Raw genomic sequence first — 71,426 nt, 5'->3', positions numbered from 1 at the left:
CCCACTCCTGCGGGGATGGAGACGTCTCCAAGAAGACCCGGGACTGTGGCTTGGACCAGCGAAGGGCAGAGCCCACCTGGCCCACTGGGGGAGCAGTGTGGGTGCCGGCCAGCTGGTCTGTGCTCGCGTTTATCACAGCTGGCCAGCTGCCCTGTCTTTCCTTCAGCAGACTCCCTGAGTTATCGCTCAGCTGCTGGCTCAACTTCTTCCACTAAAAAAAGCACTCACCAGGGAGAGGTTATGAGGGCCATGAAAATAAATATGGACTCACACTTTGAGGCCCAAGGAGGGACAAAGAGAAGGCCACTTAGAAAACAGACAAAACGTTTAACGCCAGAAATATATAGTTATCTACAGCCATGCTTCTCCATCCCACCAGGCCCCCGTTTGGAATACTTTGGACCCTCCAGTGTCCTAGAAAGGGTTAGTTTTATAAGACAGCTGCATATCTGTCAATCTTCTTGATAGTCATTAATTGCCCAAACGTTTCCATCTAGAGGACAAAACAGAGGAAGGAGGGCATTCTGATGAATTTTTTTATAAGCAGGCTTCTAAACAGTGACCAGAGATGCCCATCTCTGCAGCCCTGTTTCTCAGTGGAACTCCGGTCTGGAGTCCTTGTTCACGGGGTCAGTGGTGGTTAGATGGCTGCACCATCCCAGCCAGGTACCTGAATCCTGTAGGAAACTCTCTGACCTCATCTAGGATGATTGTGTGTCTGACTCACCACCAAGGCCTGGAGTATAGACCAACAGTGACCCTTGGTGACGCTGCCAGCGTCCTCATTTCAAGGGACTGTTGTGCCAAGCGATGCAGGTTGTCCTTCTCAGAACCTGCCCTGTGCCCAGCGAATTGCCCTTGGGATTTCAGAGCCAGTAAAAGGCCCTGGAAGAGAGCTCTGTCCACACAGGGCTGTGCTTTGCTCCTGCCACTCACTCGGCCCCACTGGCCATTTAAGGTGCTGTCCACAGCACGACCGCAGAAGGGCTTACCTAATGCGAATACAAGCAGGAACGGTGTTGGAAAGGCTGCCACTCACAAGGGTGATGAGCTCATGCACGCCTGTGATAGTCATGCCACTCTGCGCTGCCAGGCGGAATCCGTCCTCCTCCTGGTGGCATGCCCCACCTCTGCTGGAGCCCTCAGCGCAGCAGGAGACTGCTCACCCTGTCTGACCAGGCCGGCAATCTCAACCTGGATACATACCACCCGTGTGTGAGCCCTACCCAAGAGGTTCTGTTTAATTGGCCCTCAGGGAGCAGGCATCAGTTTTTCCCAAGATAGCCCCACTCGCCAGCTCAGGTGAGTCTGTGTGTAGCCAGGTTGAGAATGGCCGAACGAGAATATACACCCCTAAAGTCCTATTCTTTTCTTTCTTCTAACTATAAAAGTCTACAATAGTCTCTATCACATTTAAGAAGTGTTCATTCATTGAATGAATGAATGAGTGAATGAATGAGACCTTTATGTGGCTTCCTCAGGTTAAGAGGAAGAGTTTTAAATGTCATCTGCTGATTCTGAGTGTGTAAACATGCTACTTTCCTGTTAAATTTCGATTCGCTAGGATTCGTCATTTGACAGGAAAGGGGAGATGCTGTATGAAAAGTGAGCACTATATTTTTCATACCTGCAAAATTGCGTATCAGCAGACCTCACTTGACTCAAATAACCCAAGAGTAATTTGACTCTGGAATTAGATTAAATATGGAGAGTTGCAGACATAAGCCACAACTTGTGAAAATGGGAATTGGCAAGTAAAAGGGGGTTTCTAATAAAACCATCTGTAAGTGTAGCTGTGACATTGAGTGAGCTGTGGTCATTGACATTGCTGGAACTCTTCAACCTTTCGCATTCTTTGTATGGCAAAACCTTGGTTAAATGACATCCTATTTATCAAGCTTCAAACAAACACTAGCTCAGCAAATTCAATCCATTGAACTCAAACACTCACACAGTAGGAAAAAAATCCTTCAGGCAAGCGAGAGATTAAGAAATAACTTTGAAATGTGTAAGCAATGAAGGACAGTAGGAGTAAATGTGGGGATATCAACCAACATAGGAGTCCCACATTCTTCATGGAATGGGATCCAGCAAAAACTTCCAACAATAGATAGAAGTGAAAGCAACTTATAAGTGGGTAAACTGAGGCTCAGCACAATGAAACCGCTGACTCCAAGAACAAAGAGAAATAAGTTTTAATAAGGAAAATAGCAGCCTCTTTATTACTGAGCCATCTCTTGACTTCACAAGAAAATATATACTTAATAATTCTCCCATATTAGGCTACTTTTTTATTAAAAATATGACATGTTAATTCCATGCCGTGCTCTATTGGATTAAAGTGTCCTTGAGAACAGGAATTACGTCTTTCTTCTTCCTAAAATGTGCAAGTTCTGTGCCTAATGCCACTTTACTGGGAAGCATATATCTAGAGCATCCTATTCTAATTATATCATTTATAACAACATATGTGTATATATATGTATGTAAACAATGTTGTATAATATATAATATATATTACATATTATAACTATTTACACTTAAGTGCGATTATCTGTATTCATATTATATTATTATATAATAATCATAATAACTTTATATAATTATAATATAATACAATTATTTTTATATATGTATATATATATATATAAAATCTTTAAAAGTATATTATATTGGACACTCTAAAGTTTCTCTGCACTTGACTAAGACATTTAGACTTTTGTCTTTTGAGATAGATCACCCCTAAATGTCTTTGACAGATGGATGGATGGATGGATGGATGGATGTGCGCCTACATGAAAGAACGCATGATGGACTGATGGTGGACGGATGGATGGTAGATGGATGGATGGATGGTGGATGTATGGATGGATGCATGCATACATGAAAGGATGCATGATGGATGAATGGATAGATGGATCTATTGATATATAGACATATATCTCAAATTAAATGACATTGGTAATATACAAGCACTATAAAGGTTATCATGCTTGATAACAGTTGATAAAATTGTTCCAACATTTCTCTGGAAGCAAAGTAAAATTGAGTGGTCAGAGGAATTAAGGATGCAGCAAATTCCAAGTATCAATTATCTTATTTAGGGGTAGCCATAGCCTGAAAAACACAAGCTTTCACCCAAATTTCTAATTTAACACTACTCAGTCACAAAGTAGTTCTGGAAGTGTCTCTTTCCTGGGCTAAAAGTATCTATTCCTCTCTTGGCAAAGACAGGGTAACATAGAGACAAGATAGGGAACTGTAATTGTGGCATCTGGAGAAATCTCCAGACTTGCTGTGTACTTGAAGTCTCATAACTAGAAACTGCATCCTTTTAGGTTGAAGCAGTGGTGCTCAGCCAGGGCAAAGACTCAAGACATTTTTAGTTACCACAGATGGGGTAGAGGGTGCTGCTGGCATCAGTGGGTGGAGGCCAGGGACGCTGCTAAACATCCCAGAATGCACAGGACAGCCCCCGTGACAAAGAATTATTTGGCCCAAAATGTTGATAGTTTCAAAGCTGAAAAACTCTGGGTTGAATCAATGAAGGCTGAGACATCTGAAATGAAAGTAAAGCTAAAGAGGAGCATTATCCATGTCTTTCAGATGACTCAGGGAGGATCTACAAATCTTTATTGAGTGGCTAATATGTGCTGGGAATTCTGGAAAATTTATTATGTCTAACACTCATCACAATCATTGGGAGGTAGATATCATCCTCATTTTATTGATGAGGGACCTTAAGTTGCCTAAAAGAAGGGTGGCCTTACACAGTTGTGAGTAAACTTTTGGAATTCAACACTCATGAAAGTTGGTACAAGCTAAGAATAAATGCAGCCTCACAAGATGCTATATAAATTGATCAATAACATTATTAATGGCATTCTTCTGAGAAAGTAGGCTGTTTGGGGCACGTTTCTGAAACTGACATCAGAAAGAACAATCACATCCTTCTGGAAACTACCTTGAGACTAGGCCTAATCCCGTGAATCTTCCTCAATAGTCAGTCAACAATTGCTTGTTGAATTAATCTGAAATTCTTGGTGCACTGGTCAAAGACAAAATTCAATTGAATGGATCATGGATTTTTCCAGGCTTGACGACTTCTACGTTCAGGGTTCTTAGCTGAGAGAACAAAAGAGAGAAGGAGGGAGAGAGGAAGGAAGGAAGGGAGGGAAGGAAAAAAAGAAAAGAGAGAGAAGGGAGGAAGTAAGAAAAATTAAACTGATAGAGGGTGAATTCAGCTCAGGAAGTGGCAGGACGTTGCATTGTCAATTTAGGGATACAGAAACACATTTCAGCCACTGATTAGAGGAAATCTCTCTGAAGACAGGGTAATATTTTCAGGCATGGTTTCAAGACTTTCTCCACTTACGTATTTCTAGTTTAAGACCATTTTCAAATCTGGGTATTTTAAAACTAGTCCCAAATCTAAATACTTATAAATGTTACTATTTTATAACATTCAGCAAATCCTAGACCTTTACAAAAGGTCCTCATGACCTCAGACTTGGTGACGTTTGCAAATCGTCACAAAAATGGGTCACATTTTCCACTCCACACACAGACGACGTCACAGGCACAGCTTTTGTGTGTTGCTTTTAAAAATAGTTCACTTTGGTTCCACGCCTGAGCTGGCTCATCATTTGCTTCTGCGTTCACTTGGAGAGCTTCCCAGGCTGGAGGGTCGGCAGAGACGTGTGGGAATCTGTGGATCCCAGCCAAACCTGCCCCGCCCGAGCTGGGGCCATGCAGCTCAGCACAGGCCCGAAGCACTGCTTCTGTTTCCCTCTCCGAAGCTCTCCAGGAGGCGTTGCCACTCACTAGCCTGCCTCTGAAACCTGGGCTCAGACTCCACGTGCTTTTGAGGCTCATCAAGCTGGGAGATGGGGGAGCAAGCAGCTTCTGGCCCACAAAGCTGACTTTCCACACCCCACAGATGCCAACCTGCCAACCATCCCCCACAAGTGCCAGCCTCTCCACCCCACAGGTTCCAGCCTCTCCATCCCCCACAGGTGCCAGCCTCTCCATCCCCCACAGGTGCCAGCCTCTCTACCTCACAGGTGCCAGCCTCTCCACACCCCACAGGTGCCAGCCTCAGCTCACCAGGCCACTCCTCTCCCTGAGCTTGCCCTTCCCGCTTCCTCCTCTTACAGAGCCCTTGGGGCCTAAGCGCCCCCATCCTTCACTAGCAGTGCAAGGGGGTGGGGCTTGTCTCACTGGGTGGGGTTTTATCTCCCTGGGTGCAATACAGGTGCCAGGTGCTCTGCTAGGAGTTGAGGGCCACAGAAGAGGAGAAGGTGAGATCTGCCTCATAGGCAGTCCATAACCCGCTGGGAGAAAGGAACAAGCAAAACCACCTATTAAAATGACGTGCTTTCCCATAGAGGGGTGAGGGCAGTCCTGAGCACTCAGCTCCCCACCCCTCCTCCCTGCCCCCTCTCGTCCTCGGTCCGCTCTGGGGGCTCACCCAGAGCTGCAGCACCCCATCCCGGGACGAGCCCAAGGGGAAGCGCCCAGCGGTACCAGCAGAACAGAAAGCTGGTGAGCCCTCCAGGGGTGGGGCTTAAGCGGGTGATTGTGTCTGAGGGGTTGCTGGAGAAGGCACACCATGAATGGCCAGGAAATAATTCCATATATTAAGGTTCAAAAGGCTGCTGTGTGGCAGTCTGGACACCGACTCACTGCACGTAACTGTGTTTTAAGGACAAATATGATTTGTGCTCTAGCAGACTTAAAAGTCAGCCCTGGGGACACAGTGCTTGCAAACCAGCTGGAGAAGGTTGACCACAGGAGCCACGGCCAGCCGGCCTGTGCACTGCGCAGGGCAGGCTCATTGGGGCCAATGGACTTCTGCAGGGGGGTGACAGTTTACCAGGGCTGCCATAACAAAGTGCCATTCTCTCACAGTCTGGAGGCCAGAAATTCGAGATCCAGGTGTGGGCAGGGTTGGTTTCTCCTGAGGCCTCTCTCCTGGGCATGTAAACGTCCATCTTCTCGCTGTGTCCTCACGTGATCTCTCTGTACATGTGGTCTGTGTCCTCATCTCCTCTTCTTATAAGAACACCAATTGTATTAGATTAGGGGCCACTCTAATGACTTCATTTTACCTTAATTACCTCTATAAAGACCCTATTTCCAGGGGGCTGGCGCAGTGGCAGAGTGGTTGGGTTCACACTCTCCATTTCAGCAGCCCAGAGTTCACCGGTTCAGATCCTGGGTGCAGACCTACACACAAGAACTAGAATGAACTAGAATGACCTACAGCTAGGATATACAACTATGTACTGGGGCTTGGGGAGAAAAAAAACAGAGGAAGATTCGCAACAGATGTTAGCTCAGGGCCAATCTTCCTCACCAGAAAAAAGCCTACCTTAAAAAAGAAGTCAGGATTCTATGTCTTCTTAGGAAAAAAAATAAAAACAAAAAAACACCCTACTTCCAAATACAGTCATATTCTGAGGCCCTGGGGGTTAGGACTTCAACACAAATGGGGGGAGGACACAATTCTGCCCATAAGGGGAAAACTGTGACTGTGCGTCTAGGGGTGAGGTGGGATACAGCCCAAACCCATGCTTGGGTATACATGGTTGAATAATCCAAATAACCGGCCCCTGGGGGGCCAGCAGTAACTGAGGAAGGTGAGCCAATGGCGTGAAATGAGGGGGGAAGGAGGGGTCATTTCCAAGCACAGAGAACAAACGAAGGCCAGCGTGGGGGAGAGGCCAAACCGAGTTCATGGAGGAACTTGGCAGGAGGGAGGGGACAGTGGGGGCCACAGGGTGGCTGCCACCTGCTTCTCAGGCAGCCCTGAACTGCCCCTGGTGCCAGGACTAGCTAGGCAGGTAGGTCAGCCCGTACGTACGGGCCGAGTCAAACGACTGCTCTCAGGGGAAAAGCCTCGGGATCTCAGCTTGAACGGCTCCTGGACCTCTCAGAAAACATAAGTAGATTCTTAAAATGTTCTGCCCTGCAAGACAACATTCTACATCCCAAATTCCTCTATGCGAAAACCAAAACATTGTTTATATAATGAGTTTGAAAATAAAAGGAAAATATTAGAAGACATTCTTCCTGAATTCTGATAAGGATATTATCCTGTTCCGAGGCATCCTAATTATAAAGCTACACAAGAAACCTCAATTCCAACAGAGTTATTCTTCTCTATCAGGCAGATGGTAATTGCTTTTAAAAAAAATATATGTGTACAACTCGTGGCTTATCTGTTTAAGTTATCTGTTTGGAGGAAGCAATATCTATCTTTCTAAATTGCCTAATTTTTTACTCTGCAGAAGCTAACTCTGAATAAAATCTCTTTTCCAGAAAAATATTGCTGCCTAGATGAAAAAAACAGCACTAAAAAAATAGAATATTTTCTCAGAAAAGATGAGATTGCAAAGTGATAGATTCAGAAGGAGGTCTTACAAGCTTTTGCTCCCCAGCTACTTGTGAATGCAAAGAGCGGCAGTGACGTTCTTGGCTGTTCTGCCACTCAGGCTGGGGCACAGTGGGCAGGCTGGGATGGGGGTGGCCTCTGGGCTTGGCCACACCCCATGGGGAGGGGGCAGGAGAGGGGGAGTTCCTGCCATTTGAAGAACAACTTAGAATTGATTACTCCTAAGATTGCAGAGCCTCATTCCCTTTCTTTAAAAGATGGCTTGATATTGAGCGTTCCACCTGTAGTTCAAAATAATGCTTTCCTACCTATAAAATGTTTCATAGAAACAAATGTTTGACGGTGTGTAGGGGAAGAGGGGGTTACACGGCACTAGCAGAAGATGACAGGGGGCAGAATTTTAATACTGCAGGCCAAAGCCGATTAGATAGGAGTGAAGTCAATTTTGCATTTTCCAGAAAAGGAATAATAGAATGGACTACCCTGGATAAGGACGGGACAAATAAGAAAATATCTCAGTGGCCTGCACACAGGAAGGTCAGTGCTACTGTGTAACCCTTTTGGGGTTGAGCAATAATTTACTCTGGGTGTTCACACACCAGTCACCTGCCCTCTGGGCAGACAGGGTTAGTGCTGCCCGGAGCCATTTGTGCTAAGACAAGAAGCACTGGCGGAGCTGGAAGCTGACTTAGACCAGCAAGTGTCCCATCACAGCAAGTGCCAGGGAGTTCTGTGGGGTACAGCGAAGGAGCTGAGATGGGAAGGCCGCACTCTCCCTGCTTGCGTGCCCAAAGAAATAGCAGACAGGCCATCCACTTTTGTTTGTTGACTCATGAGCTGGTTTCAACAGAGAGGTGCAAGTCTGAGGCCAAGAGATAAGGATCGTCACAATTTCAATGTGCACCAAAATGTACCACCTTTTCAAACACGAAAATGGGCCATTTTAGACATTTTGCAAAGCGGTCCATTTACTTCACATGAATTACTATAGATTTTTCTTGTCGTTATGTGTGTATATGTTACAGTCCCCATTTGCCTAAAACACACACATTTCCTTGAGAAATGTATACAATTAAAACATATTTTTTAACCAGATAAAGGACAAAATGAAAGCCAGATATGGGTTTACAGGTACAGAAGCAACTCAGAGTCAGCCGTGGTAATCCCAAGACAGCATTTGCTCCTGAAATAAATATTGGATGTCTTGAATCACCAGCACCATGCCCCTAATATCTTGCTTTCATCCAGTTAGACAAACACTCTTGCACTTCCGAACAATATCAGGTTCTAAAATCACTGTGGGAGAATAACAGCCACACACCTTAATTATGGCTTCCGCGTTCCATCAGAGTCGCCATCATGCTTGTCCCTGGCTTTTCTCATCTATTTTCCCTAGATAACCCTCACACTAAATTAAGCTAGAATTTAGTGTATTGCTCTCCAACCTCAGCCCTTTCTGCATATTTGAAAGAATTTGGTGCTGGGGTTCTCCTGTCCTCAGATTTGTCTGTCTCAGGGGTGGGGGGTGGGGGCTCTCATCACACCCTAAGGATAAAGCCTTCCCCTAAACCCCACGTCAGGGATTCCAGGAAAACGTCTGAGCTCAGAGCTCCCATGGTACTGCCAAGGTCTTGGCTGCCAACAAGCGGTCACGACTCATTCCAATGTGGGGCAGTCAGCAGTGCTGTCTCTTCCACGTATCGCCTGTTTGGGCAGTCACATCCCTCCAAGCCATGTGGGATTTTCACGGGCAGCTGCCCAGGCTGAGACACACTGAGAATCTCCTGATTAAAAAGCAAATAGTAGGACAGTGGGGGGCCACGTATCACCACCACGACAACAACAAAATGACGATTCAAGCGAGCCTGCCTCCCCTCCCTGCCTGCTGTGCCCGGATTGCTGCACAGGGCAGGCTGCACAGAGACATTCCTTGCGAGGCAGCATCGCTGGGGGGGACTGCTTCCATCAGGATTCAGGCTTTTCTCTTTACATACTCATTCCGGGGTTAATTCATTTATGCACGTCTGCAATTATTCCATAAGAATGCATGCAGAAGTGCCATCCACTGAAAGAGAGCAGACTAAATTGTACCTCACGTTGCCTTGAAGATGTTCGTTGTATATATTGAAGTCTCTTTTTTTGTTCTTCTAGCTTTGTTTCCTCAGATGTTAGTTCTTCGGTTAGGGTTGTTCTTCCTCAAACGTTTGGTGGTGTTTTGTTCTCTGCGAATATGGGATGACTCGGGAACCCCTGCTCACCGGCTGTGGGAAGCTGATGCTGAATTTCTCGTCTTCCATGATGGAGGATGAGGGGCCCGCTTCCACAAGGAGTGGTCCTCCAGGGGAGCAGCTTCCAGTTCATCCTGGGTCTCGAGCTGCACCCAGGCTTTCTCCTGAGTTTGGGTGCATCTTCCAAGGGGGCCCGTTGCTGGCACAGGCAGGATCCCTCGGTGACTCTCCGGAGTCCTCGTCCTGTTCTTTATCTCCGCCTATTCTGAAAGAGCTCCAGCCTCTGTGGCAGAACCTTCATGCTGAGGACTCTTTGGGCTACTTTCTCTGACAGTCTGCTCCAGTCTGCTACTGTCTTTCAGAGATTCCACTGATCCTCACACCCACAGATGATCCTCTTTCTTGTTTTCTAGCAGTCATGTTGGTGGGAGTATAAAATAGTACAATCAGTTTGGAAAAGCTGTACAATTAAACATATGCCTAATCTTTGATGCAGTCATTCCACTCCTTGTCATGTACCCAAGACAAGAAAAAACGTATGTCCAAAAAGACTTGTACATGAGTATGCAGAGAAGCTATACGCACAACATTCAAAACTGGAAGCAATCCAGATGTTCTTCAGCAGGTAGATAGATAAACAGAGTGTGGTATATTCATGCAATGAATACTACAGCTCATACAAACTACCAACACACACAACATGGATGAATCTCACCTTGCGATCATATAGTGATTATATACTGATAGAAGCCAGATATAAGAGTACACATGGCATAATTTCATTCACATAAAGTTCAAAATCAAGCAAAACTACTTTATGGTGATAGAAATCAGAGCAGAGAGTGCCTCTGGTGGAGCTCTAGAAAGGAAGACGGGAAATTTCTTGTGATGGAAAATATTCCATATCTTGATCGGGATGTAAGTTATACAGGTGCATACATTTTCCAAAAGCCACTCAGTTGTGCAATTAAGATCTGTGCATTTCACTGTATGTAAATTAATCCTCTATTTAAAATAATTTTGAAAATAAGATACTATTTTTGAGTACCAAACTTGCAGAGTTGATTTTTAATTATATTTTTCAAAGCTGACATGAGAGCAATAAGACATTTACTGTCATATATTGCTGGTAAGATAAATAGCAAAAAGGTTCAGAAGATTCCATTATATTTTAATGCTTTGAAAATGTATAAGATAAATATAATACATGTTCTCGGTTTCAACTAATTATAATATTTCACTCACCACCCCTCAGCTGTGCCAGGAAGCAGAATTGACTTTCCTTCTCAGAATACTATAGTTGGACCTATATTTAGACCTAATATTTAAGGCAGCACTGAATTGAGATGCCACCTTGACACACAATATCAGCTGTCATTTCACACTGCCACACAACCAGAAAGTAACTGTCTTTGCCTCAAGCAAAGATGAAAAGGACAGGAAAAATGAGATTATTATCTCTGGAAATCTCTTTAGGACCAAACAGTTTCTTCTTCAGAAAAGAATGCATGACTCATTTCATCACAAGCATTCCTTCAACTGCCAGAGAAAATCTATATTCCATAATTGCAAAAGCCACCTTGGGTCCTTTCTTCTCTGCTCAAAAAGCTAAGTATAGCCCAAGAGGAACCCAGAGATTGTCACAGTGACAGTTGACAGAGGTCCTCCAGGTGGTCCACCAACTGACCTGTGGTTGGATCGGACCACCCTGCTTGGAGGTCAGGAATTGACACGGGAGTTAGGATGTTCCGCCAGCTCCTGGCTGTTGCTGCAGTGGCGGCAGAGGGGAAGCAGCTGTGGACAGAGGAAGCCCGTGGGGAGAGCCCTCTGCAGACGTTCCAGCGCTGGCAGCAGCTCCTCCTGGAGGCTCCTGGGTACTGGCTCAGGAGGTTAGCAGCCCAGATCTTAGGGGAATATTCCTCTTTCCTTCGGCTTCTCCAGCTTCCCCATTTCTTCTTTTGTTTCTCAAACATCTCATCACCTTTGTGACCAATTATCTGAATTAAATCTCTTCTGTTGAACCCTTGGCACGTCTCTGTGTGTCTGATGAGACCATGTCTAATACAGGGCTTGGGATCAGGAGGGGGTTTGAAGATTGAGATGATGGTCTGCAGCTTTGACCTTGCGCACAGGGACGGCCTTAATGCCAGTGGAAAATGGAGACGCAGTGGTTAGTCTAAAGCAGCAGCATCACAATTCTGTAACTGTCGCCACCTGTGGTTGCCTGAGACGGAGGACATACTGAAAGGAAAGCTTTGGGAGAGCGAGAAGCTGATGCACTTGACCGCTAAGGTAGGAATGAGGGTGATGGTGGGAGGGCTCAGGATGGGCTGCTTCTGAATGCAGTGGAGAGCTTGCAGGAGGAAAACAATGAGCTCTGAGATCAGAACTCTCAGCTCAAGAAGAGTCAGAGCAGGCGGAACACGATATGGTGGCACCCCGACAATGAAATAAGTCCATTTGGGTTCACTCAGAAAACTTTGAGAACCTACAACACTGAAACAGCTTGAGCATCCCTTATCAGCAGAGGTAGTCTCTCCTCTCCTGAGTGAGAATGCTAGCCTTCCTTTGCCGGAAGACTCCATTCTTATCTTGCCCAAGGAAGTTGCCTTGCAAAGGAAAGCCTATTCTCCTCAACACTCACCTACTGCTCCTCATTGCCACCAAATCAGAGACCAGCTCACCCCATTGGGACAATTGCCATGTCTGACGCAACAGAAGAGAGCTTATACTCCAAAGAAATTGTAAGATGGTGTTAAGGATCTGGCAGGTGTTACGCTGGCAGAAACCTGTGTCTCAATCTGAAGGACAGAGTGGAGAATTGCTCAGGTGCAAACTAGGGGAAACACCTAATAAAAATTGCATGCATACCACAACTAGAAGGACCCACAACTAAGAATATACAACTGTGTACCAGGGGCTTTGGGGAGAAAAAGGAAAAAAATTAAAACATAACTAAAAAGATTAAAAAATTGCATGCATGCATGATCTGAAATCCTTCATTTTACAGTTTTACTCTCCTAAATTGAGCTTTTAAAAATCCGCTAGGAAAGTACATGCAGTAAAGACTTCTAACTGAGCCCCACAGGCCATACCTCCCCGTTTCTGCCTAGTGAGTTTAAGCAGGCACCTGCTATCCAGAGCAAGACTACACTCCCAGGGCTGTTTTGGAGCTGGGTGTGGAATGGGATATAAGCAAAGGTGGTGTATGTAACTTCTGGGGCATTTAATTACAGTCATTTCCAGGATCAGCAAAAGGCAGCAACTGAAGCTGCCGTGGAAGCCACGTGGTACCTGCCTGTCCCATGTGGCACCTGCCTGTCCCATGTGGCACCTGCCTGTCCCACGTGGTACCTGCCTGTCCCACGTGGCACCTGCCTGTCCCATTACAGGCAGGGAAAGTAAACTTCTTATGGGAGCCTCTAGGTTACTTTTTGTTCAAGCAACCTCACCAGCACTCTAACTAATACAAGACATATTATTTTAAAATATAAATACTCCTAGGGAATTATATGTTACTTAAAATTTCAGATGAATTAGTTTAACCAAGGTGTTTTCTTCCAGGATCCTTGAAGTTAAATGAAAGACAGCCTGGTGTGTGGACTGCCACTTGCCCAGCACCTACACCAGACACCCTTCACTGATGACCGCACTCTCCTCTAAGCCCAACAGCAATCCTTCTCAACTCAGCACCGCTGGCAGCTTCTAGTGACCAACTTGGCAAGGAGATGAAACCCACTTGCCATCCTGAGTTAGGTTTGGATGGAAAACAGCAAGCCAGAGTGGTCAGTGAAGTGAGGGCTTTGAGAACTAAGGGCAGCATGAGGGTCCCATGAGAGGGGGAGTAATGGATAGTAAGTAAGGAAGGACCCATGGAGCATGTGCTCTGTGTGGGCACTGTTTCCAGCAGGGGCAGACTAAGTTGGATAGAAGTTGTGTAAGTCAGAGTTCTTGCTTACCAACAATAGAGTTCATCAACCAAAAAGGAATGCAGAGGTGTCACTCGAAGAATCTCCAAGATGGTCAGAAACTTGGTTTGGAGCCTACACAGCTGAATGACACTTAAATTATACCATGGAACCACCCCAAGGGAGATGCTCCTGCTCCAGCCACAATACAGCACTACAGACAGAACCATCAACCCTGAGCCCCGAAGCCCTTCGAGGAGTGGTTACTGCTGCCTTTAAAGCTGGGTCACCAGGTCCACTCACCACGATGAACCCCCATCAGGATCCACCTTCTAACCCAACTTCAGCTCTGCATCAGATTGCATCAGCTTGACTGAGACCAGGTCACATGCCTGTGCCCAGCTGCAAGGCAGGCTGGGAAAGCAAGTTTCTGGCTTCACAGAAGTGAGAATCCTAAGAAGCTGTATTGGTTATCTATTATTGCATAACAAATTGCCCTAAAACATGATGGCCTCCATCAACAATGTTCCTTCTTACCTCTCAGTTTCTTTGGGTGGGGGACTTACTCAGGGCAAAGTAGGGATGGCTTGTCTCTGCTCCCCAATGTCTGGGGCCTCAGCCAGTAGCGTCAAAGCCTGGGGGCCAGAATCATCTGAAGACACATTGCTTACGTGTCTGTGTGTGTTGGCTGTCTGCAAAGACCTTAGCTGGGCTGATGGCTGCACACCCACATGTGGCCTCTCCAGTGTGGCTTGGGCTTCCTCACAACACGGAGGCTGGGTCCCCCAGGCAAGCATCCCCACAGAAAGCAGTCAGAGCCCTGTCTTTTTACAACCCAGGCTTGCAAGTGACGTGGCTTCATCGCTTGCTCCTACTCCATTGATCAGAGCAGTCACAGCCTCCACCCAGACTCGACAGGAAGGATCACAGAGCCCACCTCTCCATGAAAGGAATGACAGTAATAAGTAATAAGAATATATGGGATGGTTTCACTCTATCAGCATGAGCATCTTTGGAAAATCCAATTTGTCATGGGGGACAATTCTGCAAACCGAGGAAGGGTGTGCTAATGTGCTAGGAGACCAGAAGCATGATAAGTGTCCTCCACTGTCTATTTCAGATTGCCAGTGCTGGCCACATGCTCCCGCCCTTCCTTCCCTCTCTCTTCTCACCCTCTTCTCCTTCCCTCTTCCTTCTCTTCTGTTCTTCACCCCATAAAGGCGTGAGAGCCTGTGGAATGTGGCACAGTGAGGGCAGCCTCGGACAGCCATCAGGACTGGGATCCCAGGCTCCCTCCCCCATGACCTCCTCTGTGACTAAGACCCTGACTGCTGTGACTTCAGAGATCTGTGCTGTAAAATGAAAGACTGAATTTTCAATTAAAGAATAACAGCCAAAATGTGTGTCCATCATATGTTTTGAGCAAATGCAGAGGTGAGTATGGAATGTTCCTTGATGTCCTCAAGCTCTTTCCTTTAGTGACCGCTAGAGCAACTTTCTATGGAGCTCTCAGAGGTGATGAAGATGTCCTCCCGAGATCCTCAGCTCCAGGGGGCAGGAGCGCCTTTGCAGCCCCGCAGGGACTGTGTGCAGTAGGTGCTCACGGAGCAATGGTTACAGCGCCACCTCAAGCCAGTTTCCTGTCTGGGTTTGAATCCTGGCTCTGTTGACTGTTCACTGCATTATTTTGGACCAGTTACTTAATTTCTCTGTGCCTCAGTTTACTCATCCAGAGGTAGGGATAAACATGGTATGTACTTAATCGAGTTTTTAGGAAAATTAAGTGGCTTTATATACATACATAAGGTGCTTGAGATGTGGCAAGAGCCATCTAAGTGCTAGCTTTGACGATGGATAAATGAGTGGCAGAATGTGCCATGTGACCTGGTGACATCAGAGATACACACTATGCTGCCTTGCAGTGAATTTTCGAATTTTGATAGTGATCTTAACATCTTCGTTCAAGAGAATAAACAATGTGTATGAACTGTGGGCAGGTAACAGAGGTGGTCTGGTTGACGCCTTAGTGACTTCATGAGATGGAGCTCATGAAGAAACAGGACCAACTGGAAAAATTGGGATGCTGTCCTTTGAGGGAGAGAATCGATGAGCAAACCTCGGTTCTGCATCTCTTTATAAAAACTGCAACTGGAGGCAGCAGGCCCCCGGGACCATTGATTCAAAGGCTCATGGGAGAGTCATTGGCAGGTACGATGCAATTCCCAGATGGTGGACAGAGCGTAACAAGCAGCGTCCCTTCCTCCCGCCCTGTCTTCCTCTCATGGAGATTGGCACAGGCCCCCTCTGCAGACATTCCCTAACTATACCCCACTCCACCCCAACATTACTTGTGAATGGAGGCCCACAGTTATCCTTAGAGATTATTTTATTTAACTAGATGCTCTCAATTCATCTTTTCCAATGTTGTAAACTTAATCTTCAATAAGCTAATTTCTTTTAAATTTGCTAATGATTTTTTTTATTATAACTACAATATATTCCTTTTCAAAGTATTTGAAGGTCAAATAAAAGAGAATAACTATATCAACAGAATGTAACCTCTACACCTTGTGGGGCTAGTTAGGTATCCATTCATTCCTCTGGTGAAGTAGGGCTTTCTAGAATCTTCTGGGATAGGAGAAGGAGGGGGGGTTACAAACTACACAGGCCCTTCTCCCCACCCCTGCCCCCACTATCCTGGTGCAAATGTTTGAAAGCAGGCTGGAGAATTGAGGAGGGAGTAGGTTGAGAATACCTACCTGTACTCACACCATAATTGTTACCATTTAAATTTTTCTCCTTCTAGTCAATTTCCTATGCATAGTATTATGTTGTTGTAGCTATCGTGTGGATATAATTTTGTGCTCTGCTTTCTCACTTAAAATTATTATGTAGATCATAAATAGTTTAATCTTGCTATATAATCATCATAACTCTAATGCTGTTGCTGCACGATACACCCTCAAGTGGATTCGGTGTAATTTATTTAACACTTCCCCTCTTGTTGTAAATTTAGGTTGTTTCCAATGTTTAAGGAACATCTCGCTTTAGCCCTTTGAAGAGGTGATCAGAGAGGCTGTAAGTGTGAGAGGTAGATAATAATAAGATGGCTACGGTCTCATGTGTTCGTCCGACTTGCTTTGGCCCTTCGTCCCACCATCAATATTAATCGTGATCCTTTCATTCTCAAAAAACCCTGCATTCAGACAATAAATTATATGATCACCCTAGCAATACTTCTATTCCAAAAATAAAGGCCTCCAGACAGCTACCTGGGATTTGGGTTAAACCGATCCCAGCCACACTGGATGACATCCTGCTTCAGGTAGGAAACGTTTCTCCGAGGCCTCGCCCCAGGTGCGCTGGCTCTGTGGGGATGATGACACACCAGCAGCAGCCTCGTCATCCCCGGTGACAAGGTGGTGCAGTGTGCTGCCTGGGGCACAGGCCCTGGAGGCACAGGGACCAGAGTGTAAGTGGGAGCACAAGGCCGAGCTGGGTCAGCTGCTGAGCCACACTAAACTCAGTTTCTTCACCAGTAAAATGGGTCAGACAAAAGCCGAGAGAGTTTCTGTGGCTGTGAAATGATAAACCCATAATGCCTGCCTATCCCCACCAATGTCATCTTTTCGTACCCTCTCTTCCCGTAGATTAAATGAACTCCCATACTCCACAGACAGACATTGTCATCTTCCTTCTCAACCTGTCTTTAAAAAGCAGAGTTCTGGGCATCCGGTGACACAGCGGTTAAGTTCCCACGGTCTGCTTCAGTGGCCCGGGTTTCGCCCATTCAGATCCCAGGTGCCAACCTATGCACCGCTTGTCAAGCCATACTGTGGCAGGTGTCCTGCAAATAAAGTAGAGGAAGAAGGGCACGGATGTTAGCTCAGGGCCAGTCTTCCTCAGCAAAAAAGAGGAGGACTGGTGGCAGATGTTAGCTCAGAGCTAATCTTCCTCAAAAAAAAAAAAAAAAAGGCAGAGTTGGATAGAAGGGAGTCACCAGAAAAACCCATGAGACCAGGACAAATAGACCTTCAGTCAGCTGCAGGGGCCAACTGGTCACCACCACTGGTCTTGCTTGGGCCACCTCGCTGCCCAGTTCCACCCACTGGAAAACAGCCTCCAGGAACGGGCCTCCTTGCACAGAGTCACCTCTCCAAGGGACGGTGTCCCCGGGTGCAGGCACCTGCTGCTCACTTGCCACAAGCTGGTGAGGATTATGCTGACACCTTGCTCTCCTGGTAGACAACCCAGATAATCGAACCCCAGGCCGGTCAGGTCTGTCGTCGTCTCCGAAGAGGCCTGAAGAGTTATTTTTCACAGTGAAAATTCTTAACAATTTGGGAAAAGTGAAATGGTAAAGACTTTCAAAAAAAAAACATCACGACGGGATCAGAATGAACGCGCTCTGCGGATGCACTTGGAGGCTCCCTATGTTGAAAGCCAAACCAGGAACAGCGGTGAAGCGTAGAGTCGTTAGCCTTTTAGGTTTGCGGGGTGGTGTCTCCTATACTAAAGCTGTCAACGCCACCTCTCGCCATTCCGCGGCTCGGCCACACGTCCTAGAAGGTGCGTGGCAGCGCGCTTCCTGCGAGCACCGAAGCTTCACCCATTCCCAGATTCTTCCAGCTCCCGGGGCTCTGAACAGGCTTGTGCTTGAAATTTCACCAGATAAAAATAAGTTTCAATGGGTTAAAGGCAGAAAGGGAAGAGAGGGATGAAAGCATCCAGGTCGAAGGAGCATCCCCTCCTCTTCCGCGCGGTCAGCCGCGGGTGCCGGGGACCCCAGGGGGCCGCAGAGGGGCCCGCCCCGCGCCCTGAGCACCCGCTGGCGCCAGCGTTGGATGCGCTTCCCTGCAGCCTTTTGGAAACGACTGGAAAGCCAGTGCTTGGCGGTCCTGTCCTCTGGGGACCCCTTTTCGAGATGCAGGGACCCTCTAGAGTGGCAGACAGGAGAGGAGCCGGACCGCGATAGAGAGGGTGAATTCGCGAAACGTTCACCCTTTAAAGTCGTGATTCCAGGGAGCTATTCTTTATGGGGTTGGTGACGGGCACGCTTCCCGCATCCTCCTCCCCGGCCCTGATTCTTTGATCAGTCTTTATGAAAGGGTCCCCGCCGCTGGTCCACTAGTCCCCCGTCCCCGCGCCGGCCCAGGACTGGTGTGTGGGACGCTGGGCTCCATCTGGTCTGAGGGTATCAATAAACAGGTTGCTTTCCACGCTTCCCCGGCACCCCTTCCCCTCCGGACTGTTCTAACGAGGTTAAGCGAGGTCAGAGGCTTGGGCCCGCGGACGCGCCGAACCCGGGTCCCGGGCAGAAGAACCCGGAGCCTCTGAGACCCCCATTAGCGAGCGCCCGCGCACGCCCCTTCTCCCGCTGGTCCCCACCCTCCCCCGGGCTTCTGCGGGCTGCTCGGCCCGGCGCGCAGCCACCCCGCAGCCCCACTCCCGGCCGGCCGGCGCGCGCTGCTGTCTCCCCCCAGCGGCCGTGCGCGTGTCGCCGCGGGAGCCGGGCGGCTGGCGGGCGGCGGGGGCGGCACGGCGCAGGCAAGCCCGCGGCTCCGCCCCGCGCCCCCCCCCTCGGCCGGCAGGGCCGCCCCCTCCGCGCCGCGCTCGGCTCAGACGGAGCAGCCGCCTCTGCAATGTCAGCAGCCGCAGCGGCGGCGGCGACGCGAGCGGCAGTGGCAGCGGCCGGGGCCCCGCGGTAGCGGCCAGCGCAGCACGGCCCGCCCGGCGCGCACCGCACGAGCCCGCGGCCACCTCGCTGCCTCCGGGGCGCTGCGGGCGGCTCTGCGCGCCCCGGCGCGGCGCTTGGACTCGAGGCCAGCTCAACTGCGGCCGCGCACAAAGGACCGCGGACACCGGGTTCCGGGGGCTGCGCCCAAGGACCGGCCCAGGGACGGCCAGCCGCGCCGCGGCCCCTCCACGCCTCCCCTCCCCGGGCGGCCGGAGCCCGAGCGAGAGCGGGCCCCGTCATATGACAGCGGCGACACAGCGGCCGGCGAGCGCGCGTGCTGCCCCCTCCGCTGCGCCACGGCCGCCGGCGCCTGGGGTGGCCCGCGCCGCGCTCCGCTGAGTGGTCGCCCGTCGTCGCCGCCCCGCGCCCCTCGCGCCCCGGCTCTCGGGCTCCGGGGGCAGGAGCCGAGGGGAGACCCCAGCCGGCGCCGGCGCCGAGCCTAAAATGGCCACGCTGCTCCGCAAAATCGGGCTCATCCGCCTGCACAACCGGGACACCGAGGACCCCAAGCACCACCACAACCACCGCGGCGGCGGCAGCGGCCAACAGAGCGCGTCGCTGCGCGGCAAGGGCGGCGCCAAGAGCAGCGGCCACAAGCCCCAGCAGCAGCACCCCCCCGGGGGCGCGGGCGACACGAGCCCCGGGCCCGGCAAGGGCAAGGGCAAGCGCGCTCCGGAGCTGGCCCCGCGCGACAAGCCGCCGCAGCCGGCGGCGGGGGCGGCGGGGGCGGCGGGCGCCGGGGGCCCCCGGGAGCGGGCGGCGGGCGCCAGGGCGGGGCCGGGCCCGGCGGGGGCGGCGGCGGCGGCGGCGGCGGGCGGCAGCCTGGTGCCCGCGGCGCGCCAGCAGCACTGCACGCAGGTGCGCAGCCGGCGGCTCATGAAGGAGCTGCAGGACATCGCGCGCCTCAGCGACCGCTTCATCTCCGTGGAGCTGGTGGACGAGAGCCTCTTCGACTGGAACGTGAAGCTGCACCAGGTGGACAAGGACTCGGTGCTGTGGCAGGACATGAAGGAGACCAACACCGAGTTCATCCTGCTCAACCTCACCTTCCCCGACAACTTCCCCTTCTCGCCGCCTTTCATGCGGGTGCTCAGCCCGCGCCTGGAGAACGGCTACGTGCTGGACGGCGGCGCCATCTGCATGGAGCTGCTCACGCCGCGCGGCTGGTCCAGCGCCTACACCGTGGAGGCCGTCATGCGCCAGTTCGCCGCCAGCCTAGTTAAGGGCCAGGTAAGCTGGGAGGGGCCGGGGGCGTGCGGCCTGGGGTCCCACCCGCGTCGGGCTGGCCCCTCCGGCCATCTCGCTCCCGGTCGGGCTGCTCGTGCGCGCGCGGGGCGATTTCTAAACCAGCCTCCAACTGGGAGACCTTCCTCGTGCCTCCGCTGCTTTTTTTCCCTGAGCGTTTTCTTCCTCTCTTACTTTCCATCCCGTCTCTCCGGGTCTCCACCCCTCACCCCCGCCGTCTTTCTTTTGCTCTCTCTCTCCTGCGCTGCCCCATCCCCTCCTCTCCCTTCCCCCTCACCCCCACCCCTGTCGTCCCTCTCGCCCTCCTGTCCTCTCTACCTTCTGTCCTTTATCCCCTTCTCCATTCCTCCATGCACCCCTCCTTCGCCCTTCGCCCTCCACCATCTCGCCTCTCTCCCTCTCCCTGTCCACCGCTCAGCCTCCCTGACTCCCCTCTCCCCAACCTCTCCCCTTAGTCTGCTTCTCCCCACTCCTTTCCCCCTAATCTCTGTGAAGGTGGAACTTTATGCGTACCTCAGGATCTAAATGTCCAGCCTAGTTTATCATACCCCCCCCCCCCACACACACACACGCACGCATACGCACAAAGGTTTCCTCCCCAGACTTCTCAGGTGGGTGCTCTGGAGTGGGGGTGCTCTGCAGAGGGCCAGCAGCCTGCAGGTGAATCTGCCTGCCTGCTCTGCTCTCCTTCTGAGCAGCATCTAGTGCAAAGGTGAAAATTTTGCTCTTGAGAAATTTCACTGGAGAGGCAGAGGTGTGGGCTGAGTGGCTCCTTAAGTGACAAGGCCAAACTCCGTTAAGGAAATGCCTGGGACCTCCCCCCTTCCGACTATCGCCTCTGGAGTCGCTGTTCAATGTCTTGGTCTCTCTCAGACCTATTTCTTCCGTTGGTTTTCTCATGCCCCCAGGGGCTAAATCGTCTATCAGGGCTAAGGACTTCTAAGTAAGTACTGAAATAAGGGATGAGCTTGACGCCTGAGTCTTCTCCCCTGTTGTACCAGATGGCGGCTTTACCTAAAAGGAACCCCAGAGACCTTGAGAGCAGAGAAGGAATAAATCTGCTGAGATATGTTCCTACTTGGCTGCGGGCAAGGCATGATGGTTTTGTCTTCTCACATCATAGGCTCTTGATCGTGTTCAAGTTGGTCAATGCTTTCCTTAATCAGTATTAAACATCACTTAATAAACTCATGTTTTTTATATGGGCATCTTTTAGATTTACAGAGAATCATTGTTTTGTTTAAAGACCCTGAATGACCTCGATTTGATCTTTCTATGGCAGGCATATCAGAAACCGTCAGTCCCTGTCACCTGTGTCTGTCTCTTTCACTGCAGGATCTTTCACACTAATCAAATAATGCTTGTTCTGCCAATTTCACTAGCGGTGGAACCCCTGGGATTCCAAACTGATAGCGTTTTAACTCCAGTGGAGAAGGGCGCTTAATTCCTGACCGAGGTCTGGTATGACCAGGGCTAGCCTTGTGACTGTCCTGCTAGTATGTGTCTTCTGGGGCTCCGGTTCTGCTTATTTCTAGAATTGGGAATAGGCTGGACGTAACAGCCGGGGAAAGACATCTTTCACTGGGCGAGGTTTAACGCTGTAACGTCAGGCTTCATTCCGAAGCCTACAGTTCCATGCTGGCTGTGGTGTCAGGTGCCTCTGGTTTGATACAAGCCACGGGGGTGGGGGTGGGGGTCTCAGTTTATTTTTCGAACAGAATTTATACAAATGATGTGGAAGAATATTATGCAGAAATGCCTTTGTGAGTCGTTTCTTAAATCACTGCTAATCAGAACTCCCTGGAACAGTCTCTGACTTTCTTTTATTCTTCACAGTGAAGCTGACTTCGGTGATCAGGGTACAGGAATGTCATTTTGGCTTCTGGCATCACAGAATCGTGACATTTAGATTTGGAAGAAATCCTAGAGGTCACCTGGGCCACGGCCTGCATTTTGAAAGATGCAACAAAATAAAGATTTCAGATGAGAAATAAGGAAGTTTTTTCTAAGAGATAAGTCAGTAAATAAGATATTTTCCACGTTTACATTAATGCTATGAATAATAGTTCTCTTGATGCCCATGTACTTCTGTTAAAATGGGCAGGTCCTCGTGTAAATACTCCTTTTCTTTGTAATCAAAATTGAGAGACTTGAATACAGTTGGCAAGTTAGAGACTTCATTGTTGATAGTAATTATCAACATTTTTATTTATTAATTTCAAAATCTTAATTGAACTCAGGGTCCTCCACTGAGCATACTGTGTTATATTACCAATACTAAATGCTGGTATATAAAATATCTGAAATGAAGGTGAGAATTTGGCAACTTTTTAAAATACTAATTCAGTTTCTTTGCCTTTTCTATGCTTACTTCAACCTCCAAATGAGAGTAATGTAGGGTATGTGAACTGTTGAAAGTGCCGTGTAAGGTTAGGGGATGCGAATAGTCACCAGTGTTTCAGGATTCCGTGCACAAAAGGAGTCATTAGTGTTTCAGGAGCCTGGGCTGGTCTGTGCGCTTCCTTCTTTTGTGAATTCCCTTCCTACAGACTGTTCATTGCATGTAGTGTACTTACCAAATTATTTCCATAGTTAAGGGTATAGGTTTTGGGAAAGCAATCAGAATACCTGATTAGGTATTCAGGGGGACCGGGACTGCCACGAAACCAGTAATTACTTTAGGAGAATCGTTCCGTCCAGTTACATTCCTCCATCTGTTGGCATCTCTTCTTTAGGATTCGTTTTTCTTCAGCGACAAAGTTAGAAAAGGCTCGTTTTCCCCTTTCATAACTGTTCAGCTTAACTTTCTGAACTGAGGGTATAGTAAGTTGGTTTTGTTTCTATATCTTTAGAGAAATCGTAAAATACTTTTACGGTTTCATTGGTAATATTAAGAAAAGATCTGCTTAACTGTTTCGTGTACAAGATAAAAAGTCTGGGTTTATGACATGATATGATAAATTCAGTCATTTTACGAGGCCTTTACCAACTATTGGCCCATGTTGTTGAAATCTTGTGGGCTGCTTTATGGATGGTGGTTGTTTTGAATTAAATTAACATCAGTTTCTTGTGTGATATATTCCACGTAGAGGGATCGGCATACATGACTTGCCTCTTGGTCTGTTGTCTGTTACTAAGCCCTCTTTTCACTAAATGGAGACATTTTTAGGTCACTCTTTTTGGTTCTCTGCAACTGGATGAAAATTCCTGTACTTTTAAAACAAACTGGTGAAAATGTTAAAAGTTTAGGCCATTGTTTATATCCTTTATCACCTACTGATTCAAAGAAGACATCCTTGCTCCTCTATAGGATTTTTGACAGTGGAAAGCTGTAAGACATTGGTCTTGAAACTAAGTCACCTACAGGGTCGGCACAGTGCCTGCGCCTGGCAGGGGCCTAAGGACTGAAGCTCCATTTGCAGAGATTTCCGTAAGCCTGGCCAGACAAACAGCGAGGCGGGAGGGTCCTGTCAGGGAGGGGCCTTGGAGATCCCTGGCTCATACTGCGGGATTGGAGCCTGGGATAATTGGATGACTGGACACACACCCTCTTCTTGCAGTTGTATGACCAAAAGGGTCCCAAAAAGCCGCTTGAGGGTGCCCTAACTCAGAGTTCTATTTGCACATCAGTTTACCTCCTATCTGTCCCCTTTTTAATTAGTTAGACCTCGCCAGGAGCAGGGAACCAGATGGCACTTGAAGGACAGTTCTTCACTCCTCATCTGTCCCTTCAGAGCCAACCACAGACCCAACTGGCATGAAGACGTTGCTGGTAACCATGGCAGCAGCAGCAGCTCCCATTGACTGTTCGCTCTGTGCCAAGTTCTGGGCCAGCTGAGCACTTAGGCTGTGTCAGCTCACTTGGTTCTATTTCAGTGGCCCCTGTCCAGGTGAGGAACCTGCAGCTCCACGCAGTCAGGTGAATTAATACAACTTCGTGTTGGAATCTAGCACTGAGCAGCATGGCTCTGAAAACCAGCCCGCAGCCATCAGGAGTGGCAAAGTCAAGCCCGGGGCCATCTGAGCATCTGGCTGTGTCCAGGCAGTCGTCTGTTAATTGTGGCCTGTGTGAGCATCATTTCTGTCCACAGAGATCAGATACACAGCCAGCCATCGGCAGAAGACTGAGAACCACAGGACTAAAACATCCTCAGATCTTAGTATTTGAATCCAAAATTGGTAAGCGGCTCCAGGACAGTTGTGTTGGCCTGACAGCCCTAGTTTCTGGGATTCTGGAATAAAGGAAACTGGCAGATGTCGCCACTTGTCGGAATGTGAAGAGGAAGTAAAGGGCTCTGCAAATCAGCTTTGTATGATGATCGGGTGCATCTGTGAGATCAGCTTTAGGGCTTAAGGGGCTCTGCACCGTGGGTGTCCCTGAGAATCGTGCACATACACGCACACGCACGCACATGTGCACACATGGAAAGCCCATCTTCAGAACTTCTTCCAAAGGACGAGGCCTAGAAACAGCATTTTTCTGATGACTGCAAAATCACCAGGTCCTATCAGAAAAAGTGACACAGATGACAGCCTTGGGGATTCCTAAAGTTTCTTGGCTCCTAAACTGTTAGAATTAGCACAACATTAAAAGCCCCGTATGCGTTTGCTAGGGCTGCCGTTGCAAAGTACCACGGACTAGGAGGCGTAAACAACAGACATTTACTGTCTCACAGTTCTGGAGGCAGACATTTGAGGTCAAGGTGACGCCAGGGTTGGGTCCTCTGAGGGTGCTGGGGAGCATCTGTTCCAGGCCCCTCTCCTTGGCTCTAGCCGCCCGTCGTCTCCCTGTGTCTTCACATGGTTTTCGCTCTTTGCATGTCTGTGTCATCTCCTCTTCTATCCAGGCATATTGGATAGGCCACCCCCCAATGACCTCAGTTTAACTTGATTCCCTCTGTAAAGACCTTGCCTCCAAATACAGTCGGCCTTCTGAGGTGCTGGCCGTAGGACTCCAACATGTGAATTTTGTAGGGTCACGAGGCAGCCCATCAATAGCCCAAACAGGAATTTCTTAACCAGTTAAACCCCCCATTTCTCTAGAGTCTGTCACTGGTTTGCAGAGCAACGTAAGTGAAGCCCGTCGGTGTGAACACAGGACCACAGTGAGAAGGCCTAGCATGGCCAGGCTTGAGTGCAGCTGGGGACAGAGGGATGGAGGGAAGCTGGGCGAACCGGTGGCGTGAACTCTGATAACCAGGCGGTGGTAATGTGTGTGACTCACCCGAGGGGACTGGATTTGTGGGGGTTCTCAGGAGTCACTGTGTCGGTTTGTCCCGTGCTGGGTGTGGGTGAGGGAGATAGTTACCCACCCAGGATGACTCTGCAGCTTGAGGTGTCCGTGGGCTTGACTGTTCGGAGAGAAAAACAGCTTGTTCTGATATCAAGTAGGGCGGCCAGGAGGACGCGGATGGGACTCTGCTTCCTAAAAATAGCCGATGCTAACCTGGCGGGCTCCCACGGCTCCCTGGCCAGCGCACTCGTCCCATGGCTGGCAGGACAGTTAATAATAGTAGTGACTTACTTTACCCCGAGCTGTCGGCTTTTGAGAATGTGTACTTGCAATAAGAGGATGTAAATACGTTTCTGTTTACTTTTCTGATTTCTATTAAAGGTTATGAGGGTTTTTTCTTTAAGGGACAGCACAGTTTTGGGGGTTTTGTTTGTTTTTTAATGGAAAGTGCCGAAGTGAACAATAAGTTGAAGTTTGTCCTAAAGCATGAGACCGCCAGCCCAGCACACCTGGCCTCATCCCCAGGAACAGGTGCGTGTGAATCCAGGTTTAGAAGGAAGGCAGCATCAGAAGTACCACTTTGGGGGCAGCTAAGGAACCGATTGAAATGGCTTTCGTGTTTATCACAAAAAAAATAAATAAATAAAGGCAGCCATTAATAGTGGGTTCTTTGAGCCACATTTCAAATCTCCTGGATCCTAGCTTTTTGCTGCGTTGATAAAGTGGCGGGGAGGTGGGGAGGAGGGTGGATGACAGGTGTAACCCCTTTCCTCTCTGCCAGTGGTTCTCAGCCCTCATGGTAAGTTAACGCCCTGGGGAGTATTTACCTTATTCCAGTGCCAGGGTCCTACCCTCGGAGATGCAGACATCGTGGGTCTAGGGTCAGGGCCTGGTATAGGCTTGTTGGAAAAGCTCCTGCATGATTCCAGTGGATGGCCTGGGTTGAGAAAGTCGCCTTGGACCTGTAATTGCTCGTCTTTTCCAAGTCCGCCGTCTGGATGCATCCTCCCACCAGCAGCACAGCAGCGAGCTTCAGGTAGTGGTAGCTGTAATCGCCCCCTGTGCTTCCATGCTCCCACTTTATTGGACTCACTGTCTATGTCAACTTGACCGAGCCCCCCAGAAGCTCTCCTTTGGTAGAGAAGGCTGTCCTGAAACCAAGTCCTTCCTCCCTGGACAGAGTGCGTAGACCAAGACGGAGTGTGAACTCTGAAAAAGGAAATGTGCTTGAAATAGTTCACTCCCCTCTTGATTAGACGCAGCTGTGAGGGCTTGGGTGCAGGGACCGCCCAGAGCTGTGGATAATTAACTAATTCACACAGCACAGGTATTGAGTGCCTACAGTGTACCAGACACTACTAGGCACACAGTGGTGAATAAGACATGCATAAGGTCCTGCCACGGAGAACTGTCTAGTGAGGATGCTGCAAAACCCATTCATATTTGTCTTTGACGTGCTAGGCAGCTTGGCAGTTACATCTTGCTTAGTATTGGGGTAAGTGCCCATTTGTTGAATATACGTGGACCTAACAAGTGACAGTGGCCTGTGTGTGCCCCTAGGTACTTGGGAGAGCTGGGGTCCTGGGGTCAGCAGGGTCTTCAGATCTTCTGTGTGAAGTTCCTAGAGGGAGCGATGCTTACAGGTGGGTGAGACTTGACCCTGACATTGAGGGCCATCCTGTTTTTCTGAAGATTGCTTCATTGCTAGTAAATGAAAAGACCAGGCATTTCCCAAAACACACAAAGGAGTTGTTGTAATGGTAGAATTATTTCCAGTAACTTCTACACTTTCCTACCAGCAAGTCAGCAAACTAAGATAAGGTTTAACTGCTTTTTCCTCATTGTCACACACTTCATCCATTCATTTATCCACACAGCACCCATCTGCTGAGGGTCTACCATGATGGGCACTGTAGCCACTTTGCTCTTGGCATTCCCGGGGTGACCTTTCCCCATTCTGTGTGTCATCCCCAGTCTACCTCCTGGTTGTCTCCAGGGTCAGCTACCCTGGGAGGCCAGGAGGAAGCAAGCTGAGCAGGAGGATCAAGAACCCAGATTGAGAAATTGGGGGAGGAGGCGGATTAGGGACCAATTAGGTGGTAAAGGTTTAGAAGAGGAGGGCAGGGTATAACTGTGGAAGCCAGGAGAGGTGGCCTGAACTTGTCGCTTCCCCAGCCGGCAGGGCTGGGCGTGGTCAGGGAGCAGGATTAACTGTTACTCTTCCTTTCATGTTCTCAAGCCTCGCTTTTCCTCTCCACCTGCACTCCTGCCTCATTAGACGCTTGTCACCTCCTGCTTGCTTGGATTCCCGCAATGCCCCCATCCAGTCTCTCTCTGTCCCCTTCCGTCTTTCCTGCCGCTGTCTTCCTGTTTCCTCTAAAACACAGACCTAGCTTTCTCACACCCTTGGTTGTGACCCTCACAGAATAGAACCCAAGGCCCCGAGCCCTGGCCACCCATAGTGGCACTCCTCTCCCCAACCCAGGCCCCGCCATGGCCCCCACAGAGGTCCCTCTGTCAGCCTTTCCGTAGCTCACAGATCTGTACCATCTGGGAAGCCCTCTCCCCGAACCACCTCCTACCCCCACTCACCAGGCAAGCCCTGGGCCATCCTTCAAAACCCCGCTGAGATGCACAAACTCTTCTGCAAAGGGCCTTTCAACTCCTCCCACAATGAAGCAAGGACTCCCTCGTCTGAACCACCTCTGAATTTCCTAGAAAACGTTCATTTCTATGCATATGCTGTTAGACTGCATTTACGTATTTACAGCTGTATTCCCCCTTCCCCACACACAATGCCCAGCACATGGTGTGTGCCAGTAAATGTGTTTGTCACACAATTTGCTTATCTGAGCAGACACCCCATCCCCTTCGCTTTGCCCCTCTTTGCAATATGATAAGGAAGGTTGTGCATGTGTATCAGGTGCTTATGGTGGGCAAGCTGCTTTGCAGAATGCTTTCCTTCGGTCATTTGGTTGCAACAGCCTATAAGATGAGTGCTGCTGTTATTCCCATTTTACAGAGGCAGAAACTGAGGCTCACTGAGGTTGAATCTGTGCCTGAGGCAGGTGGTTAGGAAAGGGCAGAGCTGAGTTGCCACCAGGCAGTCTAGTGCCAGAGCCACTTGGTTTCGATGAGCTGTGGAGTTGGCAAGTGGAAGCCCTCAAGCCAAGGAGCACATGCAGCCTGGCTGCTCCCCATGGGTACCTGTGGACCTCAGGGATGTCTTTGCAATGATGTTGTGCTTGGTTTTGCTACAGCACTCCAAATTGATGCCCAAGGGGGGGATAAGGTATCCACCAATCTAACACGTGCTAGAGAATTATCAGCAAAGTTGGGCAACTTTATTGGTCCAAATTCAACATAAGTTCATTGTATCTATGGTGTAAAATGGAATAATGTTTTACTTCTTTAAGATGGTAGGCGAAAGATAATTATCGCTGCCTTATTTCTTCTATACACAAAAGGGAAATGCATTTTAAGGATTCCAAACTCAAGAAGTAAATGCTTTTGAACATAGCTGTTACATTGGTAAAACCACTCAGACTGAAGAAATTACTGCTTTAAAAATAATTTCTGTAAAATAAATGCTAATTCTCCATCAAAATATTTGGTAAGCATTCCCAATATTTTTTTTATTGAGTTCTTTGATAAGAAAGATAAGGAAATACTATCTTATAATAGATTAAATTGTACTTAGAGTTGAAATGTGTTCATTTAAAAAGCTCACTTAGGAATTCAAGGAGAAATTTCCAGAGAAATGTTGTTTAAGGGGGGGTGCATTCCATTTATTGATCTTGAAAGTCAGAAATTTCCAAAAATCAGAATATGGAATTACAGAATTTATAATATATGGTTATAATAAAAAGCAACTGTTACTCCTTTATTAAGTTGGACATTTGTGACATAATATTAAGATGGTTCTTTTCGCCTTACTGATCCATGTGAATTAGGGCCACTTTTGAGTGTCACACTGAGTGCGCATTTTGCTTCCCAGGAGACACCAATCAGGAGTTGGATGTAATCGTACAAAGTAAATATTAATTAATGCAAGGCTAATCTGTGATGGAGTCTTTTATGATTAAAGGTGCACCCTACTTGTGACCGGCCTGGTGGCGCAGCGGTTAAGTTCGCACTTTCCGCTTCTAGGTGGCCCGGGGTTCACCGGTTCGGATCCTGGGTGCGGACATGGCACCATTTGGCACGCCATGCTGTGGTAGGCGTCCCATATATAAAGTAGAGGAAGATGGGCATGGATGTTAGCTCAGGGCCAGTCTTCCTCAGCAAAAAAGAGGAGGACTGGCAGTAGTTAGCTCAGGGCTAATCTTCCTCAAAAAAAAAAAAAAAAGGCACACCCTACTCCACTCTGTTTCCTAGCCAGGGAATAGCAGAAATATTATGGGAGAAACTTGGAGTTGAATTTGTTACAAGCTTAAATTAATTGTAACTAGTTGAATACAATAAGCCTTTAAAATTTAACTTTTTAAAAGTCATCAAAATGCTAAATTAATAATAATTTCTTTAATCTCACTTTGTGCAAGGGGGCTGTTCCTCGTCGAAGCTTCTCCTGAAGCTTATGTGTATGGGAGACCACTCCCCTGGGGTTGGAGGCCCCCTCCAGCTTGGCCTGGGGAAAGCAGATTATGTCGGGTTAGGGTACTCCCGGGAAGTACCTTCCTCCAACGTGAAGGTGCCTGAAACTAACAAAGATGAGTGGTCCAGGGTGGCCGCTGCCATCCCATCCCACGTAGACCTGCTTGGCCACGTAGACCTGTTTGGTTTTCCTTTCATCACTTTTATAATGTATATTATGAAGCATAATCTTCGAAAGCTCATAAAACACAGTTTCTCTAGCTGTAGGATCAACCAGTAAAATTGATAAAGCTTAAAGGAAATTATTACAATTCATAAATAAAACTAATCTAATAAAAAGTGAGTTTGAACTCTGCTGGATTGAATTAGGATGATTTTCTCTTTTAGTAATTTTATTTAAAAGGAAATCCTGGCATCTGCCTTTTCGTAGATAAGAGAGATGCAGGTCTCTTGCTGCTTATTCTCACGGATCAGTCAGAGAGGAACAGGAGACCCCAGAACCCCTTCCTGCCACCTGTGACCTCACAAGGCCAGCTGGAGGACTGCATGGCCATCTGGGGATGGCTGTGGACCCCTCTTCAGAATAATGTTTTTAAATACACAAAATAAAATTCATAGGATTTAAAAGGAAAGTAATTATATTTAAATACGGTTATCACATTTAAAAAAAAAAAACGTGATGAACTAAAAATGCAATTAAAAAGCACGTCTTTATTAACACATTTAATATCAAGATCTAGAGTCTGGTCCAACAACACCCCTAGCTGGATGTAGTAATGAGCACTGATGGCATTTCAGGATATCCACAACAACCGTAATGTGGTTTTTAAAAATCTGGGACTTCTGGGGGCTGGCCCCATGGCCGAGTGGTTAAGTTCGCGTGCTGTGCTGCAGGCGGCCCAGTGTTTCGTTGGTTCGAATCCTGGGCACGGACGTGGCACTGCTCATCACACCACACTGAGGCAGCGTCCCACATACCACAACTAGAAGGACCCACAACGAAGAATATACAGCTATGTACCGGGGGGCTTTGGGGAGAAAAAGGAAAAAATACAATCTTAAAAAAAAAGTTAAAAAAAAAATCTGGGACTTCTGTTGGTGACGATGTGAAGGTATTGCTAATACTGCTCTGGTTTGTTACTTTCAATCACAATTAAGTGAAGTGCTGAATTGCAGATGGGAGTTAGTGAAAACAAAGACATTTTTCCCATCCAAGTTCATGTACCCTTGCGGGTGTGTGGCCCCAGGTTGAGAACTCCCGGTAGTGCATGGCCCTAAGTGTTGATGGCTGTGTTGGCAAAGATCTTAAAGCATATTGTGTAGCTCATGGCCAGAACCACTGGGAACAGGTTGAGGAGCCCAATAGTTCTCTCAGTTCTATCATCGTCTTGTCAGGTGGGGTTGCAATAAAGCCATGGGCCTGGAAGCAGGGCAGGGCCCCAATACCACCCATCCTCCCGAGCCTGCTTCTCTGCTGGGCAGGTAACCACCTCCACAAGCCTCAGGTGCCTCCCCTGAAGGTGAGGGGCGTGACTCCACTTCAGAGGTGAACCATGATGCTCAAAGGACGTGATGTTTACAAGTGCCTTGCATACAGGAGGTGATCAACAGATGTTCCTTCTCTTAAACAAATATTCTAAAGTAGAATATTTGTTGAAATAAATACACAAGGAAAGTATGACCAAAGACCCAGGACTGGGCTAACATTCAACATCCATGACACGAGGGATCTGCCTTCATAGCTATTAGTATTTCATGGCAATGTTGACATTCAGCTTGCTCAAATTTTTTATACTTTGCCATAATTTTACAAATAATCACAAAAATCACAGTATAGCCTCCTTTTTACCCCCTCAAAACTCCTGCCTCTCCTTGTGGACTCTTGTCATTACCTCTGTTGACTTTCTATCATCAAGTCATTTTGCATCCTCCGGAGTTGATTTCTGATGATGACCATGATCATGTTATTGTGCAACCGCAGATTTGACGGCTGTTTTTTCACCTTCGCATCTTTACTCTCTTAAGAATCCTATTCGTTAGTAGTATTTTACATTAGCTTAACTTTCTTTTGCTGCTGCTAAGTTAGAAAATTCCCTAGGAGAATATTATTATTTAAACATTTACCTCTTTTGTCTCTAAATGCACGCCCAATGTCTTTGGTAGCCATTAAATATTGTTGAGATTCTTTCTTTTCACAGAATGTGATGTCCACTTGAAAACTTTTTGGCTACCATTTTGTTTCAAGATGAAAAGCTGGTCCGGAAATCAAATTTAAAATTTTGTAAAACACTGTGTTCTCCAGCAGTTATCCCGGGCCACGCAGAATGAACATGAATTGCCTCCGTACAATTGAAGGAGAATTTCACGGTCATCAGTTATACCTTGCCTTCCTAACCCCTTTAGAAAGGCCTTTTCTTTAGCAGAATTCAAAAGAAATCTAGTTGAAATGTTCAACCTGCAGGAATTGTTGAATTGTCTCAGAAACATCTGTGGTATTAGATGATATGATGACGGTTGCAGGTGAATCAGCAATGGAACACCCACGCCTGGCTCACCTTCTCTTTGTTGCTCGGTCAATTAGGGCCCTGAGCATTGGTCCCCAATCTAGGGGAATGCTTCTTGCATTTGGTAGGAGAGTGACTAGATATCCCTAGGGTTCTTTCTAACCCTCCAGGCTCGGATGGCTAGGATCAGCGTTCTCATAAGCAGAGGGAATGGTATTCAGTTCACTGGCGCTCCAGGATTTTCATGCTGTTGTGCTCTCAGTGATTTTCCCATAGTTGAGCAATATTGAAATCTGAAATTCAACCTCTGAGATCATTCGACATGAAGCATTCTCCTCTCCCCAGTGTTTCTCAGCCTGCTGTTCTTATCATTCTAAGAAGGGAGGTTATCTTCTGCATGGAAATGGAGTCTATAACAATATCTAAATCAGTTTATGGGCCTGGGTGGTGTTGCCATAACTACCGCTTTAGGTTGGTAATGTTTTCAGCATCATAGTCAGCAAAAAGAAACAGTTCTACCCAGCGTTGCTCAGACTATCTTTCCACATTTATCTGTGTCTCTTTTTCCCTCTTGTAAACTAATTATTTAGCTGTCATCGAATCTTTTGGTTGAGATCATTTCAGTCGCCCTACCCTAAAAGCCCTCAATCTGCCCTTGGCCCCTATCACATACCGTTTAGAGTCTCCAAGGCTGGCTGGTTTTCCCATTCGGATAAGCCACAGGGCCGTCCCAGCTTTGTGGGAAAGGATGAGCCCAGCTGGCTCTGCTGCAACTGTTACTCATCGCTTGACTTTATCGCCCTTGACGGGGCCAGTAGATTGCACAAGGGCAGGTGACCATCGGTTAACTCTTTCAGGCCTGTTGAAAAAGGGATAGACGGTCCCTCCAAGTCCCTGTGACCAGACGACCTTCAGCGACTTCAGAACTAGGTGTTGGTCAGGACCTAACCAAGAAAGACACCTGTGGTCCAGATCTCTGAACCTGAGTGTGGGAGGAAGTGTATGAAGGATGCAGCCAGCAGGCAGACCTATGAGGCATGGATCTGCATGGGGAAAGGAGTGAGGGTTCTGCCAGCAGATGCCAGCTAGGGACCTGTTATTGAGATGGGCTGATGAGAGCCGTACAGGTCCCAGAGTAGTTCACATTCAGCTTTACTGTGCACAAAGCACTTCCATATGCATGGCTTTCTGGAAGTCCAAGACAAGGAGGCATTCAAGCAAGAGGAGCAAGATGGGCTGGCAAACAGGAGGGGCGAGGAAAGTGCCTGTTTCTTCCAGCTCCTGAGGGTAACATGATTGAACCAGACTGTTACTTCCCAAGTAGGAACTAGGGGCTCAGCTGAATTTCCAAGGGCATCTTCTTCCCTCTATATTGTCTCATTTTGTAGCATCATCAGGTAGGAGCAGTCGTGTATCCAAGTTTGAGAGACCACTGAGCAGAGAAAAGAGGGTCCACCATGAAGGGCTGGGCAGAATGGGCTTGTTGCAGGACTTGAGAAAGTAGAGACCATCCTCACTTAGCGTGCACTCAGGACAGAATGGCCTCACCCAGAATTCCTGTGGGGCAGTCCCCATAGACTCAATGGAACCTTCCACCTACTGTACCATTAAATTAAGTTGCCCAAAAACGTTGAGGGCAATGTTAAGACCTCTGCCACAAGGAACTGCTTCTGACATTTCCAGCTCCTAAACCTACAGTGAAAGCCTGGTATTTTGTCATTTGTTTGGTCTTAATGAGAATAATACTGTGATATTAGCTAGTCTCATAAGCCAAGCATAGTTTGAGTGAGTGACAAAAAGAAGGGAGAATTTTTCATAAGTAATCTTACCTTTCAGAAGGAGGAATCTCTAAATCATCCATTTATTTGCTAGTCAGTATTTTCTTTTCCTTTTCATGTTTTTTTCCTGCATAATTACAGTGAATATTGCTACATTGTACCCAATCTTCATTTTCATCTCCTGCCAGTCACATTTATATCACTTCCTGCTCTTCTTCTAAGTCAGTGTCACAATATTTACAGATGGGTATAGTTTTAGAAAATACTTCAGAATATTCTAGAAGGTTTCCCTCTGAGGTTGGGTGAGTAAATCCTTTCAAACTTGTTTCTTGCAAACTTTGAACTTATTCCATATGTTAAATTTATAATAGTGATTCTAGAGAAGGTCTGGGGAAAGAATACGGGTTTGGTAGTGATTGGAAGGGAAAAGAAAGAGCCACCTGAATAGATGAAGAGGAGCGGAGCGTTTCCTCAGTGTGGGCCTTGGATGGGACACCCTCTCTGTTTGTCCACGCAGGTATGGACTGCAAAAGCTATTGGCTTGTGGTGTGGCCACTGCCCCCTCCCACACTCCATGGGCCTCAGGCCCTGGAAGCCACAAGGGACCCGGAACCTGGCCTTGATCCAAAGATTCCCCAAAGCCCAGCTAGGCTTAAGCATTTGTGCTGTGATTTTAAACTGAATTTTTGTTCCAGAATATTCTAAGGGTTTTTTTTTTAAACAAATCTGTAGAATCACGTAATTAAGCAGAGTTGGAAAAAGTAGACATAGTGCACACCTTCTCCTGTAAACCCAGATTTCAATGATGTTGATTGAGCTGCGATAACATTTGACATAATCCCTTGCCATCCGAAGTAAATTCTCTTAACAATATATCATGGTTTTAAATTCTGCAATAGGAACAAGGATGTTAGATCCTGCAGGAGAGAAAAGTCCAAAGTCAAGGTGATGAGTCCCTGTCTCATCGGTGGAAAAGGAGTGGGAACCAGCTCCCAGTCAGTTCCAGAAGTTTTCAGTGCACATAGTCTCCGTTTATTTGTTTGTGAGGTTCGGAAGGTCAGAAGTAGCTGATTCGCTGCCGCATGGATGAGGGTTCTTGGCCACGTTGGGCTGCTGCTCTCGATTCGGGCTGGACTGGCCTGGTTACGTGGAGGTTGGAGAGAAACGGGCCAGCGCTATGCAGCTCTCCCAGGCGGAGCTCAGCGCTGGCAAGGCCGCTGTGCCCTGGCTGTGCCCGCGGGCTGCCCAGCACCGTGCTGAGTACACACTGGCCTTGGGTACCCGCCGTCGGCCTGTCGAAGCCTTCGTGATGTTTGAAAAACAGACTCGTCTGGACTTGGGTGCAGCTGTTTCTGCTCTGGTATTTTAGACAAGTGCGGTCAGGCGTTCAGACTCTGAAAGGCCACCTAGCCTGGTGCCCTGATGAGAAGCCCCACCTCTGATGGATTAATAATGTCATCCTCCTCTGCTGCCTGTGAGGGGCGGTCACCAGAAGCCGGCACTTTTTTCTTTTTTGAGGAAGATTAGCCCTGAGCTACCATCTACTGCCACTCTTCCTCTTTTTGCTGAGGAAGACCAGCCCTGAGCTAACATCTGTGCCCATCTTCCTCCACTTTTATATGTGGGACACCTGTCACAGCATGGCTTGACAAGAGGTGCCATGTCCACACCCGGGATCCTAACCTGCAAACCCGGGGCCGCCAAAGCCGAACCTGCACACTTAACTGCTGTGCCACCATGCTTGCCTTGGCACTTTTCAAATGTGACTGCCTTCTTAGTTTTCTTAGACTCTTTCATAACAGATACTCATATTGAAATTTCAGAGCAAGCTGAAGTGGCAGGTAATAATTAGATTGGGTCTAAATAAGAGTGAATATTTTAATTTTGTAACAGAAAACCAGGAAACCAGCAAAAAATAACTCACCAAGTCGCTGTCTCGTGACCCAGTGTTCTCCACCTTGCCTTCCGCTCCCAGTGCCCGTGGAGACTCTGACTCGTTATAAGGGGCTCCATGGGACTTCTTGTGCCCCCCACCCACTCCCCAAGACCCAGGATGCAGCAGCTCAGGGTGGGGTGAAGGGGGAGGCCACACCTGGAGGACCCCCAGCTCACTGCTGCTTGGAATCACTGCGGGAACCTAAGAACATGGTCTGCAAACCCCAGCCCCAGTGTAGGCACGGAACACTACCCATGAACCTGAAATTGAACCTGTATTTGGCTGCAGTGAACATGGGACCTTTACTCATCATATCCCTATTTTCAAATCTTTCTTTTTTCCACTGTGCAGAGGCTTTACCTAATACACCTTTTTCATTCCCATGTATGTGCTTATCACCTTCCTGTTTGCTGCGAATCTCTCCCTCTGCTGTGCAGGCCCTAAGGCTGCCTCCTCTCTGCTCCCCCAGCCTCCACACTGCTCCCCCATCCTCCCCTCTGCTCCCCATCCTCCCCCTGCTCCCCAATCCTTCTGCTCCTCCATCCTCTCCTCTGCTCCTCCGTCCTCCCCCTCTGCTCCCTCATCTTTCCCTCTGCTTCCCCATCCTCCCCTTTACTCCCCCATCCTTCCCTCTGCTCCCTCATCCTCTCCTCTGCTCCTCCATCCTTCCCTCTGCTCCGCCATCCCCCTTCTGCTCCCTCCCCACCTGCCTTGGGTCCCTGGGCACGGCAGAGAGGTGGAAGGTGGTGAGACTCTCAGGGTCTTAGCCGTGGGTCCACCCATACCTTCATCTCCCTATTTCCTCTTCAGTAAACTGGAGCAAGAGTCCACCTGGTGTCCTTGTGAGGATTCAGTGAGCTGCCAAGGGAAATGTTCAGCTCCCCCTTCAGCACCCCAAGGCCAAGTCACCTGTTGGAATCCCACCCATCCTTCCGGGCCCATCTCCAGGTCATGTCCTCCTTGAAGCCTCTGCTCTTCCTCCTGCCCAGGCTCTGGCTAAGAGAGCTCCCTTCCCTGTACAGACTCCAGAGCGCTCTGCTTCCAGCCAGCTGTGGCATTTGCTTCCTCGTGGGAGCCGTGCTGTGAATCCCCACAGCAGGCGCACCTCCCGACAGGAGGAGCAGTTTGGTGGGGCTCCCAGGGGGTGTGTGGGCCCCTAGGGCCTGCCCCAGCCCTTGCACCTAGTAGGCAGTCTTCAGCCATTGTAGAATGAAATTGAGTTGATGACCTTCAGGTACCGCAGGATCATGAATCATCAAACAAAGATTATGGGTGTTGAGTGCACTGTAATTGCAGTGCCGGGAAAGTGGACATTTTTAGCAACAAAGGGACACTTGATCAAAAGGCATTTTCTGGTAGTCCCTGAGTAGCAAAATAATTTCACTCCCAGCACTGTGTGCATCTCACGTGATTTGAATTTTTTGCTTTTCTCTAAACACCAAATGTATTGATCATGGTGTTTTAAGAATTGGTTTTATGAGTTCTTGTTTTTTAACCATTTGCCCTTGAAATGCAGTCTTCCTATTTGTCAGAAAACATGCCAGGTGGACACGGCATGGAGGCTTGCGTTTGGAGTCCAACAGACAGTGAGTGAGGGTCCCTTCTCCCTGTGCTCAGATGATCAGTCAGCATGCTAGGTGTCTATTTTGTCGAGTAATTTTAATGTGAAGGGTGTTACTTGAAGAACTTCTCTGTAAATATCTTCTCTTGTTTCTTTGTGGTCTTACCGTGATTGGAGGCTTCTATGCCACTGTGTAAATTCATTCTCTCCTGTCAGTCTCTCTCCATCACTCTCTCTGTCTCTGTCTCTATTTCTCTCTCTCCCCTCTTCCCTTCTTCCATTCAGCTGCAACTTTTCTTATTGCAGCCTGTATGATTATCGGAGGGCTGCTGCAATCACAAGGAACCACACAGACTGGGTGGCTCAAGGAACACAAATTTATGTCCCACTGTTCTGGAGGCTGGAATTCCAAGACTGAGGTGGCAGTAGGGTTGGTTTCCTCTGAGGCCTCTCTCCTTGGCATGTAGATGGCCGTTTTCTCCCTCTGTCCTCACATGGCCTTCCCTCTGCCTGTCTGTGTCCTAATCTCTTCTTATGAGGACACAAGTCCTCTTGGATCAGGACCCACTCTAATGACCTCATTTACCTCCATCCCCTCTGTAAAGATCCATCTCCCCATGCAGTCGCTTTCGGAGGTGCTGGGGGTCAGGCCTTCAACATACGAATTTGGGAGGACATAGTTCAGCCCTTGGCGGAACCTTCATTCACAGCACGTGCTAGTTTTCCCTCTTGTGACTTTGATCTTAGAGGTCCTCTCTTCCTGCCATTGCCCTGGGGGTCTCTACCCATCCCCTTCTCCGGGCCCCTGGGCCCTGGCTGCCCCTGGGTCTCTTGTTTTAGTAATGGGACTTTTTTCCAGCTCATCAGCCCCCTCTCCCTCCTGCAACATCGACACTTTCTCCATCATGAACTTTAAGTTTTCCAGGTGTCTTTATTTTTATTAGGTTTCCCAGAATCTTCTTCTTTTCTACTTTTTCCCAGTGATCATAATTGCCATTATTTTTCCTTTTCCTTTCCACCGGAAGAGTCTCTTCTCACTGAGTTTGCCACAGGCTCCTCCCCTTCTTCTATCAAAATCAGTGAGCGGGGGCTCTACCCGTGCCCCATGGCACTCTCTCCATTCTGCCTCTCTCCCTCCATGCCTTGTGACTTTCTGTCCCACTTTCCCTTTCCGCAGTCTCTGTAAATCTCCCCACCCCTACTCCCATGCTGCTTCTTCGAACTTGTCCAAGGGTGACAAGAGCGCTCCTTTCTCTCCTTTGTTTCCGGCCATCACTGTCTCAGAGGTCCCTCTCCACCCTGGACTAGTCGTCCGTCCTGCTGCTTCTCTCTGATTCACTCTCTTTCCTCTCCACTTTGCCCAGGGCCTGCGTCTGCCTTTTCCCTTCAGGGAAGCCCAGGCGTCTCAGCCCTGGGAGCAGGTGGCCAGGAAAAGGGAAGCCCTGCTCCAAGCTCTTGTCTGGGGTCTACAGAGAAAGAGGACGGGCCAAAGCCAGGGTGCAGAGGGGATGGAGTCAGTCAGGCAGGGGAGGCATCCAGGTGTACCACAAGACAGAGGGCCTGACTGGTTGACCGATTATTTCAAACGACAGCTTGAGCATCGGTGATCCTGGAAGGCTGCACTAGTGGACCCACTGAAGTCGAAATTATAGTGAACTTATTTTAATCCAATTGGTTTTTAGGCTGATATACCCAAGTTGAAACATGTTTTTAATCAAAAGTTATTTTTATCATTTTAGATCTCCTTACCAAACTTAGATGTAGGATGCTTTCTGAAAGCCCTCAATTCCATTTTTTATGATAATTTTACTCGTTTGATTTATAGGTACATCAGCAACAGTTCTTAATTGGCAATCCTATTGATCAAAGGGTTTGAAACAAGTGCTCAGCGAGAATGCGGGTGATGCATCAGCTCCATCTGATGCATGCTTAATTGGGGAGAACAGTTTAGTTCCACCATTTGCACTTTGTATGCTTCTTGTTTTACTCAAAAGTAGAGATATTCATTAAAATGTTCCCAAATATCTCCACCAGTCTGCCACCAAGACCTGGGAACAGGCTAGGACAGCCCTTCGTGACGGTTGCCAGCAGAGGCTAACCGTTTATACCCACGGCCATCCCCTCTCCTTCCAGCGTCCTTGGACTCCTCTTGTACCCTCCAGTCCACCTTCCACAGTCCCTCCTGTCTCTGTTCTGCTTGGAACTTTGAACCCCTGGAGCAAGGCAGACTTGGTTTCATCAGCAGCATTGGCAGAGGGCAGCGACGCTGTTTGAGCCCTCCCTGCATCTCTTCCTCACAGTTATGTTATTTCTGTGTGTCCAGATGCAGAGCTGACCAGATGACCCTCGGCATCTTTTCCATGCTTGATCACCGAGGCCAGCTGACCCCAGATGTTTCATGAGTGGAGGGATTTTTCCACAAACCTCACAAGTATCAGAGTCTAACAAAATGTCATAACACTGGGTCCTTAATGTGTATTTTCCAAAGCTTGTTATAAAATAAAAATATACCTTTAGAGTATTGATATAATTTTCTTATTCAAACAGTATACACCTAGATATTTGCATTTTAATTTCAGGATGACATCCCTGACTTTCACAGTATCATAATTAAAATGATCTGTAGGAGTTTTTTTCCTTCCACTACATGCATTTAACCCCAAAAAGCCAATTAAATGAAAAATAACAAATGGATTTTCTCAGTTACTGCCAACTTTGATCTGCCCTCATGATGATAATGATTTATTAGAGAAGTAGATTGCTCTAATTCGGTTCAATTTAACAACAGTTATTGAGTTGGAATCAAATGCCCTCTGCAGTGAAAGTGGAAACAGGAGACGTTTTATAAGAGAGCCTCAGGCAAGACCCTGTGTTGGTCTACGGTGGTCATAGCAAATGATGAGGGAGCTGCTGTGGTCGGGGCCCAAGTTTCAGGTCTGTTACTGTGCACCGGCGCTGAGGCCAGACACTCGAAGGTCCTTAGAAGACAGGATACGGTGTGATGACTCTCCTCTAAACCAAAGATGGGCTCCCAGAAGCCCTGTCCTCCCCAGAGGGCCATTCTGGAAATGTGTCTTTGTCCGTCTCCACTTGGTCCACTCAAGTCAGAACCTGCGGTGAGCCAATTGTATAATGATAGCATAGCTTTTATCGTCATCGCCATTATCGTTAATTTTTTCGATTCTTGCCATGAATATCAGTGGTTCAGTATTTCATGAAGAGGCAAGAAAAAGCACAGATTTTGTGAACGTCCGCAAAATTGTACTATTGTGTATTATTCTGTCTAACATGTCTAACTCTTAAAAGTTCCTTCTGATTATAGAAGTACTACATACTTATTGTACAGAATTCATGGAGTATCAGAATGTGCAAAGTAGAGAATGAAGTGCTCCAGGATTCCACCTGCCAGAGGTAACAACTGCTTTTCTACGCACACACACACACACACACACACACACAGACACACAATTACACTGGTATAACACTTTTCACGGTAACGGGATCATGCTCTTCGTGACGGTCAGACGTTTGGACATCTTTTCTCCCCAGTGCGCTGTGGCCATCTGTCGGTCGGCTGATCTAGATCAAGCTCACTCTTTAACCGGCCGTCGAGCCCCCTCGGTGTGGTGGTGCCCTGGATTACTGAGCTGTCCTCTGAGCAGTCCTTCCCTCTTATAAACAACCCACACAGGCCTCCCTGAACGTCCCACCTGTGCCTGTATGACCATGAAGGGAACTCCCGGAAGTGGGTTATGGATCAAAGGACCCTGGACGCTCCACATGCTGATCAGATACCCGTTGTCAAATTGCCTTCCTAAAGGTGATGCCACAGACTGGGCAGCTTAAACAAAAGAACTTTATTCCTTGCAGTTCTGTAGGCTGAAGCCCAAGATCAAGGTTCTGGAAGGGTTGGTTTCTCCTGAGGCCTCTGTCCTTGGCTTGCAGACGGCTGTCTCCTCCCTGTGTCCTCACATGGTCTTCTCTCTGCGTGTGTCTGTGTCCTCATCTCCTCTTCCTATGAGGACACCAGACCTATAGGATTGGGGTCCCATCCTAATGAGCTTTTTAATCTTAATTTCCTCTTTAAAGACCCTGTTCCCAAATACAGTCACATTGGAGATGAGGGCTTAGATTCGTTGAGGAATCCGAAGGCCTGATGGGAGGATGTGCTTCCGAGGTCACTCCCATGGTGTTGGCAGCACTCGCTTCCTTACGGCTGTGGGCTGGAGGCCTCCCCAGTTCCTTGCACATGGGCCTGTCCTTGGGGCAACTCACAACAGGGCAGCGGGCTTCCCCCAGGAGGGAGCCCGTGAGAAAATGAGAGAGAGCGCCCAAAACAGAAGCCACAGTCTTTTTGTAGTTTAATCTCAGATGTGACATCCCATCACTTCTGCCATAGCCTGTTCATTAGAAGCAAGTGACAGGTCCCACCCACACTCAAGGGGAGGGGATCCCACAGGGCTGTGAACGCCAGGAAGGGCGTGCGTTAGGGCCAAGTTAGAGGCCGCCCACCGCAGGGGCGTGGACTATTTGCTGACAGCGTCAACGAGGTCTTGTTTTCATTGTATTTTCTAAACAATTATTATTGACACATAGGAAAACTATCCAATTTCATAAATACATAATGTATTTATGTAGATATAGATGAATTTACACCTCATTTTTATTGTGACTTTTTATCTTAAGTGCAGAGAGAGTTAGGTTGATCGTAGCCCACCCGTCAGTCTCTCTCTCCCTCTCTTTCTCTCTCTCTCTCTCTGTGTCATCCTTTATTGAAAAAAATATATCTGTTTTTGAAGTTGTTGCATTCATCCATCTTTTCATGGCAAGAGCTGTATGTGAGACCGTATCCTCAGCATTACGTCACAGGATGTGCCCGTAGGTTTCCTTCCATCGGCTTCCTAACTTTACCTTTTGCATTTTAAGTTGAACCCACGTCCTTTGTGCGTGCCGTGGTAGAAGCCCAGCCTCTCCATGCAGCAAACGGTTTCCTTGGCCACATCTACTGAACCACCTGGACCTTTTCCTTTGCCTTTTATTCTTTTTTTCATTTTATCCTGTACAAGTGCCCCTGTGAATCTGGTTCTCTCTCCAGTTCCACTCATCTATCCGCCAGCTCCTGCAGAAACAGTATACTGTCTTTCGGATGATGGGCCCCTGGTCTGTCCAGCATGTGGTAGGGCAACATCCCCTCTTTGCTCTCCTTAGCTCTTTGTGGATCATTAATGTTCTGTGTAAAATTTTCATTTATTTGTCAAGAATGTTACTCGTGTCGTGAGCTCGGGTCTCCACCACAGTGCATCCCCTGAAATCTCAGGATAGCACAAGAAACGTGTCCTTCTTGTACAGGGTGTGATGTGGTTTGGTGCCCCCACTCCGTCCAGTAGCTTCTCCATTGGGAGCGTGAGGCCCCCGAGTCCACCGCAACAGGGGCTGGGAATGGGCGAGCACATCATCTCCTAGCTGCCCCCACCCAGGACGGACCCGCCTGCCTTCTGCTCACAGTCCACTGGCCAGAACCAGCCACAGGGCCACAGTCCGATCGCGAGGGAGGCAAAAAGTATAAGCAAGCACCTGGCAGTTGTGCAGCACTCATGCCCTCTACCGCATCAAGTTCCTCAAAAATACCTGTGTCTTAAACTCATCAGCTTGTACATATTAAATATGTGCAGTTTTTTGTATGTCAATCATACATCTAAAGAGTCATTTTAAGGGAAATAGCTAAGCCTTTAGGAGTTTCTGTGCAGGCCGTTCTCTCATCTACAAATAATGAGGTCAACAGGATATTGCATTCCAGTGGCACAGAAAAAAACGCTTAATACCACCAGAGGCAGGCAAATAAAGCCACAGCAAAATTAATATTTTTGCCATGTCAAATATAAAGATTAAATAAGCTTGATTTTTGTATATTTAAATCTTAACTCAAGCCAACGTAAATATCAAATAATAAAGCTAGGAAAATTAATTTGAAAAATTGTCCTTATACCATTAAAATATCACTGCAAAATATACCTGAGATCACTGTTCCATTCCTAGGAAAAGGGCATTTGATAATTTACCCCTTAACTCCCTTTGACATCTAATTAGCACCTGTCATAATAGGCCCTGCACAACATTATTGACTGCAATGTAACAATACACTACAAGAGGTGTTTTCGGTAAAAATGAAAGATTTTACTTTGAAATTCCAGTTTTCTGAAAATGTTCACCCTATGAAAGATACCTATTGGAACTTGAGTGCTGTTAGCCTGCAGGGCTAAACCGATGTTACCTGCACACGTGGTATCTAACGGGAACTGTCCACCGCCATCATCTGTGACTTCGTGGAGATCACCTCTCCAGCATGGAGCACTCAGTCTGAGGCCGTTTTAGTGACTGGCACGGGCACGGGGTGCTGTGATGGGAAGAGGGTATTCTATGGTCTAACCAGGTTGGGATATTCTGCCCTACGCAGAGACATTAGAAATTCTTCGAGCCAACAGTGGGCTGATATTTTTTGTGCAGGTTCAGGCACGAGTTCTACTGTGCCCCCTTTCCCAAAATTATGCATCACAGGGTTCCAATGCCAAGAATAGGCCTAGATTGTTGGGGGACACTGCCATTTACTACCTCTGCTGCCACTGAGAAGTTATCTGCCCCTTCATTCTCCACTTGATCACTTGCAAAATTACGAGCATGTCCACCTCCTGGGTGAGGCGTAGATGAGCTAACGTGTCAAATACTGTGTGGGACACGTTTTGGGAAATGCTGACCCATATATACTGCCTTTTCTTTGGAATTCTAGCTGGGACATAAAGGACCCTTCAGATCAGTGCCAATAATTCTACCACATTCCACATTCATTCCTCAGGACGCATGCCTGGCACCCGCTGGGAGCTGGGTGTGTGCTGTGCGATGCTTGCCATGAGGACTGAGTACCCCAGACAGTGAGTGAAGATGCCGTAGCCTGAAGTTTTCATCACGACATGTAATGAGAAATGGTTTTCTTCACCTCAAGTTGGTGCCCTAAGTTCACAGATGTGTGAAAATAGGTGACTTTTGGAATAAAAGAAATAACCATTGCCCACCTGAACTTCCCGTATAGAATAGATCCATCCATTATATCCATGGTTAAAATTAAGTATCCAAAATTGAAATATAATTTCCTTTATTTATAGTAGCCTAGCAACTGACAGCCAATGAGGCATTCTCATTCTTCCCAGAAAATTGGAAACCAAGAATTCTTAGAAATATTTGATGCATGATATTGTTTAATCAGAGATTTTATATAAATTGCTTCATTTAATTTTTATCACATTTTACATATCTTGAGAATATATTTGTGTTCAAATTTAAATCATTTTTATTAGGCTTAATACCAAGTTCATCATTTAAATAAAGTCATGTATCCGCAAAACATGTTTATTTGCATTGTATGTGCAAACTTATCCCCAGAATTCATTTCTTTCTTCAAAGCTGCGTCTTTATAGAGGCACCATTTGGCCCAAGTTTTCTTGGCTGCGTTAATTGTTATTGTGTACAATTATATTGACTAAATATAATTACCCAACCTGATCTTGAGAAAGAAAACTACCCAGCAGTGGGATAGCTGGATCATATGGTAGATCTATTCTTAATTTTTTGAGGAATCTCCACACTGCTTTCCATAGTGGCTGCACCAGTTTGCACTCCCACCAGCAGTGAACAAGGGTTCCCTTCTTTCCACATCCTCTCCAACACTTGCTGTTTCCAGTCTTGTTAATTATAGCCATTCTGACCGGAGTGAGGTGATACCTCATTGTAGTTTTGATTTGCATTTCCCTGATAGCTAATGATGTTGAGCATCTTTTCATATGCCTGTTGGCCATCTGTATATCTTCTTTGGAGAAATCTTTGTTCAGATCTTTTGCCCATTTTTTAATTGGATTGTTAGTTTTTTTGTTGTTGAGATGTATGAGTTCTTTGTATTTGTGACAATATGGATGGACCTTGAGGGTACTATTTGAAGTGAAATAAGTCAGAGGGAGAAAGTCAAATACCGTATGATCTCACTCATAAGTAGAAGATAAAAACAACAACAAACACACACATAATAAGGGAGATTAGATTGGTGGTTACCATAGGGGAAGGGGGAAGGCAAAAGGGGTGATTAGGCTCACGTGTGAGATGATGGACCATAATTAGTTTTTGGGTGATGAACATGATGTAATCTACACAGAATTCGAAATATATTATGATGTACATCTGAAAGCTAAAAAAATAAAAAGAAAGAAAGAAAGAAAACTAAAGTTCTTGGACTCACCATGCTGCAGTTCTGATAGGAAGATTATGTAGCTAATAACGTAGAAATTAGAGGTTCATTTTGGTCCCACTCCTAAAGTTCCCCAAATCTGTGGGGTTTGGTAGACTCTAGGAAGCTGCTGCTTAGTGTCTTGAATCATGTGGAAGGAATGCTTAGGAATCTGTGTCCTACTTCAAATCCTGACTCCAGCGTTTCTTAGCGGCGTGACCATGTTCCCCACCCCCGGCATCAGTTTCCGCTCCTGTATCAGGGTAGATAATAGTTGCTTTGTCTGCTACACCAAGGAGTGAGATGCAGACGAGAAGGTCCTTGGAAAATGATGTTGAAACGCTAGGAAGCTTTGCAAGGATTATGATCAAGCTGTAAGACATGTTTCACTTACAGAGCATTGCGCGGCAGAAGGAACCCTGGGCACAGCAGAAGTAAACCTGGCAGTTCCATCTCCATTATAACACCTGCCAGTTGTGCTTTAGTGAGCTCCTTCAGCACCAAGGATGCGTTATACACGTATCCTTGCAAGGTCTGCGGCCGCTCTTCTCAGCACTCACACGGTTTCGATTAAAGACAAGATCCCTCCCATGTGCCACCCCAAGTCAGTACCATCACGGAAGGGACTGGAGGAAGGGAAAGACTTATTCTTCTGGCCCCAAAGTTCAATGCCCTTGTACAAAAGAGGAAAATTAGTTTTGGGAAATGATGAAATGAGGGAAATCTAATCCTGATTCGGTATGCAGTGGGAGGCGAGGAGGCTAGGAAAGGACCTAATAGTCTCATATAAATAAATAAAGCGAAGTCACATTTTTTGTTTTAAAGGGACTGGTGCAATTAGATATCTTGCTTAAAAATTTATTTAGCATTTAAATGTGATTATGAAATGCTCATTTAACAATTGCACCAATATTGTGCAAAGCTCCTGATAGTCTAGGCACAGTTGGGCGTGGGCCACCCACTGTTTGTATTTCCATCACTCGTCGTTGTTTTCTCTAGTAGAATGGAGCATTTATGAGCATGCACTTGAACACACCTTTGTGAGTTCAGGTTCCAGTCCACCACCTACCTGCTGAGAGACCTGGGGCCACTAATCTCTGTGCCTCAGTTTCCTCATCATGAGGGAGGTTACAGCAGTGCCCCCCAGGTGAGTATTGAGCGGTTTTATACCAGTAAAGCCCTCAGAACAGTGGCTGGCACAAGCTTCACCTGTATTGTATTAGAAAGTATGTACTGTCTGAATATTCCCAGTGATGTTTATAAAAATCACTGATTGAATTATTTTCCCTACTTATTATAATTCTTGCTTAATCAAAAAGAAAAGATTGTATAGCAACACCCTTCTACAAGTAAAAGAGTTGAAATCAGAACATCCCCAAAGTAATGACCTTAGAGTAATAATAGCCATCCCAGTTGCCGATAGAAAATCACTTTTTAATTTTTTTATTAGGTCAACCAAAATCAGTCACTCAGTTTTCTAAGGTTTTAGTCAGAGACTAGAAACTTGAATTTAAAACAAACTCCCTTTCTTGATTATAGTCTTAAGACTGTTTTGCGGTAACAGAACACTAGATTTTCCAGAAAGATCCCCACCCCTTGCTTTCTCAACACCAAGTAAACTATTTTATGCGCTATCTTTGCCCTGCATTTTTTTGCAAACAGAAAAAGCTTGTGTTGGGTTTCATCTACAGTGGAGCTGTCGCCTGTACACTGGTCAGTTTGGGAAGGTGGGATGGTGATGGGGGGCCCTGAAATGGTTTCAATCCTTTAGTTTTATCCAGTTACTCATAGCACACGGCCAGGTGGCGTCAGTGCTCAGAGCTCTTAATTGAACCAGTGTAAGTGGAAGGTGGAGGGCAGGAAGGCAGGGGCTGGGGGTGATGGAGGGGTGGGAGCAAGGGGGCAGCCAGAGGAGGCAAGGGTGAGAGACTGAGAGCCACAGACTCCAGCCACAAAAGCAAACTGCTGACATGCAATGGGCACATGCTCATGGTGCAGAAATGAGTGGGCTTTCCAGAGCATGCCCTGTAATGGGTGCTGGATTTCACTAAAAGACCTGCCAGAAAGTATGTTTTATGAAATACACCTCATTTTTTTAAACAAAGCGCATTCAGGTCACTTGTGTTAGGACAAGTTTATCACACCCACTGAAATGGCTCAGAGCACTTCGGGGTCATCGAACTCAGGATGGTGAAAGGCCGGTTCAGGTCTTGGGTGAGTGTCTGGAAATCCCCAGGGCTGGTTCCCCTCACCTCCTCTTCACTCTGGGAGCAGCGGGAGGAGCAGCGGGAGCAGCGTGTCTGCCGGCCCAGGGAGGCGCCTCCTGCATCCACCACCTGCACCTCATTAGCGCCTCATTAGCAACCAGGGCGCGAGACAATCCAAATCCTGTTCTCAGGGCAAACGTACCAAGCAGCCTTCCAGCTTCCTATGAGGTGTTACGTTAGTAAAAGTTGTTCAGCACCTGGAGGGCCCACCTTCCCAGTGGGGGAAGCATCCCTTTGTGAGACGACATCTGGCGCAGCTGGGGTCAGGGAGCCGCTGAGCTGGCTCGGGAAGGAGCGTGGGCGGGGCCACGCCCCCACTCGTGATGGGATGGTCCCATGAAACGGAAACTCTTGGGGGACGGCTAGAGAGTCACATGCGGCTTCCTCCAGTGGACTAGACCCATTTCTAAGCTTCCCATTGTGTGTGTGAAAGTGCTGCAGGAAAGGAAATGCCCCATGAGCGCGTGATGTGCTCCTGGCAGTACTTTTTCAGCTCCTTTCATTACTTGCGGTGACCTTCTGTCATGTCCTGTTAGCAATGCCCACTGGCTAATTAGTTTCCTCATTAGGAAACTGTACTTTGGACCCATTAAAGCACACTGCAGTGGTCTCTGCTGGACACTAGTGGCCACCAGTAATGACTTGCCATGCACAGTGCAGGAGTGGCCCCCTCTGGTGTAGAGAGGTGGAAACATCTCTTCCCCACAGAAACCAGTGACCCCAACTCCAGGGACTCAGAAATTTCCACCTCTACCCATGCTCACTGGGGTGACCTCACCCGTGAGCCCTGGGACCACCAGCTTTCATCAGTGCTGAAGGCCCACGGTCACATGAGGGTGACTTACTCCCCCTGGGGAGAGGGCCAGCGGGGCAGACTCTCCCCCGCCCTCCCACACTCCAGCTAGACCCCTACAGCCTTCTGCCTCAGACTGAGTCAGCATCTACCCATCTGCCCAGCCCCTGTGCTTCTCTACCCCGACCTCTCTGCACCCACCAGGCCTCACTAGGCCTCACCAACAGAGCTTGGTTCCAGGAGTGACCTCCTCCCAGTCAAACCCATAGAGGAGGAGCTGCCATCTTAGGCCAAGCTCATGGTTTCAGCCATGCACTCATCAGCCAGCCCTCACGCTGGAGGCAGTGCCCTCACACTTTGCTGCAGACATGATGAGCTAAGGTGGGACCCACAGGAAGCTGCCCCAGTCTCTGCCCCCAGGACAGGTGGGACAGGAGTCCCTGCTGACTACCACCCCTACCTCCACCTCTGAAACCTGACGGGCCACCCTCTGCCAGCAGGCCTCCTTGGCTGAAGGGAAGGGCGCTTGGTGATGTTCCAGACTTTGAAGAAATGGTTGACTAGAAAGTTGGGTGGGCTTCATTCAGAACAGAGAGGTTAAAGAGAAACTCTTGGGGCACAAAGGCAATGAGTTTGACCCTAGCAGTGTCCACGCAGAGGCAGCAGTGGCTGGCCTGGTGGAAGTGTCTGGCAGGAAGTGGACTGACATTTGGGACTGAGGTGGTGGCTGACGATGTGAATTCCAGAGTCCCCACACAAGACATATGAAAAGCAAAGATGGAGTGGACTGGTGACCAAGTCTGTGTGGTTCTCTGGAAACAAATCAAGTATTCAGGGCTGTTCTGGGAGGCTTCATCCATTTCTCCATAACAGTGGGTTCCATCTTTCCTCAGCACTTAAGAAAGGAAACCAAGCTGGAGACACACCCTGGCCTCTCCACAGACCCGTCCTGCTAGAACAGGGAGGAAGACAGGCATGGGGGCATCTCCAGGGCAAAGGAATGAAAGGTCACCTCTTTACAAGCGCCACTCCTTTATTAAAAATCAAAAAAGCAGTAAAGAGATAAACAATCACACGTAGTCTTTGTTATTACTCTGTTTTTACTGCAAAAACACTCATCTCAAAAGTAATATATATTTTAGAGAATTTGTGCCCAAATCATAACATATCACATTTGAATTTTTCCAGAAAATGTATCTCAAGAATTCCAATGATTCCAAAATCTCGTTAGTGTTATTTATTTAACGTTGCAGAATTTCCCTTAGCGTTTCGGAGTTCCTGCGCCAACTGCCTTATGTGGTGGGAATGTTCTTCGTCATTACAAATCATCTTGTTTGGGGAAGACAGTGAAGCTGTGAAATGTCACCTTCAATCACAAAGCCAGACGTGCCTCCTGAAACCAGGAGTCGTCTCAGGAGTGAAAGCATATGTAACCTCGGTTGCCTGTGAACGTCTTGTGTTCCTTCTTGGTGTAATATTTCCAGAACAACCCAGTTTGGGATTATTTTGTCAGACTCATGAAGCCCAGGCCAGCAGGGGCAGAGGGTGGAACGTGGCTGCCCTTGTGCTGACAGATTAATTCCCAGCGCTGAATCCTGTCTTGTTTGTAGTGACAGTCTTGGTCCCCCTCATTTCTTGGGAGTTCCCTTCAATGGCGTTGCCATGACTACTGTCTGTGTGAACACAGAACTGGTTCTGTCGATGGGAGTGGGTAGTGGGGAGTGTCTGGATCACCTAGTTAAGGAGGGCCATAAAATCCGCAGGAAACCGAAGGGCATCTACCCGGAGGCGGATTGTCCCCCACAAGCTTACAGGAGTGAGTGACCCTTCTCAGCATAGCTGCTTTCTATCGGTTGACATGGTTAACCAACAACTCTGCCCGTTCTCCCAACTGCCCAGGGGCTCTGCCCAGCCTGGACAAGAAGCCCAAGCCCCTCCCACAAAGCCCCCACCGGGGTACCCCTTCTTTCCTCCTGACGCGCAGCAGCATGAGGGCTCTGTGTCCCCTGTGTCTCATCCTTCAGTCAAGGCTGTGTGGTAGGACGGAGGCAGGCTCGAGCATCGTTGGGTGTGCAGTGGGGGGATGGCCGCAGGTTGGAGTGAGCAGGGTCCCACCCCAGAAAGGAGGGCTGTAGTGAGGATGAAGCCTCCAAGAATGAACGGGTGGGTGAAAATCCAGTGGTGTGCTGTGGGGAAGAAGCTTGATTCTCGTCCTTTAAAAACGTGTTCCAAGAAGAAGGGAAAATATGGCGCCCTAGGAAGGTCAAATGTGTAGGGAAGAGAGTTGGCCTGGGTTCTGACCTAAGAGGTCAAGTTGGGTGGGAAAACACCACCATTTCCTGCCGATCCCTCACTGAGCGTAGAGCAGGCGCAGAGCAGCAGGAAGGCCGGGTTGCTGTGACTCGTAGGGTGAGCACGTGTTTGTCCAAATGGAGCCGGGCCCAGGGGAGAAGCGTTCATGTAAGTGAAGGTGTGCCACCGTGTGGGTGGTGCGTGAGCCTGCCTGTGATGCCAGGGGCAGAGGGTGTGCTCCTGGGACTTTTCCGGAGCCCCACACGGGGGCAGCTGGAATCAGCTCCTGTGTAGAAAACATGGAACGAGGGGCTGTTTTGTGCTAAAGAAGAGTTTCAGCCTTGAAAGTGGAACACGGCCTCCTTGGCTTGGCCAGTCAGCAGCAGATTCCTTTTGCATTCTCTGTCTAGCAAAAATGGAAGCCACAGATCGCAGTCATCTGAGGGAGCAGGACTGCGAGTGGACACATGTCTCACCGAGGAGATGCCTGCTCCGTCACACAGGTTCTGGTGTCGAGGAGGACACAGAGTCCCCACAACGGTGGCGGGAAGACCAGGCTCCTGGCGGTGAAGGCAGATTCAGTGCCCTGATCAGCTTGTGGTTTAACCAAACTCTGCTGACTATGGGACGGCAGGCCCGGAGCTCCGTGCTGAAAAGAGGGTGTGGAGGGCTGGAGGCGGTTCAGTGACCACAGAGCACCAGTGTCCGGTGGGGGAAGGCCAGGGCGGACAGCATTTTGTGGAGTGAATGATGAGCATCCTGTTTCCTTACATCCGTGACCCTTCTCCACGTTCTGAGAGCTGGCCTGTGACCTCGAGCACATTATTGGCCTCTCTGTGACAGTTTCCTTATCTGTAAGTCAGGGTTGATGATAGCAAAGCCCACCTGGCGGGGCTTCAGGGAGGGTTTAAGGAGTGTGTTCAAACCCCATCCAGAGAACATCCCTGGCACATGGCAGGCACGCCACAGAGCAGCCGGTCCCCCTAATAAGTATGTCTAGCTGTCACTTACCGTCTTCCAGTGCAGCTAATGAAACCCACCGGGACCCGGCCGCTTAAGCAGACGTGTAAGTATTAGTGGAATCTCCAAAAAAATAATTTTGAAACAATTACCTGATAGAATTTAAAGTTTTAGCATAAAGTTCCTTTTCTCCTGCTTGCTTCTTCCAGGAAGTTACAATCTGTCTCAAAAGAGATTCAATAATTGCTGGAACTTTCTTCACAGTGTAGAAGGGAGAGATGCTTGTGTTTTGCAAGCATCAGAAATATCCATGAACTGTGCTTTTGGTGCTGCCAGAGGCCTGAGGATTTTTATGATAATATTAAATGAAGTGGTTTCACTTTAATTCCTATTGAATATTATCAAGTTTATACAAAACTGGTGCTGGCTTAGTCATCCTGAGAGGTTCACAAACTTAACAGAAAATATCTGAGTACATTTATTACCTAATAATTGGGAAAACATCTTAGAGACTGGAACAGAGAGTCTGTGGTTACATAAGATTTCTCAATAGAAAATTCTAGAATGCTCCACAAAGGAAACATTCCTTCTTGAGTGAAGTGGCTTTGCACCCTGGGCACTGTTCTCACACTTTGCCCTGATGAATGTCAATGCCAAGGAAAATTGGTCAGTGGTCCTGCCGGGGGAGGGAGCTGGAATCTGGCTGATTGCATGCATTCATTCACTCATTCACCCACTGCTGCCAGGCTCCTGGTTTGAGCCCTGCACATCTCATTCACCTGGTCTCACCTAGACTCTCCAGCAACCCCCGCGAGGTCTGTTGGGTGGCGGACACTTAATAAATCTGTGGGGAATGCAGGTTAGGGACTTGTTCACAGCTAAGTGGCACTTTTCTAAAGAACCAGATGTGTGTGTGTGTGTGTGTGTGTCTGTGTGTGTGTGTCTGTGCGTGCGTGCATGCAGAGACTGCTAGAAAATGAGGCCAAGAAGAGTTTTTCAAGTTCTGGTTTCCTCCAGGGTCAGAAAGCTGGAGTGCCCTGGGTCTCCTACCCATAGTGACAGATCCCTCCCAGGCCCCTGCCGGCATCAACATCGCCTCCAATGGACTCAGCCCCTTCCCCTCCACCCCCATTGCCTGTGCCCCAGGCCAGGCCCTCACCCGTCTTCTCTGGACCATGACAACAACCTAACTGGCCAACACCCCACACCTAAATGGCCACAACACCTCCCAAGTGACCCATCCCAAAAGAAGCCCTGACCTGCTGTTGGGCCACTCACAGGAGGGGTCCAGCTGCTGCAGGAGGGGTTGAAGACCTGCCTGTCAGCCTTTCCTCCTGTAGTGGGGAGAGTTTGTCCCCCAGAAAGATACGTTGAAGTCCTAACCCTCCTCCTGCCTGTGAATGTGTCCCTCTTTGGACATAGGGTCTTTGCAGACGTAAAGTTAAGATGAGGTCATCCTGGATTAGGATGGGCCCTAACGCAGTGACCCATGTCTTGGTAAGAAGAGGGAGCTTTGGACAGAGAGGGACGCATGGGGAGAACGCCACATGAACATGAACATGAAGGCAGAGATCAGGGTGATGCGTCTACAAGCCAAGGCATGCCGACAATTGCCAGCGAAACTCCAGAAGGTAGTGGGGAGGCGTGGAACAGAGTCTCCCCTCCAGCCTCCTGACACAGCCCTGCTCACACCTTGGTTTTGGTCTCTGGCCTCCAGAACTTGGAGAAGATACAGTTCTGTTGTTTTAAGCCACACAGCATGGCACTCTGTTCTGGCAGCCCCAGGAACTAATACACCTCCCATCTACCCTCCCGGGAGCACAGACACATATTCCCCACGCTCCTCATGGCCTCCCGTCCTGCATTCTGGCTGGATCATTCTGCTTGTCCTATAACTCCAGCTCCTGAGCCACCTCCTCCAGGAAGTCTCCCCTGCCTGTCTGGCCCCCAGGCCGGGTTTAGTGCTCCATCTGCACTCCCACAGCATGCTCCCTGCAAGATCTAGAGCAGCGGTTCTCAACAGGGGTGATTCTGCCCTCCAGGGGACATTGGCAATATGAGGAGACATTTGTGGTTGTCACAGCTGGCACGGGGCTACTACTGGCATCTGCTGGGTGGAGGCCAGGGGTGCTGCTCAACATCCTACAATGCACGGAGCAGCCCCACAACCAAGAACGATCCAGCCCAAATGTCCGGAGTGCCCAGTTTGAGATTCTCTGATCTAGAGAACACTTGCTCCTGCAGAGGTATCAGATGTTTCCAGCTTGTCTGCCCTCCTCCTGGGGGGTGCACTGTATCGCCCATTGCTGTGCCCGCCCACACCTGCCACCACCCTCTCTCTGTATAACTGGGCAACAGGTCAAACCTTGTCTATAGCGTCAGACAATCTTCTCAGTATCCATGAAATAAATGCGTGTTTAACCTGTTGTGTACAGTCCCTTCCATATCAACGACTTTGGGAGACCCAAGCTTGTCTTTAGGAATGGATAGGCCACAAATGTGACGCTCCAGGGTATGTGTGGAGTGACAGATTGTGTTCTGATGGGGAGAGAGTCTCAGCTGCCTTTTCGGTGTCACCAGAGTTCACCCAGCCATCTTTCTGAGGACACCGAACCACCTGTGTGTGGTCTGTCCACCTCCTGGGGACACACACAGCCTGTGTGGACTGACAACATCCCACGAGAGAGAAATCTCGACGGTGTGGCAGTGCTTGTCTCCAGCAGAAACTCCATCTATGTGTACGGGTGTGTGTATGCTTCATTCCGGGTCCCTAAATCGAGGACAGTCCACCTAGAACCACTCATGGGGGGCTCCAGTCGGTCCACTTGGCAGTGTGTGTCCCTCACCACTAGTACACCAGCCCCAGGGTCCTTTGTTCTCATGGAATGTTCTGGTCTGCCTTGAAACTTGCTTTTCTAATACCCTTTGTGCGTTTAAGCTGGGCATGAACCTAGCGCCCATCTCAGACTTAGAAGACGAACAGTGTGTCTTCAAGGTGTCACTTCAAGAAAGATCAACTTAGCTTATTGTTTCTGAGGTGAGTATTTGAGTTGACCATTTCCGGAAACCTCCTGACAGTCTTCTTAGCGATAAGATCTAGGATCTAAATTACGAATAGCTGGGGCGGGATTGGGGGAAGGTGTGTGAATGAGTCTGTTAGGGGATGCTGAAGTAATGGAAGCAAATGATGCCATACTGAGCCGAGCTTTTGATTAAACCCTCGGAGGACACGGAGACCACAATGCCCAGCCAGCCGAAAGGGGCAGGGTGGCGCTGAGCCTCTGCCTTGGGAAAGCCTGGTTGCCTGGAGGTGAGCCGCCAGGCCCAGCACGTTTTCCTCCAACTCCTACTCGGAAAAGCCTTTCCACGGCGGATTCCGAGCCTCCCGCGCCCGGGACGCGGTGTCTCCTTGGTCTTGCGCCCCTCGTGGCGCCTCCGGTCATCCCCCCTGCGACCTGGGGGAGGCGCTGTGTTCGGTGGAGACTAAGCCCATTAGTGGAAGCTCACTCTCCTGACTAGCCTGCATGATCAAAGCCACCTCGAGTGAAGCGTTGTCGTGAACGTCTAACGAGATTGTGTGAAAACGGCTGCCCCCCGCAGGTCGGCACCGCACGCGAGTGGCACTTGGTTGGGTTACCGTCCTGCTGGTTGCTTGCGGACAGAGGCTGTGTGGGGAACCGGCAATCACAGGGCCCTTTACTCTGACAACACCCCACGTCAGCTCCGTGGCGGCTCCTTTGCTGGGACGGCATGTGCCCACCGTGTCCTTTTGCCCCTTCCCCCTTCTGCTCTCCAGCCCCCTCGGCGTTGCGCCGCCCTTGCCGGGGCTGGTGCTGGGTGCGTCCTCAACAGGCTGTAAACTGACCCTCCTCCAAGCCGGTCCATGCGGCCTGGGGCTTCCCTCGAGCTTCCTGTTGGATTCCCGTCCGCGGTCACTTCAGTCCAGAAACAACCTCACGTCTCTCTCTGCAGTTTGAACATCACCACAACAGCGGTACACACCCACACACGCGCACACACGTGTGCACATGCAAACATATACACGCACACAGAAACATGCCCTTGTGCACACAGGCATGCACACACGCCTTCACAGACCGCGGCGATGGGCTGCAGAATCAAATCCGCGCATTTCCACTCCGGTTCTTGTGTTCGATGCTTCCTTGGACCAGACCCAGCTGAGGCCCCTCCCTCGCTGGTCCCTGGCTTCAGCGTCATTGTTTTCATTTGGGAACCTGTTTCTGGGAAGCAGGCTCCTCGGTGTAGAGTCTTCTTGTCCTCTAGGACTTGTAAGTCGATCTGCTTGGAACATTAGACCTTAGAGGAAAGATGAAATCGTTGCTGTCTTTCTGAGCGGACCTCCTTTCAGAGATGCGCTGAGCGTCTGTCTGCCTGGATTCTGGCCGGGGGGCCTCCGTTTCTCCTCCAGGTACCAGAGCTGCGGAGAAAGTCTAAAATGGTTGAGACCAGCGTTGGTCGCAGGAGTTAAGGTTTGTGATAGCTTTTAGCCTAACAGTTACACTTTCAAAGACTTTGAAAACAAGCTCTATAATTTAGCCCCGGAAATGAGTTAAGAAACCGCAAAACTTTACACCAGGAGTCTAGAAATTCTAAGTATTTTTAAAGGAGCAGAAGCTTGTCATTCATAGTCAAATGAAACACAAAAATCCCACCGAAGTATGTTTGCAAAGAAAAAAAAGGAGTAAGAAGAAAAACCTAATCAAGTGGGAAATATAGAATGAATATATTTGTCAACCTGTTAAAACAGACATTATTGAAAAGGCTGAGAAATTAGCCATGTAAATGCAAAATATTGGATTTGCCTGAAGACATTTTTGTGACTGAATGAATAGACTATAGGATAGCCCATGAAAGACAGAAAGTTTAGTGCATTTTTTTAAGAGAACAGAATGAAACCAATTTTGCCAGAGGATAAGACCCTCTATGATAGTTTAGAAAGTAAAAAGCCCCATTTATTGTGTTCACCCTGTGCCTGGCACTGTGCCAAGCATCGTATGTGTTTTAACATATTAAATCCTTATAAAAATCCAGTGTCATGTGATGCTATTATATGCTTATTTTACAGCTCAGGAAATTGAGACTCAGAGAGGTTAGGTAACTCACTCAAGGTCACACAGCCAGAGAGTGTTGGAGCAGGGATTTGAAGCCAGAGCTGTTGAATTCTGCACTCCCACTGCAACACATGTGCACACACACAGGCACATGCTTCATGCTCCAGCTTCCCCAAATTTCTGCCCATCATTCTCTAAATACAGCCGGATATTTCAGCCTATGGTTTGGGACGCCCTTATCCTCACCACCATGGACTGGTAAACGCCTACCACCTATATTTCAAGGCTCAGTTCAAGCGTCGTTAGACGTGGAAATCTTTCGGATGCGCAGCCATCCACCACCACCCTCTCCCTCACGCTTTCTTTTGCTCTCCCCCACAGCAGACTGCATCCTCCTCTCTGAGTTGTAAGTTCTGTGAGGACCAGAATTATTTCTGCCTTGGAAAGCTCAGCAGTCCTAGGAGCCAGGCCACTCCTAACTCGGGGAAGACGTACAGCCATTGTTTGCTAAACAAGTAGAGAAGGAACTGACTCCCCCTTGCCCTGGGCCGTCTTTATTCTCCACCCCAGCGGTCCTCATTTGGGGGTGCTTTTACCTCTCAGGGGACCTTTGGCAATGTCTAGAGACAATGTGGTTGTCATAACTTAGGGGATGCTGCTCGCCTCTAATGGTGGAGGCCAGGGATGCTGCTAAACATCCCACAGTGCACAGAACGGCCCCTCACACAACGGAGAGTCATCTGGCCCAGGACGACAGTAGTATCGAGGCTGAGAGACCCTGATGTGCGCCTTCCGTCTCAGCAGCTACAACACCTCCATTATCTTCCGTAATGGACTCTAAGCTGCTATGGGCAAGGACCAGGATCACTGTGTCTTTTTAAACCCAGCACCCAACATACAGGATGAATGAATGAATGAGTGGATGAGTGGATGAGGGGGATGCAGAAGTGGCAAAGCCAGGCTGAAACTCGATGTACACAAGGAGTAATGAAAACCACGTGAGATCGGGCAGCTGAACTGAGGACTTGAGTTTGGGGCCGCGTATTAGCTGTGTGGAGATGTTTTCATGATGCATCATTGAGATTGGCCCCCAAAAGCCCAGAAGAAAAGAAAAAGGTCAAACCAAAGCACTAACTAAGGGTTTTGTTTTGTCAGACACAGCCCTGGAGAACTGCGTTCTTGTTAGCTCTTTCTGCGTCGATATCTTGGTGAGATTCTTAAGGTTATTAGGGCGAAATCCTATGGTTGCTCATAACTAACTTTCCGTTTACGTTCTGTGGCTCGGGAGAGAGAGATTGTGTACCTACCTAAACTCTAAATGATAACACAGATGTTCCAGTGGGTCAAGTCAAGTGTCACATGCAGGTCTTTTAGCATTAAACACGAGTAGAGGTATTTCAGGAGAAACAAGAGTTATTCAAAGGAAAATCTACAGAAGAGACTAGGATTATTAGTTAAACGGAAGCAGACAAGGGAGAAATATGAATGCTATGAGAATAAGAAAAACAGCTCTTAATTAATTGTATAGACTTTAAAATTCTCAAAGTGTTTTCAAATTCACTGTCATATCTGATGTTCATAATGATGCTGTGAAGCGAGTATCGTCCCTACTTTATAGAGGAAATACAGAGTCAGAGGAGTTAGGCTGAAGGTGCCCTCAAAGTCCAGACTCCAGGAGACTGTGCCCTGGAAGGTCTAATGGGAGCCAGCTCAGCATCAGAATGGCCATGGACTGTCAGGAGCCCCGGATGGATGGAGCCATCCTCCTCTTCTTGGGCAGTGGGCACCTCAAGGCCATTTCAGCAAAAACAGCCCAGCCCCCCTGGCAAAGCCAGAAAATGTAAGTGATGGTTTTCAAGCACACTGTTTCACTGGGTGATATTCAAACAGCCAATCAGAGGAGGACAGGCGGTTTATGAAAAGATATTTGTTAACTGCAAAGTTGGCTGTGAGATCTAGGAGACGAGTGGAGCGTTCTTTGGGGCCGGTTGAGCGCGGGGAAGGCGGGAGACCGCCGACGGGCTTGCAGCAGGCTCTGTCTCCTGGTGCTGAATTGACTGACTGCTAGGGCTTTGTGTTCATAATTCTTCCCGGGAAGAAAAGGCAACAAAGAGTGGTCTGTTCATTTGGGGTTTTGTCTGTTGTTTTTTATAACAATTGGGACTTTCACAAAGAATAGGCAAAGTATATGTTCCTGCCCAAATGGACAGAATATTCAAGATTATCGTGAGCCTGTATTTGTCTGGCTGCTTTTAGCTCAGAATTCTCGAATCATACCATAAATTCTTGGTATTATAGAAAAGAATGATAGAGATGGTTAGAATATGAATTTAGGCAAGAAAAATAGCCCTTGATATTTGCTCCTGCTTGATGTAGAAATTGATGCTGACATCTCTGCAAAGATGCATTTGCATGTGTTTAACGAAACAACTTTGCACTTTGATCTCAGCCCGTGATGGTGATGATTATAAACGTATGAGCTTTTGGTGGTCATTTTTCATCAAGAGCAACTGCACCACCTAAGCAAAGCAGGAAGCTATAAAATTAAAACTAGGAATCATATCCTGGGGAAATGGGGGGAAGTTTCTAGAAGTCAGTGAATCGCAGTTTTCTGTCTTCTCTTCCAGTCCCCCTTCACCCTTTTAGCAGCTCACTGATGTGAGCTCCGCAGCATATTAGAAGACGTGGTCCTGCTCTTGATGGGCAGATGGACAAGTTCAGCTAGAGAGAGGCAGAGAGGGGCAGACCAGAACTGTAACCTGGATTTCTGACTCCTCAACTGGGCATTGGTCTGAGTAGTGGAAGAGGAACCATATGCTCTGAATTTAAATACACAAAACAGTCTTCTGTTCCCAGTTTCTAGTGGTTGAGTGCCATTTTCCCCAAGACTTAAGAGGCCAGTACAGCTGTCTTCCCACCAGAGTTATCAGTGTGTTATCAGAGACAACTAAGATTCCGTGGACCTTGCACACCTATGGCCACGTAGACCTGAGGCCCTCAGTACCTGTCCAAGGGAACAGGTATGTGATGTGGCCCAGTGAGGCCGCTGGTGGTGAGGCCTGGTTCTGATTCAGGTCACCTTACAACACAGGTGACACCTGCCCGCAGGTGTGCTATAACAAAAATATTCCACATGGGGCATGCAGAGCGCCCGTGTAGAGAGGATAGTCAGCAAAAGCTCATCAACAGCAAGAGATTGTTGAGAATAGTGTGCATGTGCTTGCCAGGGGAGGAGACTCAGCCGGGGCTTTCGGAGGCACTTCTGCCCCACCTGCAAAATGCATGCATGCGACACTCAAGAAGACAAGCAGATTCTCCAGGAGGGCTGAGGGAAGTCAAGTGCAAGGAAATGGCTGAGAGGCTGAGAGGGTTTGAGCTGATCTGCCATCAAGAGGCGTAATGAGGAATGACTGAGGCTGGACTCATAAGAGCTGCGACAATTCTATCTGACTGAGGGCCCAGCACCGCCCAAACTGCTTGCTGTCTTCAGTCTGCTCGTTCCCTCTGATGTCAAATAAGCCTCATTCCCCATGGCTCTCTGGAAGGGTGGCGATGGCCTGAATCACGGACACATCAGTAGGGTCCTCTGGTTCCTTCTCTCTCGTGGTCTAGAGCCTTCTGTGCCCATCCTAAGACGAATCAGACCCTCTTGTCCACTGCACACCCGAGTCCTCCATCCTTCGAGCCAGACACGCTGGTCACTGTGGGGATGAGGGGACTCTCCCCAGGCCCCCCCATCTCCCGGGATTTTCTAAGGAAGCATTGGCCCCTCGCCTTTAGCCCTTCCCTCGCGACTCGAGGACAGCCTTCCTCCTCCAGGAAAATGGCTCCACCATCTTCTCATGAAATGGCTCCCAGGCGACATGACTTACAAGACTTTCACTGATTGCTTCTGAGCTTAAATTTTAAGAGTTTTAAAATATGAGTGTGAATATATAAATATGCACATCTATAGATAAACATATATGTCTGCTGTTATCGAAGAGGAGCTGAAAGTTATAATGAAAGGCATTCTTTGGTGGGAGGGAAAGGAAGTTAGAACAGTATTTTGCCTTGGGGACAACACGCTCGGTTCTGCATAGATGCTCTTTGGTTAAAGCTCGCCTTCCCAGCGCCATCTCGGGAACAGGAGCAGAGGTTGCTCTCCAGCCTCATGGATGAGGAGGTTCAGAGGGCCAAGGCTGTGGGTTTGTGAAGACAGCACCCCAAGCATCTCTCTCCCCACCCCAAAGGATTGCCAGTCACTGGCCTCCCCCATCTGTTTTGTAGCAAAGCTGTAACGCTCCTTATCTCTCTGGGCCAATACATCACATTGACGCAGACATCAGAAATTCCCATGGTTTTGTGTGGTTTTAACAAAGAGGGCAGGAAACAGGATTACTGCTGGGGTTCTAACCTGGTTTTTCTTTTCCTCTCACACAGGGGCGCATCTGTAGAAAAGCCGGCAAATCAAAAAAATCCTTCAGTCGCAAGGAAGCAGAAGCGACCTTTAAGAGTTTGGTGAAGACTCATGAAAAGTACGGTTGGGTCACCCCTCCCGTCTCTGATGGCTGATGTTTGCAACGTTCATTAGACGCTTAAGCCGCCTCTCCACACACACAGATACCCGACATCTTCTCCTCAACGCTGAGCATCCTCCATCCTTTTTTACTCCAGCCAGAACTGAATCCTGAATGCCAAGGAGACGTTTAAGTTATTTATGAACAGACGTGTTTACAGAGAGAAAGAGGGAGCCAACGCTGTTCGGGATTAGGTTTCGATTATAAATGAATGATCATCTCTAAGTCACTTTAGAACAAATGTTGAGATGGTGACATGTCCCCGCCTGCCTGCCCCTCTGCCCGCCCCAGTCACATCGCCCTGAGCTTCTTTCCATGACAGCAGCTCCAAAGAGCGGGCAGGAAACTCAACGCCTGCTGTTCGACCCATCTACATGTAAATGGCGCCGTTCATATTTGATAGGAACGCCCCACATAGCCGGTACATGTTTGCTGTGCTCTGTATCCCTGTTTCTCTTCCTGGCAGGTCAACATAACTTGAAGACGTGTGTCTTTCTGTGGCCCCATGTGACGACATGTAGACCTCATTTGTGCTATGACTTTTGGCTCATGAAAACAAAAATTTAATATTGCCAGGTTCTGGTGATTTAAAACAACAACTGCCCACTTGGTTAAAATGTGCTCTCTCTGCTGATGTTGCGGTGCGCGGCTGTCCACAGAGAAATCAGCGCCCTTTGATGAAAGGCAGGGGGTGCTGTGGCCACCATGGGGCACACGACGGTGCAGACGCCAGGTGCGCGCTCCCTGGGGCTCAGAGCACCGGAGGGTCAAATGTGGACAGTTTCCTCCGATGTTCTGAAATGCTCCTATGACTACATACATCGTGTTCCTGTCTTCTCTCCGCTGGTCAACCCACCACCAAAAGCAAAAGACAATTTCCCATTCACTGAAGTCATCTGACTCATTTTATTCTATGTGCTAGGGAATGCCAGAACTGCCAAAGGGTACCAAGTGATCGTACGACGATTTGCATGACCGGGTTTATTTCTTTACCCAGTAGTCACTTGTGTGTCCCCTGAGGCTGGGATGCGTGAGCCCCCTCACCGTGATATAAACCTCCTGTTATTTAATCTCCACACAGTTTCATTTCTCTCTTCTGTTAAGTTACTTAGAACTTTCTAAGAAACTCCATGAGATGAGGAAATACTGTTTATAATAATATGCGGAAAGAGGTAAAAATGTTCATTCCAAGTGGAAAATCTTATTGGACACATTTTAAATAAAATCGTGCATACCTGAGACACTGCCTCAAGAATCCAATCATTGTGGGCTATCCTTCCATTCAAAATATTTAATCTATTTTAAAAATTTAGTATTTCAAGTCCCACCAATACCATGATAGCATTCTGCAGGAAGGTACAAGAAATGAGTCTTAGGAACTCATGGTCTTTGCAAAAAGCCAGTGGATTAAAACCGTTCCCAGATGTGACCAGGGAGACAATTAGAAATTAACCGAAATCATTAAGGGATGATTTGGCCAAATCCAAATGTTGCCAACTTTATTTTACCACTATGAAGGAAAAAAAATTCTTCTTTGCTGATTATAGAAAATTCTTCAGGCAGTTTTGGCTACTTGGGGACCTGTTCCAGTATTGTCAGAGATCTGAGAGACCTCACCTCAAAGGATGGGAGTCGGCTCCTCCCAGCACGATGGGCCATTCACCAAATCTGCCCTTTATTGATGCTTTTATTTTTTTACCACTTTCTTATGTGCCCCAAATACACAGGCAGCTCTGTCCAGCCAAAATGGCAGTGTACTGAGAATGCATGACTTCCTGCTTATGTTCCCTCTGAGTAATAAGGGTCATGAAATTTGATGACAATGAACTTAAAGCGTTCACTCATCTGATTCTCTGTGGCAGAATTCTCCATCCTGGAAACCTGGCATTTAGCAGATGGTCTTGGACCCTCATGCTGTTCATCATAATGGAATTACACGTGGGCATTAAAGAGCTAAGACAGAAATAGTTTGCTATGGAAAGCACCTGAGTTTACTTCTTTCCAAATATTTTCCTTGTCTAATGTAAAATTAAAAGCAACTTTCTTTTAGGAGACATAGGCATATATTTGGAGTTACAGAGCAAAGCTGGGTCACTTCAGTGCTGTTTCTTGGAGCTGGTTGGAGAGCTTGTCCACAGGCTGCCCCACTCAAGGTGCAGCCGGGAGATGTTATAATCCGCAGGGATACTCGGTTACAGCCGACAGCAACGGGGGAGATATTTGGCTCCATTTCCACCTCTCCATACACCCTGAAATCGATTTCTTTCACATGGTATTTCCATTAGGCTTGTTAGAAACTAGAAGTTATAGAAGAAATCTATTCTTTAGTGAAATGCCATTTTTTCATTTAAATGGGTAAGAATTTCTCATTTTAAAAGCAGTGGGGAATAATTTATAACTCAACTGTTGCTTTGACTCTTAGTTGGAAGCAAGAACTCCCTTCCTCGTGGCTGGAGGCGTCACAGGCAAGCACGGGGTATTGTCAAACAGCCAGGCCTGGCTGTGGACGTGCCCCCATGACTCCCATGGGTGGGTCCTGCCTGCAGTCTCGTCCCTCCTCTGAAGTGGGCACCTGCCTCCGGAGCCCCGTGTGGGAGGGAGGCTCGCCCAAGAGCCAGCAAGCCTGCCGGCTGAGGTCATGTTCCCACGCAGGCTGAGAAATCATCCCTCTTCAGACAGACAGCAGGGAAGGAGTCAGACGAGGGTGCCGATGTCCTCGTCCCTCCAGCTCCACACCCTCACTGATCTGCAGGAACCCAAGTCCAGCCAGAAGCCACAGAACCAAAGGAAGAAAAAGCTACAGACACACGTGTGCTTTCTTTCCATCGGTGCAAAACTCCTTCCTGTCCACCCGTTTTCCTGGCCTGGTCGCCCCTCCTCTTTGCTGTCCCCTCCACTGTGGGTAAGAACCGCACGCGGGTTATTGGCTCACTTTCTGAAGACGGACAATTGCTTATGCCCTAGGAAGTTCCACATGAGCAGCAAGGCGATTGCCCCAGGTCCCCACACACCTACACACATGCACACACGCAAAGTCCTTAGAAGATTCACAATCTCTAAAATCCATTACTCAGAGGAAACAGGGTTTAGGCCTAAATTTTCCAGTTCCCAAAATTCACTCCATCTAACAAAACTCAACTTTACTTTTTGAGAGGAAAATATGTGGACTAGTGAAAAAAGCCTGGGATAGAAAGACAATTGCCCACTGTGTCTGTTGGACTCTGGCAGCTCATTTCATCTGCTTGAGCCTCAGTTTCCCTGGCTGTAAATTCCTATGGGATCGGTGTGGGAATTGACCGAAACTATGAAAGAAAGTACTTGGGAAACCAAAAGTTGTCATAGGAAATTTACATGTCGTTTTTATAGTACTGGGAAATTTCTATTACAACAACAGGCTTTAATTAGAACACACTTGGATAAAGGCTCAGATTGAACAATTACAGTGGTTCAAAAACAATGACCTTGTAATCGTATACCAGCTTTCTGTCCCCATCCCCCTTAAGTCGATCAACCAAACTTTATTGACCATCTCCCCACTCACTCAGATACAGAGAATGTGGACGTTTAAGACGTGTCTCCTTCCCTGGAGGAACTCATAAGACGAGAATAACACCCAAGAACAAGCAACAAGTGAGTCGAGATGAAAGATAACTAAATGCCGAATTGCACTGCAGAAAGTGCAGACTCTGTGCAGACCCAGAGTTTTCCTGATTGGTAACCAGGGAAGATTTCACTGAGTAAGTCAGGTTTGAGGTATGGCTGGGCGAGAGGGAAGAGGACAGTGTGGAGAAGGGGAAGGGCTGAGGACGCCCGGGTAGAGGGACGCCCGGGTAGAGGGCATGGTCTCATCCACACTGGGCCTGGAGGGGAGGCTGGCAGCTCCTTGCCACTTCTCACCTGTGGGGGCCCTGTCCGTAGATCTGATTTCAGGAGGCAGTAAGCAGTCCAACCTCACAGGCTCCCATGGCGTGTGGGGCTGGCCTCTTACCTAAGAGCCATATTTCAGTGTTTTGCCTGAACCTTTCGAACAGCGTGCAAAATTTTAATGGGATTTGCTTCCTACAGAGGCAGAGCTTCCTTCCCAACTAGAGTGAAGGTAGAACCATTGAATCCGGGAGCCCACTTAGTCTACCTTTATACACTCACTCTATAGTGGGAAAACAAGCCCAGAGAGGTTGAGTGTCTTTTCCAAAGTCAACTGGAGGGCTGAAGCCAAGGCCCCTGTCTTGCTGGTGCTTTCTGATCCCTCATGATGCTTCCCACAGACCATTTGGCAATTCACATGGTCCACATCCCAGCACACACTTCTCAGCCCACCACTGGGGCAGTAGAGCCACAGGTCCGTCTTCCAAGCTGGCTAGGAACCACCAAAGATGATCCCTTACGTGTCAAACGCAAGTTGGTGCAAAGGGCAGAGTTTCCACTCCTGACTGCTTCGGGGAACTGTAGCAAGGGGCTTGGAGCTCAGCTCACATGATCACAATCAATAGTTCTTTTTCTTCAAAGACAGTAAATAATTTGCAGCTCCATTCCTTAGCTTTATGCTATGTTCTACCTTATCTTTCTGATTTTTGCAGCCTCCAGTTTACGTAGTATTGAGTATCGTTCACCCTAGGGCCATCCGACTCTCACAAGACGTGGCCAACGGACTGGAAAAGTCAAACAAACACTGGGAAGGCAATAAGCCACGTCAGCTTGGTTCCAGAAGAAGCACAGGGGCAAAGTGTGCCTGCCAAGGAGACATGATCAAGACAGAGTATTGGAACTGAATGTAGATCCAAGGGGAAGCAATGTTTGCTTTCAAGGTCACAGCAGGGCTAGACAAATAGCAGAGTGGACTGGGGAAGTTGGGCTCCGAGGTCATCCTCTGGAGTCGGTAAGGCAGCATGTAGTGAGGGAAAAAATTCTCGCACTGCTTCCCACTGCGAATTCACCCTGCTTCTCCTGCAGAGTTGAAGAAGGATGCTTCCCATTTCTTCTCCTGGAGGTAAATTAAGTGGCCGTCCTACTTTGTAGACAAACAGTCACTTTGTGTCTCTAGATCTTGAGAAAGCCCTAGTGTTGACACTGATAGAGCTAAAATAGAGCTGCTGTAACCTGAAGTGCTTGCTCTCAGTCCTGCTTGCCTCCTCTGCTGACGTGGTTTTATTTCATGGACGTTGTTGCCGTTATGACCACGGCAGGGTGCTGATCTGTATGCCATGGGCTACTGGAAACTTGCAGACTATCACCAAAATTCAAATTGAGGCTTTGGTGTATACTCTTGCCAAAGTTGTCCTAGTCTGTGATCCTCAAAAGGAGAGGGGGTAAAATTGCATGTGCCATAAAATAAACAGGGAAGAAATGTTGACAGTTGGAAGCCAATGAATGCATGAGTCCAATAATCTAGCGGCACTGTCCCAATGAGAAAAACAGTGATTCTGAAAAGCAAGATTTTAGAACCAATAAATGTGTTTCTATGGAATGTTTGTTGCGTCCTTGCACGGTCTGTGTTCGGTATTTGTCAGGATTTCTCTGGATTTCCGTATGTTTTATTCTCTGTGGCCCATTGTGAGTAGCTTTGTGTCGTGTGGTATCCTCTGATCTTCTGTGCTTTGATTTATTTGTGGTTTGCCAAATGAAAACTTTGAAGCATGTCATGGGTATTCTCTATAAAAATCAATGAAATGTAACTGAACCAAATCTAATTAAGCTCAGTGTGATCTGGAAGATTTCTCCTTCCGCTGCCATTTGCATTATAAAGATTTGTAAACATGTTTGCCAAAGATTCCCATTAAAGTTTCTCCGCATAATTGAAATTGTGTGCTTAGCACAATACTGTAGCCTTATCTGATGCTGAATTACAGAGACTCTTCTCTGCAAAGCCCTTAGAGAGTAGTAATTCTGGAAAGTGACGATTTTCACAGATCCTAAGCTCAATTTATTTAAAGGGTACTTCAGCTAACCTCACACTAGTAAATAAGTTGACTTTCAGTTTTTATTTTAAACTGTTTATCAGAGGAATTTCTCGGTCCTTGTGTCAATATTTGAGATCATTTTCTGATCAAGACTACATTTTTCTTTTAAAATCTGAACATGTGGCTATTTTGTTTGTTTGTTTGTTTGTTTGTAAAGATTGGCACCTGAGCTAACATCTGTTGCCAATCTTCTTTTTTTCTTCTTCTTCTTCTCCCCAAAGCCCCGCAGTACATGGTTGCATATTCTAGTTGTAGGTCCTTCTAGTTGTGTTATGTGGGACGCCGCCTCAGCATGGCCTGATTAGCAGTGCTAGGTCCATACCCAGGATCTGAACTGGTAAAACACTGGGCCGCCAAAGCAAAGCTCGCGAACTTAACCACTTGGCCATGGGGCCGGCCCGGAAATGTGACTATTTTGATATTGAATAGACGCAAGCCTTGGAGTCAGTCGGTCTTGAATCCCCTCTGCCTCTTATCCATGTGAATAAGGAACTTCGCCTCCCAGACACTTGGTTTCCAGCTCCCAAACTAAACCTAGGAAGTCACTGTTTACTTTTGAGGCTTTATGTAGGACACATGGAGCCCCATGCCTAGCGTGTAACTGATACTCAAAACATTATTTTGGAAATAACAATGAGACTGACCTGGCACAGCCGAGTCGACAGCTTGAGTTGGCTGTTAGGATCTGCTTTAGTCTGTTCGTTTCACCCCAGGGGAACCTGCCTCCTTTCCTTTGGACGAAGGCACCAAAGATCCTCCATCAACAGGGCGTTGACTCTGGATTTCTCTTGAGCGATGGAAATGGGTGGTTGCCCAATCACACATTCTCCCCAGAGTGGATCCCACCCCAGCTGGGTAGGAGCATTGACTGCAGTAGCTTGGGTAATGTGTGTCCAGGGACATAGTTTTCTTAAGGCAAAAGTAAAAGGGGCCAGCCCGCTGGCATAGTACTTAAGCTGGTGCACTCTGCTTCAGCTGCCTGGGGTTCACAGGTTCAGATCCCAAGCATGGACCTACACACAGCTCATCAAACCATGCTGTGGTGGCATCCCATATACAAGGTAGAGGAAGATGGGCACAGATGTTAGCTCAGGGACAATCTTCCTCAAACAAAAAGAGGATTAGCAACAGACGTTAGCTTGGGACCAATCTCCCTCACCAAAAAAAATGTAAAAGACCCAACAGGATTGCACCCGGACCCTAACACTAAGAACTCAAGGTGTGGTGTCTGTGTCAGTAGGATAGGAGCTGGACAGAACTACACAAAGTGCATGCTCTTCACCTCTGCTTTGTCACTTCAGTATTTGTCTTGAAGAGTTCTATTTCCATGCCAGAATAAATGCTACATGTTGATGGAAACAAGTTATTTGTACTCAAACACAGGGAAATGGTAGAGATATTGAGGTAGACGTGTACACAGTCTGTCAAAATGGAGCTTCAATCGACCGTGTTTCAGCCGTTCAGCCTTCACGTGCAGGGGCTGTGTGCACCCCTGCAGGGATCGGCCGGCACAGAGGCCACAGGGTCAAGACACCGTGGGCTTTGAAAGCACAGCTTTTCTTTTTGCTTAAACTTATCCCAGAGCATTTTTTAAAAGATTTTTTCTGAGTCTTGAAAGGTTTTCTAATAAATAATTTTGAAGGTCAAACCCAATCAAATAATTCTAAACAACATGAATAAACTTCCCCATAGGGAACCATTCCTATTCTTTTTTTCTTTTTCTACATTTGCGAAGTTTGCAGTTTCTCAGAGAACTTTTGGAACTGTCTCCTCTTGTCATCTTCACAGGCAACGCCGAGAGCTAGATATAGTGGCAGCACACACCAAGCTTATAGACAGGAACAGGCGTTAAATGCGTAATTGATTTTTCTAATCTGATTTTGCTTAACCATGGTCAATTACTTTCCTGTGTCACTAAAACATTAAACGACGTCAATTCTAAAATAACCTTTAAATCTCTAACTTCGGGCTACAACTTCTATTTCTAGCTACAGCTTTCCAAAGTTTTCCGCTTTTAAATAATACAGATCATTTTGCACTTGACAGTACTTCTGACCAGGACCAAATTCTGTGTATCTACTCACACACACATATGTCTGATTTATGTAATCTTATTCTCATCCTTTTAAGGGCTTTCTTCTCACTTTACTCTAGTTTCCACATTTTCTGGCGTTGCTTTTCCATAACACATATTAATTTCTGAAACAACATGCAGTTTCGTCCAACATGCCTCCTCCCTTCTCTTCTCTTCTCTTCTGTGATTGAGAGCTCCTGTCCTCACCTGCTGGGGGGCTTCTGTCCTCTGTCTATTGTCCCCAGAGCCCTGGACTTCCTGGCGTCCGGGGTCCGACCTTCCCACATTCAAACAGTGGGAATGGACGCTGTTTGTAGTAAATGACAGCTTGGAGCTTGCCAAAATTTACTTTGGAAAGTTAGTGTTGGAAATAAAAGCAAAGACTGTGATTTCTAATCTTCATGCCAATTATTTACTTAATAAATGAACTAGAAAGGGCCTCGGAGATCCTGGGAATGACCTCACCATTTAATCTAGTTCCGTCCGCCCCAGGCTGAGTCCTCAGCTCGGAGCCTGTTCAAATGCACTTCCTTCCTTTTGCATAGAGGGGTTTAAAACCAGCCTGTTCCAACGACTCCCAATAGTGAAAGGATTCTCTATGGCAAGGGAAGTATAACCTAGGGACCTCATTTTTCAGAAAGGTGTTTTAAGGCGCAGGAAGTTAAACTCAGAGTCCAGAGTCAGCATCTAATATACTGTAAAGATGGGACCAGAAATGGGGGCCTCGTTACTTCTAGTCACATTGCCTTAGAAGTATGAAATGTATTTACATATTCATATGCATGTGGTGGCTCTAAGAACTAGGTACTATCTTGGAACATGAAGGAAAAAAATATGTATGTATACACACACATATAGTAGTGGGTTGAATAGTGTTCCCGAAAAAGATATGTCCAAGTCCTAACCCCCAGAACATGTGAATGCCATCTTATTTGAAAAGAGTCTTTGCAGATGTAATTAAGTTAAGGATCTCAAGATGACATCATCCTGGACCTAGGTTGGACCCTAAACCCAGTGACAGGTGTCCTTATAAGAGAAAGGCAGAGAGAGATTTGAGAAATGCA

General features: G+C 47.8%; 1 protein-coding gene and 1 long non-coding RNA gene across 3 annotated transcripts; one reads left to right on the top strand and one right to left on the bottom strand.

Annotated features, from left to right (window-relative positions):
* The first annotated feature begins 19,566 nt into the window (after positions 1 to 19,566).
* On the top strand, positions 19,567 to 63,570 carry UBE2QL1 (ubiquitin conjugating enzyme E2 QL1). 2 transcript variants are annotated; one of them, XR_011530479.1, is made up of 3 exons: positions 19,567 to 20,499; positions 40,443 to 41,530; positions 62,195 to 63,570. XR_011530479.1 is itself a non-coding variant. In XM_070587235.1 (2 exons), the coding sequence occupies exons 1-2, from the start codon at positions 19,714 to 19,716 to the stop codon at positions 62,324 to 62,326; spliced, it is 918 nt and encodes a 305-aa protein (XP_070443336.1). In that variant the 5' UTR covers positions 19,567 to 19,713; the 3' UTR covers positions 62,327 to 63,570. The 2 variants fall into 2 exon arrangements, 1 of the variants encoding a protein (XP_070443336.1); XM_070587235.1 differs by lacking the exon at positions 40,443 to 41,530.
* On the bottom strand, positions 22,199 to 26,921 carry LOC139077876 (uncharacterized). Its single transcript, XR_011530480.1, has 2 exons — positions 26,575 to 26,921; positions 22,199 to 22,460 (listed from the first exon to the last, which is right to left on the bottom strand). It is a non-coding gene; the product is annotated as an uncharacterized lncRNA (long non-coding RNA).
* Positions 63,571 to 71,426: the final 7,856 nt, after the last annotated feature.

The sequence above is a fragment of the Equus przewalskii genome, chromosome 20 (assembly GCF_037783145.1).
Source record: "Equus przewalskii isolate Varuska chromosome 20, EquPr2, whole genome shotgun sequence".
Taxonomy (NCBI): Eukaryota; Metazoa; Chordata; class Mammalia; order Perissodactyla; family Equidae; genus Equus; species Equus przewalskii.
The sequence above is the reverse complement of the archived record's forward strand: the minus strand, read 5'-3'. Positions and strand labels throughout refer to the sequence as shown.

What these genes read in the sequence shown, in the direction of transcription:
- UBE2QL1 (XM_070587235.1), top strand. Translation starts at nt 19,714, where the DNA reads ATGGCCACGCTGCTCCGCAAAATCGGGCTCATCCGCCTGCACAACCGG. An exon ending in CCAGCCTAGTTAAGGGCCAG is followed by an intron (nt 20,500 to 62,194) that starts GTAAGCTGGGAG and finishes CCTCTCACACAG; the next exon opens with GGGCGCATCTGTAGAAAAGC.